We start from the raw sequence: 72,089 nt of genomic DNA, 5'->3' as shown, positions 1-72,089 counted from the left end.
AGGGCACGTAAGAGCACGGGATAGAAGGAGAGTGTTTCAAGTGGAGTGTAGCTCTATTTATAGTTTAAGTTGCTTATGCATTAGATAAAGAATGACGTCAAGGTTATGTGTATGCATGTAGGTTGCCATCTGACACGCACATGAATGGACTGCATGATATGAAAGTAGTATGGAGTCCAAGTAAGTATTACGTTCATACTCTTCTAGAGTTTTCTAAAATATACGAAATGAAAACAAAACGTTTTTCCTTTAAGATGCTTTACGAAACGGCACGAAAGATGTTTTACGAAAGCACGCTAAGTGTTCAAAGGTATACGTATGTAACGGCCCCTTCTTGGCAACCCCTTTTTAAGCACCCAAAGTATTAATTGTACGCATGTGAATGGATGACTATACATGGTAGCTATTGTATGTATTTTCCAAAGAAAATAAATGTTGAGGCTCATGCCTCGAGCTTTAACTGATATTTTAAAGTATGTTGTTTTAAAATGTCTCTAAGAACTGATGCTTTATAGATGCTATGAAAGATGATGTTTAAGCCCATGCTTTCAAATGACGTTTTCCCATGAACGAACTGTTAAATGAAAAGGACTGAATGTTTAATGTATGAAAATACGTAACGGCCACATGAATGAATGGAAAGAGTACTAATGGACTAGGCAGATTGCAATGCCGAGTAAGTAGTACTGGTAGTGCATCCAGTGCTACCCCTGAATGAAAATGGATTCCCAACCCGTGGCCACGGGTGGAGTCCGGGTCCAAAAGAAGATCACTAACCCCAACACATGGAGCGTAACAGTGTGTACCACCCAATAAAAGTGATAAGAAAGAATACATGGATGTATGAATGCATCGCATTCTTTAAGAAATAAAAGCACTGACGGGAGACACGTTTTATGAAAAGAAATCCTATTTTTAAAGAAAAATCCCGTCCAGTGATGTTTTCAAAAGAAAACACGTATGCATGTACGTATAGTATGTATGGAATGATGAATGCATGAATGAAAACTTATGTTATTATATTTTAACTATATGAAGTAATGCTTACGAGTCATCAACTCATTTTAGTTTTTATGCATGCCCCTCCCCCACAGGAACTGAATAAGTAGCATGCGTCAGAACAAACACGGCCTATGGGGAAGAGCACGGAAGTCTAGGCATGAGAGTTTAATTGTATGAGAGACCTTTTTATCGTAAAATTTATGTTTTCCGATATAAACCTCTTTTATTCTCAAAGTACATATTATTTTATAACGTAGAGTCTTGCACCCTGGGTATAGAAGTAAAAAGTTTTAAAACGAACGGTAATTCCCATCTTCCTTTCTAAAATTATTTTATAAATAGTCCCACCATAAAGACGGGCGTTATAGGTGGTAAGCTTATTATTGCCATATTTTGTTACTTATGATTATTATAAATTTTTTAATATGTCATGCCAAGTTATTTGTTGCGAGTTCATAATTATCTGCTATATGCCATGTCATATGTCACGTGATCAATTATTACATGTCATGCTATGTCACATACATAGAGTATGTCACGAAAAATATTTTCAAATCAATGGAGTTTTTTATTTTTATCACTACCTCAAGTTCTGGGATGAGGTTTTATCCTAATGGAACTCCATTATTTACACTTGAGTGTTTAAACTTGTGTGAAATTCCTTGGGTTAACAAAGTAAAAATCAACAGGCTTCGAATGAGATCTAAATAACTGGTTTCCGGTGTGAAGTCAGGGACAAATTTCGGTAGTGCCAACCACAATTTCATTTCAGTATATTGACGTACTCACAGCTGACGTAGATGCCTGTGATGTGATGCAGTATTGGCAGAACCACAGGGCTCAAGGGGACTCTTGTAGCATCCACAATTCATGTTTAATCAACCATGTACATGTCAAATAAGATTCCAAGTTCATATTCAGTTCATGTCAAGTTTCAGTCTATGTCAAATTTTAGCTCATGTCAAGTCATATAATGTTATTTGCCAAGTCATACCACGAATATTCATGTTTATGTCACGACAAATTCATGTCATTTTACTGTCATGCATGCATCTGTATACTATTAGCAATTTGATAGTTCACTTGCTGAGATTTGTAAACAAATCTCACGTGGTAGTCTCAACTACCATTCCTCTCAGAATAGTAGACAATATGTCAGGATATTGAGAACCAACACCTGAAGGATTGGACGAGGCTGACTAGTCCGTAGAAAGACAACAATGATAACCACGGTTATCCTTTTCTTGGACGCAAGTTTAGTCATTATAGCAGAGCTGCATGAGCAACTCAGCAACCTATTAGAATAATTTTATTTTCAGACTATAATTGTGGAGCTATGTCTATAATTGTGGAGCTCTGTCTCCACTACTTATGTCGTTACAGATCTTTTCGACAAGAACAATAACTTTTGGATATATGTTTGCGACTCTCTCAGCCCCCGCTTGAGATTGGACAGTGACTGAAGTGTCGGGACATGCAACACAAGACTACATATCCCTCATACATGACAAATAAGATGCAATGCACCTATGTATACTAGCAGTATGCAATAAAATATCGCAGCAAAAAATGTAAAGTTCGTGTAAAACTAAGCAACTCCTAAAGCAGTTGCATTAGAACATGTTACCGTAAACTAAACATAACCCAGCATTGTCATGACATAACATGCTTTTCAAAAATACCAGATAATATATTCATTGTCTCCCAAAATATAAGTACTAATTCCCAAAACAATGGGCCATTTTCAAAAATAAGTTTTAAACCTTAATCATTTCCCTAGTACAGGTAACATGGTCCCTTTCCAAAATAGCAGGGCTCCCCTTTTTGTTTTCATTTGTCCTTACCTTGATTAAGCAATCTCCTCCGCTCCTCGAAGAGCTGCAAAATCTCAGTGATAAACTGGTCAGTAGCCTCTAGTCTATCTACTAAAGAGGGCTCCGATGAGCTCTCAATGCTCTTCAGTGCCTCCTTTACTGTTGGGGGTACTGACCTCTTGCGCATCCTCATAGGGGATTTCTTTGTGTCCGGTTACAATTTCTACCATTTCAGATGGGGAATGATAGTGAAAACTACTACAATGAGATTTCAAGAAATCTTAGCAAGTAAACATACAACATACAACAGTTAACATAAAAATACAATGGTAAATCATGAAATGTGTGGATGGACATGTATTTGACATAAGACTTGGCATAAAGCTTAACTTATGCAACTTGACCTTCTTCAAAGCATGAGACAGAGATCCTTCGAGTTTTCAGAAAAAACATCTTTGACATTATTTTCATGTTGATCTTTACACATTTATATCATATCATTTCATGTGAGCTCATGGCCTTGTTTCTTTCATATGACATATGGTGGACACATCACAACTCCTCAATGCACCGCGTGTTCCTACTAGGTACCGCATCACCAACGGTTCGTACACCATGGTGAAGACATCTTATTCATATCATGATAACACGACAATACTTCGTCGAATTATTTGCCTTAGCCATGGCACCCACTAGCGTTAGGTACTACCTCACTCCGGCTTCTTTTCCAAAAAGATCTATTGGAGGCACGTCGACGGTTCTTTGTCAACCCAGGAGTTATTACTCTATTTTTAAGCACTCTAGAGTTGACAAAGGAGTTCTAATAGAACATTCATCCGTCCTAACATTTGGGATCGTGATAAAACATGTACTTGACGTTTGAAAATAGCATTTACCCAAATGCATGTGACATGAGACTTAAGACGTATTTTTCCTTACATAAGACATGTGACGTATGAAATGTCGTGTATGCATGAAACAAGCATAGCACATTCGGTTCATGGCATGGTAACATAAGGATTTCATGTGCATAACATGATACATAGGCAAATATTCGAAACATATTATAAATGAAGCATCAAACATTCAATCTGAACATACATATACATGCATGGCTGAAACTTATAGGATTCATTAGCATGTGGTTTTCATCTTTCAAATAAACCAAAACTTGAAACACACTAGACTATGGATCATGACAAAGATTTTCACATAATTCGAAACATCATACACATGTAAACAAGGCAAATCATCACACTAGCCGAAACCCTAAATCACATGTAATCATGGCATAACATCATACAAACCGAAACCCTAATACACATGTAATCATAGAATATTCTCATGCAATCCGCAACAAGATATACGTTCACTTGATCATAAAGTAACAAACATAGACAATATCAAACAAGATGTAACATTCACACAAATATATACATACATTAATCGAAATAGGTTGAAAGTTTACTTACAAAAATCTTTCGAAATGTTCACTAGCAAGCTGTAATAGATTGATACAACGTATTAGAACAAAGGTCTAACCTTACTCCGTGTGTGCGTGTGGGTTAAGGGCTTAGAACACATGGATGAACATGTGGGTGGTGTCATGGCCGATTGCTTTGAGGATACGATTCCTCAATCATTTCGGTCTCCCCTTTGAAAACCCTAGGCTATTTCAAGGATGAAATGGCCCTTCATGTGAGTGTGTGAGTGTGTGCGTGTGTGATCTAGATGATCATTTCATTCGAGATTTTCATCTTGTGGTGTGGACGTGTGTGTGAGAATGAATGATAAAGACATGAATCTCGCTGTGAGGTTCCTTCTTAGCTTAGAGTCGTGGCCTTCCTTGCAAGTGAAAAGTGTACGGTCATCGTTTGGTTGGAAGGAAAGTGTGAGAAAATCTACTATGTGTTGTGTAGAGAGGTAGAGTGTAGAAAAAAAAACACTTGGAATCCGAAATTAGTAAGGAGAAGAAGGCATGGGCGTGTGGCTTGTGGCCTTATTATAGCCTCTCCCTCTTGAAACCGATTGGTCACTCAAAATTCATTGCATGTTAGACATGTGGCATGGCCTTCTTCCCCTTTGGCCAAAATCCTCATCATTGGGTGGCTTTGGGAAGTGCAAAGGCCATCTTGAAAAATGGCTTGTGCCTTGCCCTAGGTCAATCCAAAGTCTCTCTTACCCCTCTCCAAAACATCCAGGTTCATTGAATCTCAAGTACAAAAACGTAATTAGCTTCAAAGCCCCTTCATCTTCCCGAGAAAGTGGGTGGTGCATGCATGCCAAGTGGCATGGGCATGTGAAGCTCTCTAGGTGCCGCCCCCTTCTCTCCTTTCCCCAAGCAAGATCTCTTCCTCTCCCCTTTGCGTGCTCCTTAAGTGTCTCTTCCCTTTTCCCAAGCCTTCTAAAATGTCTAGAGGGTGACATGCGAGTTTGCATGGGTCACACGAATTGCATAGGCTAAACTATAAGACTCATCTATGGAGTTAATGTGATTTTGGGGCATATGGCAGTAGGATGAATTGTCTGGACATGAAGATTAAGAGGATTTAGTCATATAGGTTAAACAATATTTTTGGGTGTCATGTAAATATTTATTTTAAGGAAGCATTATGTGATTTTGATGGTTAAATTAATTATGTGGGCCCAAATGATGGTTACAGACAGAAAATTGGTATTTTGGGCCATAAAGTGAAATTAAGATTTTTATGTATGCATGCTTCGAGAAAATAGTGAAATTTTAAAAAGATGAGTTATTTTAGGTCATGTTATGATTTTTAGTATTATAGCTTTGCATGAAATTACAAGGTTATTAACTTACAATTTTACGTGTTGGATGTGTATGGTTAAAATGTTATGTTAGGTTTTGCAAATTTGAGATTAATACGTGTTATAGGTCGATTTTACGTGCTTAAGGTTGAAAAAAGGTGATCACTATTATTTTATCATGGTTATTGACTTTTGAGCTAGAAGCTGACATAGGTAACGAATTTGACATAGATTCACCAACTGGATATTTGAATAATTATGAGATCAAGTAAAAATTATTTGACGAAGTATTACGGGTCTAAGGTTATGAGTAGTCTTATTAGGTGAAGTTCTAATTTTTTAATCTAATGGTGCACTTGCAATGGAAATTAGCGTAAGTTCATGTTAAATGTAGGTGCCATGAAAGTTATGTGAGTGCATGTAAGGTGTTCTTCTACATGAAGGTGATTTTGCATAAGGCTCGAGGTAAGTGAATATGTTCATAACCTTCTTAATGTTTTATATAAACAAAAATATAATTTTTTCAAACTATGCTATATATATATATATATTGTAATGCCTCAATGGAAACCCAAGTCACATCTAGACTTATACTCTAAAATGACTGGTTAATGATACAATTGGAGTCTAAATGGAACAATTATAAAGAGCAAGAACTTCTTATTTTCAAGCAATGTGGGATCTCATACACTACCTACCATTATTACTTACCAGTTAGTGTGGGGTATCACAATCTCTCCCTTAAATTTCTGACGTCCTTATCAAACCAGTCCATTGTAGGTGGCATAACCCAAGTCGCATTTCTAGTTGGAATAGGCTCTGATATCATTTATAATGCCTCAGCGGAGGTTCAAGCCATATCTGGACATATATTCCAAAATGACTAGTTAATGATACAATAGGAGCCATATTGAAACCATTATAATGAGAAAGAACTTTTCATTTCCAAGTAATATAGGATCTCATACACAATCTACCATTATCATTTATTAGTATATGTTTTAAGGATATATGTGTACAGATCTTCCTTTGACAACCCCTTGTATATGTAACCTTATTATTACATGTGATGCAAGAATGGAATGACTGCATGTTATATATATATATATATAATTGCTGCAGCCACAAAGAGATCCCATTAAAGTAAACTTATAAACTGGTGTGACTTTATATGATACGTCAGATTTACTTTATAATAAAAGTATATTTACAATCTAACGTATCATATCAAGTTACGTCAGTTTATGAACTTATTTTTTTGAGATCTTTTTGTAGTTAAAGCATTTTTCATATATAAATATATATATATATATATATATATATATAAGGAAATAAAAGGTAAGGAAATGAAAGGCTAAAGGAAAAGGAAAAGTAAAGGAAATTAACTGAAATGAATGTTGACCGTTTGAGATAAAATACTTAAAAGGCCATGACAGTGAAAACGATACAATGAGGTTGGGGTGGATTGCAACGCCATAATGCATCATTGGTAATGCATCTAGTGATGACCCAATCTTGAAGGGACTAGATTCTTATATGTTAGTCACGAAAAGAGTCATGACCACAAGTGTCACCAACCCTAACACACATGGTCAACAGTGTATACTGGCCATAAGGTTAAAGAGGAAAGAATGTTAGGGCAAAATTAGGGATAATATGACCAAATGTTAATGCATGACTAAACTATATGGTTGGGGAATGCATCTATAAGTATTACTCTTCATGAATGTGATTAGGAATGTTATTGCATAACTGAAAACCTATGTTCTTATATATTTACATAATGAAATGGTTCTTATTGAGTATTCGATTGATTTTTGTTTTAAATGTGTGACTATCCCAAATGATGCTCAAAGTTAGGTTTAAGGTTGCAAGACAAGACATGGCTCAAGGAGAATAGACAGAGGCCTAGGTCATGTACATATAACTAAATCATGTATAGAGGTTTTATTTTATACTTTTGATAGAAAAAGAGTTAAGAAATTTTTATAAATGCTTTTGCAAACTCTCTTATAATTTTATAAAGTACGTGCTATGTTTATGAAATTAAATCTTTTGTACCCAACGCTTCAAAAGAAAAAAGAAAATTATAGGCAGAGTAAGTAGCATTTCGGTTTCCCTAAATTTCTAAAAGAAATTATATTTGATATTTACAGTCGTGGAGTACGCAAGCGCTGCGCAATCACTTTAAAAAAAGTGAATAAATATGAGATCCACGTGAAAAAAAAAACTAATTTTTTAATAATAGACCTCACTAGGGCTGAGCAAAAATCCGACAATCCGACTCCGAATCCGACTCCGCTCCGGCTCCGCTCCGACTCCGACTTGTCGGATTCGGAGTCGGAGGTTTTTTCCTCTTGAAAGTCGGAGTCGGAGTCGGATTCGGATTCACTGATGATCCGACTCCGACTCCGATCCGATCCGACTCCGATCCTCCGCCTTCGACTCCGCCTCCGCCTCCCCCTCCGCCTCCGACGTGTCCCTCCGACTCCGCCTCCGCCTCCGATTTTATACATATTTTATAAAAAGATGTGTTTTTCTATATATTAATTATTTAAATTTTATACAACTATATCTTATATAGTTAGTTAAACTCAATAATATACAAGTTAAATAATATATTTATACTATAATATATAGACTAAATTGACTAATAATAGTTTAGTATATGACTATAATATACTATAAACACTAAGATGCATAATAACATCAACATATAATATTGTAATACTAATGAATAAACACTAATCTATAAATTTATAATAACATATAATACTAATGGATAATAACTAAAGTATTATTCATATAAATTACTAATAGTATTAATTACTATATATAAATTAGTAAACCACTTTAAGCCTATATATAAATTACTATACAAATCACTATAGTAAATTACTAATATATAATTATGTTAATCACTATAACTAATAGTAATACTAATATAGACTATAGTTATAACTTATAGTATTATAACTATATTAAATCACTATAACTTATACTAATATAGTTATATTACTATAGGGTACTATTAAGTTATTAACTATAGTGATATACTAGTATTAGTCATTAGACATTAGTGTACTAATACTATTAGTGATATAGTTAGTATAATATTTATACTAATACTATTATATAGTTATACTAAATTAAAATCACTATAGCAAATACTAATATATAATTATGCTAATCACTATAACTAATAGTAATACTAATATAGACTATAGTTATAACTTATAGTATTATAACTATATTAAATCACTATAACTTATACTAATATATTATATAGTTATACTAAATCACTATAACTAATATTAATATAGTTATACTAATCACGATAACTATATATAGTATTAATATCATTGTTAGTATAATATATATTATTAATAATAACTAATACTAATATAACTATTAGTATAACTAATATTAATACTAATACTAATATACTAATACTATTAGTGTATAACTAATATTTATATATATTAATATATATATAAGAGATTAGAGATTTAATATATATATACAGCAAGTATACTAGTGTATTACTAATATTTCATATATGGTGCATTTATTTAATATTCATATATAATAATATATATCATATTTTTTTTTTATGAATCTTCATTTATATATTTATATATAATATATATAAAATAGATTAGTATTGTATAGTACAATACGGCGCCGTTTCTACTTGTTAATTAATCCTTTAGTGAGGGTGCCCGAGTTCGGAGTTCCATTTCGGCATTTCCCCCCCTCTTTCATCTTCAGTTCTTATTTCTTCTGTCTTCATCTTCAATCTAGCCCTCCCCTCTCTCCGTCTCGCACAGCGCCGCAGGCCCGCAGCCCTCCCCTGAGTCCCCTCCCTCTCGCAGGCTCGCAGCCCCTCCCTCGCGCAGCTCCTCTCTCAGTCTCTCGCAGCTCCTCTCGCGCAGCCCCTCTCTCGCGTAGCCTCTCTCGCAGTTTCCCTTGAAACCCTAGGTCCCGCGAGTCCGTGACCCGTCGTCGCCTTCGATGGCCTCTTGAGGTGTATTGCAGCTGTGCAAACACGGAACACCGTCCCTCGAATTCGATCATAGATCAATCACTTCCCATTGAAGATTCGATAGGTTACCCAAAGTCCAAACCCATGTCTCTGTTTTTGGTAATGTTGATTTTTTCTATGTTTATTTCTAGATTTGGCATTATAGTTTAATACATAACAAAATGATCTCCATAATTTTACGTGTAAACTAAGTGAGGAATTTTGAAATGAAAAAATCTGACTCCGCTCCGACTCTGCTCCGACTTGTCGGAGCGGATTCGGAGTCGGATTCTGTATGTGCGGAGTCGGAGTCGGAGGTCGGATTCGACCTCCGACAAAGTCGGAGTCGGAGTCGGAGGGTCCAACCTCCAATCCGAAAGGGTCGGTGCTCAGCCCTAGACCTCACTCTTTTTCAAAACGTTTGCACAGCGCTTGCACATTCTACGACTGTATATAGCATTACTGAATTTCTAAAACTGACATTATTCTAAACCATAGGGGCGAGGCGACATTACAACTCCTCCCCTCTTTTTTTATCAATTTAATTTTATATAAGTTTTATTATTATTTTGATTTTAGAGACTTAATTTGATGTGTTTTTTTCGATTCTTAATACTTTTGAAACTTTTAAAATATTATGTTGTATTTTTATTTAAAAATCTATAACATATCAGATTATGTGTGTAATAAGTATGGCACGTATCAGTTTTTGATTTGTAAAAAATATATAATACTTTTCAAGTGGCAAAATGCCCAATTAGCAAATTAGGCACGTACGTATGGACATAAATAGTTAGTTACAATTTTTTAAAATCTAAAATATTAATATTATAAATATATAAAAATAACTATTCACAAACCTATGAAAACTCTTGTACTAAATTTATAATTAACTCAAAAAATTATTCATCCAAAATGTTTCATGTTTACAAAGGCACGCGGGATCATCAACTACCATTTCACATTCAATTCTATTATATACAGTTATTTTTATGTATTTTTTATACATTCTATTGATGTGATAGAACTCAGTATTTATTTTATATTAAAAAAAAATAACGCAACTAAATTACATTAACAGAAGTGCGTAAAGAATAGACGGAAGTGATTGCAGATGAAATTTTTTATTCAACATTATAGATCAGAGTGTATAAAAGAGAGGAGCATGTACCAGGCACGTGATCAATTAATGTAGCATATATTTACATAATTAATGTCCTTTCATTTGTAACGACATTAACGGTAGCCTACTCTGGGAAGAAATATAAAAACAGAGATTGAGAAATTTTAATTCATTTCAAGTAATAAGGTTGATCATTCTTGAAAGTAATGATTCCTCTTTATTTTCAATTTTTTCTTTCTTTTAATTACATTGTTATTTCTCTTGAACGGAAAAGAACTGGAAGGTTCGTAACATTTGTCGTGGTTTATGAGGGTGACATAACAATGCAGAAAAATGACCCCGCCCGGCATTTGATTTGGCGGCATGCATGCATGCATGCATGCATGGGCCAATCTACTGAAACCTCGTGACGGGGGCATGCTTAATTGTCAATTTCACTTGCGTTTGCTTTCCCATCAAGACTCTGCGTAGACAAACAGTACTGAAGTTGTGGTGGACCCGAAGCAAGCCACATTTCTCGCCTCTTATTATGCCTAAATTGCCCACGACAATTACTATAGTTTGACAATTACTACAGTTTGAAGTTTGAAGGAATTGGTTAGCGTATTGGCATTGACTTCTTGAATGCATTTTTAAAATTAAAAGAAATATAAATAAAATAATCTATTTTAAGTATATTTTTAAATTTAAAAATGTATTGTTCATCTTTTAATTGTTTTGCTTTTCGGTTTTCATTTTAATTTTCAATTATTGTGAGAATTTCATTTTGAGAAAAGCTGGTCTGCTACCTCTACTTGACCGTTGTAGTATACCGCTCTGACAAATTTTTTTTTTTTTTTACTTAGTGATTAAGGAAATAATTTTAAATGTATTGATATATTTTTTATTTTTTAAAAATATTTAAATATATTAAAAAAATAATGAAAAAATAAAAACACAAAAACTAACTATCAGTATAAATGAGCGGTGCTACTCAGGCGGTAGAGTAGCACCGCTCAATTAATAGTTGAGAAACACTACTTTACCCTCCCATTTGTACCACTCCATTTGACCGCTTGGCAAAAAATTTTTTTTTTTTTACTTAGTGATTAAGGAAGTGATTTTAAGTATATTGGTATATTTTTTTATTTTTTTAAAATATTTAAATGTATTAAAAAATGTGAAAAGGAAAAAGGAAAAAAAAAATTTACGCTGGACGGTACGCCCAGCGATCAACATGAGACGGCATAGTAGCCGCACCCTTTCATTTTTGTGTTTAGTTTTGATATACGTGAAGGAAGAAATATTATTATTAATTATTATATAGTTAGTATAATTGTAAAATATAAAAAAAAATTAAAATATTATTATTAAAAAAATAATATTATATTATTATTTTGACAAATCTAATGTAGAGTTATTGTTAAAGATGTTCTAGATTTACAGAAAAATATGTATTTTTCATCAAATTTTGAAGATGACTTTGATAAAACTAATGTTAATGCTCTAAGAAGTTAAAGATGAAGATTTTTGTTCTATGAGAATAACCGAGTTCAAATCTAACACAACTAGTTGTAATATTATTTAAAGAACAAACTATTATATTACTATACACCTATGAGAAATAAGTTAGTTTTATTTTATAATAAAATATTACTTTTGATGATGAACAATATATCTTTAAATTTGAAGATGTACTTAAAATCACTATACCTCAAAGTTCAAACTTTTCCATTTTGATGAAACTAAAGTAGATGATTTTATCTACATTTTTTCAAATTCTGAAGATGCATTGGTTTTTGATGAAATCAATGTCAAAGCTCTAAGGTTTCATTTATTTTTTGTATATAAGATAAATTGATATAAAAATTAAAAGTTAAATAAAATATTGTTAAAATATATTTTTTAATATTATTTTTATTTTGATATTTGAAAAAATTGAATTGTTTATTTTATTTTGTATAAGAATTTAAAAAAATTGTAATGATTAAATGAGATGAGAATTGTTATGAAAACAAACGAGAGTGATCTAATCTATAAAAAAACGAAAAAAAAAAAATAAATTTTATAATATTTATTGTTTAAAAATTCTGCTTATCATTTTTTATATCACATATTAACATGTGATTTGTTATTATTGTATAGATTTTTGGATAAGAGCAATAGTATTCTTCGTTCTGGATCTCAGCATTCTATCGTGACACATTTTAATTAAGTTTGTAAGTCAACTACATATAAAGAAGATAACTTAAATTGCGACACATCAACCACCGTGTGAAATGATAAAATTCATCCTAAAAATTATATTTGGGATAATGAAATATTCTCTCTCACTTGCATTTTGGAGTTCGAAAAGGAGTTTTAGGAATTAGATTTATTTTTATTTAGGTAACGTTATATTCAATTGTAGAGCGGCAAGTATCATACAGTCGTTTAAAAAAAATAGAATTTATTATTAAAAAATTATTATTTTTTATATAAATATCGTATTTATTTATTTTTTTTAAAATAATTATACAATACTTACGTAATCGAGTAATTATCATTTATTTTCTTATTTTAGCTGAAATTTAACGACAATAATTATGAAAGAGTTCTGATTTCAAAAAAAAAAAAAAAAAAATTTATGAAAGAGTTCTGTGATTACAAAAGCCTGGCGCGTCTACATACCATTTTACGTGGGACCAATATGATTATAGAAAAATTAAAGTTAAAATATTATTTATTATTATGGGATCCACTTCAATAATGTTTTTGGTGCGTTAAAAAAACTAGTTTATATATATATTTATATGAAAAAATTCTTCTTATCAGTCATTATTTATTATCCTATATCTTGTGAAAAAAAAATTATAAGTATAAAGTGTAAGAATGAACAATAACTGATGTATAGAATTTTTCATATATATATATATATATATATGTATGATTATGTAAATTTGCACCCATCTTCTTCTACACAAAGCACGCCATAGTTTTCTTTCACCAAACTGATTAAACTTCAAATAAAGAACAATTCCATTAATAATAAGGCTATGACCTTTACCCAAAAACGAGAGTCTGGTGTATTTGATAAGAGACAATGTTAGGTGCAGGCCATAAAAAAGATGACGTTAACAAAGGCATGGAGATCAGGAATTAATTGGATTAATTGTTGACTATGGGGATCAGTGACTTGCTTGAAACACTACACTTAAATCATTGTGATGAATCAGCATTTTCTCATAGATCTAAGAGTAGTGTTTGCTAGCTGCTGAGAGGTGGAATTGAAGGGTTTGTACTTTGTCCAGCTTTGATGATTATGGTCTCACCAACAAAGCTTGGGATTGAAGAAATTGTGAAGACTGCAACATTGAGTATTTCATTGAATAATGTTAATTCCATGCATGTTGGTAATAATAAAAGACTTTAAAATTAAAAAGTAAAAGCTCCCTCTAGAAGCCTTCTTGTATATTTGTAATCATTATTATCTCACTTTATTGCACAGAGAAAGAATAAAAAAGCACACAAAACTATCATTATCAATGCTGCAGGTTTAGCTTCTCTAGTAAACTTTCATTTATTTCCTAAAACCTCAGCATTCGTAAAATAAATAATCAACGAGGAAGGTTAGATATCTTAATGAATAATTTTATTCTTTTATTTTGACTGTTCATATATATAATTTTTTTTTTAATTTTTTTTTTTTACTTAATAATTAAGAAAATATCTATTTATGTATTGACGTATTTTTTTATTAAATAATATTATATATAATTATAGAATGTACAAATATCTTACATATATTTTCTCATTTTCAAGCGATTAAAAGTTAAGTGGCACACTAGCCGGAGCCACCCAACCCACCTCGCAGTTTTGTTTTTCGCTCAGAGAACTGTCCTTTTTTTTTTTTTTTTTTTTTTTTTTTTTTTTTTTTTTTTTTTTGGGAAATCATTATCTGGGAAGGTAATGAACTCACTGAAAAGGATTGACACGTGAGGGTCCCAGTACGGCTTTTTGAACGCTAATTCCTCACTTTTCCACAGAGAGAATAACGTTGGGTTTGATGCTTATTGCTTACAGCGAAGCCAGAGTTTTTTTTAGTTTTTTTTCCAAATTCGACAATTTCGTCCCCTTCTCCGGCTCTCTAGCAGATATTACGGCCATCAAATCCTTCATTTTCTTTTCTCTTCGTCTTTCCCATCTCGGCTACAGTATTTTCTAACGTTGGTCTCTCAGTCCTTTTCTAGACATATTGAGTTTAGCTTTCTAGTGTAGAAGAGATTGTGTTTTTCTCCGAACTTGAGAAGTTTATTCGTCACTTGTGACTTCCAGTTTGATGTATTGTTTGCTTTGGGTTTTAATGGCTAACGAATTTTCTCGTTGATTCATGACAGAAGCCCTAAGAGGAGAGAGAAGAAAGGAAAGAAAAGAAAGCTAGGATTTTGGAAGCAAGTTCTGCTGAGGAAATGGGTTGCGTCAACCTCAGTTTTGGCGTGGGGGTCTGTATTGGGCTGATGTTGATTCTAACGGCGAGATCTTGTTTTGGGCTCACTGACCCTCTTGATGGTAAAGTAGTTTACGTTTCCTAATAATGTTTCTGTCAGTGTTCTGTTTGGTTATCGTGAAAGCAGGAGGAGAATGCTTGAAAGTGGTTTCTTTGTTTAGCATTTCTTTTGATTCATTGATGGATTAAACAAAAGGTGCAATGCTGCTAGTATATGTTAAAGACCGTCTGTTCATAACTTGATGTTTTCCTTAGTAATTTTGAGTTAACTTTTTTTAAACAAGTAATAAGAGAAATGAGAATTTAACTGAGTTCTTAACATATCTGTCAAACTACTTTCCTCCCTTCATAGATAAAATTTTAATGTAGTTGGTTCTGAAATTTTCTTTTTTGTTTCTTCTGCTTTCTTGGCCATGATTAAGGGCTAGTTTTGTGAAATAAAGGTTGTATATTAATTATCCTGTTGTGTACGCTTCTTTTCCAGTTATGGCAATCAATAGCTTATATGTGTCTCTTGGGTACCCGCCACTACTTGGATGGCTTCTTGTTGGAGGAGACCCGTGCGGGGATAACTGGGAAGGTGTTCGGTGTGTCTTCTCAAACGTAACAGAACTGTATGCTGATTATCCCACTTTTGAGTTACTATCTGCTAGTTTTTCATTCCTGTTTTTGATCTTCTGAGTTGTTTGGGTTGACAGACGGCTTAGCGGCTTAAATTTGGGAGGAGAGTTGGGCTATAGCTTGGGAGATTTTGGATCTATCTTAGCAATGTATGTGTTGTGCTTATTTATTCTGGGATTTCCTACTTCATATATGCATGCAGTAATCATTCGAGGGAGTTTGATATCATCTATAGTCACTATTATCACTTTTCTGAATTTAATTCCGATGGGCCTCAAGAACTGATTTTATTTTTTATTGTTCTGGCTATTTCACCACATCTTGACAGTCCAGGGAAAACTATTTGGTCAAAAGTTAGCTGTCGTTTCATATGAAGACTGAATGGCTAATTTGGGCTGATATTTGACTCTGTGATTCTTTTTATATGTCCCGTGTACTTGATTATCAATAAATCTTATCAATAAATCCTTATTTACTGATAAAAAAAATTTGACTATGTGATTCTCAAGTGATGAAAGAGTAGAATTAATGGTTTAAACGCATGACCTATAACATGTGAGAGCAAATTGAGAAGGAAGAAGCATCAAGTTGCATTACTACTTGCATGTTTTCAACCGTTTAAATATCCCTATCTGGAATCTTATAAAGATTTGTTGTACATCATGGAGCAGAGACTTGAGCAACAACCATATTGGCGGGACAATTCCATCACTTTTGCCCCTTACCATCAGGAACTTGTATGTTTAAACCTCATTCACTGTCATATCCATGAGAGAGCTTGATTTAGCTAACTACTTTTTTGTTCTGTTATGTTTCTAAATATTCTATTTGAAGTTATTTGAGTCTTTTATTTTTTATCTTACTTGTTTAGTTCTCTTTCGGGAAACAACTTCACCGGAAGCATCCCCGACACTTTTTCCTTGTCAAGTCAATTGATGGACTTGTAAGTTTTGGCTGAAATCTGCTCATATCAAGACTCCATTCATTTCCATGTTAAAGATTTTCCAAGGGAAGTGTTTCCAGTACAAATAATTTTAGAAAAATAAAATTTATTTTCTATTGTTTGGTTAAGACTCTGAAAATGATTTTCCAATGTTTGTTACGTCAGATATTTCTGTGTAAAAATCAACAAAAACCAATGATGCCAATGACCGTGAGCTAAGAATGTGATAGACCTAGAACTGGAGACAATGACTCAAACGTTGGGGGATGGTGGATCAGAGGCTGCAGGTGGTTGTTTGATGCAGTTGGGAGAAGAGGGGGCAAGGAGGAGATGATAATGGTGTGGGAAGAGTGTGGAGAAGGGAGGGAGGTGGTGGCTGCAGTTAAGGGTGTAAGGAGGGTGAAGGGAGAAGAGATCCTGCGATTGTAGTGTGGATGAGTGAGGAGGTGATTGTGGGATGTGATGAAAATAAAATAAACCCATGAAAGGGGAAGGGGGAGGTGATGGTGGAGTGAGGGATGAAGGTGGTGGCAGTAATGTAGATGAGGAAGACTGGGGAAGTAGAAGAGTGGGAGGGAGGTGGTGCATGTGGCAGAGGGAGCTGCATTCCCGAAAAAGACTTACACTTTGCTTAAAGTGTAAGCCATTTTCCGCACTCAGGGTGCAATTTTCAGTTGACGAGAAAATATTTTCCATTGATTTGTATATTTCAGAGCTCCAAACATAAGAAAACACAAAATAATTTCTAGAAATCATTTTGGTTTGAAAGAAATAGCGTCTTATTGTATTATAGTGGAGCTCTTATTTGTTTCTTGGGTGCTGTTTCTTCACCTAAAGTCCATTTCTTTTTTCCATCAGGTCATTAAAAAATAACTTTCTATCTGGAGGAATACCAGATGCCTTTCAACAGCTTACTGGTTTGATGAACTTGTAGGCATATTTTCTTTTATTTCAAATAGCTGTATCTTCATCTTACTTTCTATTTTAATGGTTGTGACCAAATGTTGTTGTGCAGAGATTTGTCGAGAAACAACTTAAGTGGTCCTTTGCCTCCCTCGTTGGAAAATTTGTCATCTCTTACCACATTGTGGGTGATTACTTAAAAACATGTACATTATTTCTTTTAAATCTACAATACATCATAATTCCAATAATTCTATGCACTTATTGCAGGCACTTACAAAACAATCAACTTTCTGGGACACTAGATGTTTTACAGGATCTTCCCCTTCAGGATCTGTACCTTTCTTTCTTAGTCTAATTTTAAAAAAACATAATATTGCTTCTTGGAAATTTACCATTCTAGGATTTGTTCTTGTATCATAAGTTGCCATGAGGAAATATGTGCTGCCTTCTGCAACTCATAATTTTTTCTTGTTTTTTGTATAGGAACATAGAGAACAATGCATTCTCTGGACCTATACCTCCAAAATTGCTGAGTATCCCAATTTTCAGGTAAATCCAGGGGATGTACTTTTTCATTTATCTCTATTAATATATTTTCTACCACATATTTTATTATTATGAATAAAATTTCTTGATTACCGAAAAAAAAAAAAAAAATCTACCACATTATAGAGTATGGATCTGCCTTTTAGCATGGATTTGGTCGTGTCATGTACTCTAAACCTGGGAAATAATGACATCGGGCAAATTACGTTGATGAGCCTATAATATCAGTACATGGGATTATTTAGAGAACAAATGAATCTTTTGTGTTTGAAGAGCAAAGAAAATTCAAAACAACTTGATGCTTCATTTTTTATTTATTTCCCCTCTTTCTCTTTCTTTTTGACATTAAACTAGTTTGGCATGATAATGTTTTACCTACCTAGTGCTTTGTAAAGCACAGAATGCCTAATATTCTATTTAAGATCATATTCTAATTAGTAGCTCAGGAGTATCCCATCTTATGACCAATTTGTTATTGCAAAACTTGGATTATGTGAGCATTTTGACATCTATAATAGGAACCTAATCTTTTACTAGAACTATAGCTACTTGATAACCTCGTTTTTCTGTATTAAATTCCAATGGTATGTCTTAAATTTTTGTGTCCATTGGGCCATCTTCACAGCATATTTATATTGTTAAGGTTTACTTCCTTGCTTCTATTGATAACCAAAGCATCTATTGTGCAGAAAAGATGGAAATCCCTTCAATACCACAGTTATTCCATCAGCTCCAACTGCAGCACCTCCCCGTGCAGCAGCACCATACTCTGCAAAAGCCCCAGGGCTACCAACAAATGGACCTGCTATCCCAGATATCTTGAGCTCTACAGAAGATGGGAAGTTTTTCACAGCCAAGAGGGTCACTTGGATTTCTGTTTTAGGGGCTTTGATACTTGTTGCATGCATGCTGTGTCTTTGTATGTTGAGATGCTTAAAAGGAAGGCAAGGGAAAAAGAATTCTGAGAGGCATGATTTAGGTGCCTATAAGGCCTCTAGAGAAAAGCCTAACTACGAGACTTCGGTTCAGCAGAATGATCAAATGGAGAAAGGTAGTTATTGTCCATTCTCAATTTTCAAACTTGTTAAAATTTCCATCTCTTACAATCTGTTTTCCTTGAAATTTGGTCTTTTGGACATTTTTAACAGTTCCAAGAGAGACAGTTGTGAAGCCACCAGATAGGTATGCGGTAGACAATGAAAGAAAGGTTGTAGTTCCGAAGCTTCAAAGTAGACAAGAGTTGGATGTGAAAAAAGCATCCGCAGTTTCAATACCTAAGAAGGATCACGATATAGACATGTCCAGTATGGATTTGGATTTCTTGCCACCACCACCTCCTCCTCCATTCTTTCTTTCTGAGGAAGTGAATGCAAAACCAACGGTGCCTGTTGAAGTAACTACAAGTAGACATCGGTCCAAGGGTCTGAACACAAGTTCTGTAGAAGTTTTCACTGTGGCGTGGCTACAGCAGCATACAAATAGCTTTTCTCCTGAAAATTTTATTGGTGAAGGCATGCTTGGTAGTGTTTATAGGGCTGAGCTCCCTGGTGGAAAGGTAAGATTCCTTTAGTTTAAAATGAACTAATTTGCTGGGATGACCATGTGGCCGTTAGATTGTGAGGCTTCTCAACTTGGTGTGCGTTCTACTTTAGACAGTTTGATGTGTGTTTATTATTACTTATTTGAAGAGAAAAGTGTCTGTTATTGTTATCTTTTTCCTTTTCTCTCAATTTTCATTTGGAGGTTCCTTTCTGGGTTGGTATGGGGAGGCTTCAATACTTGGGTGCATACTTCGAGCCACTTTTTAATTTTGTTAGTATTCTTCTTCTTTCTCCATCTTCTAAGTAAATTAAGTTTTGATTGCCCTGGCTATTATATTCACCTCTAAGTGTGAAAACAAATGTCTCCAAGGTGCCAATCCTCTGCAAAAAAGAAAACAGACCACCTCTCTTTCCCCATGTTTGCAGTTGCATGGGTAGACAAACGTGATTCGAATATTTCTGGGACCTACTTATCAAATTAATAATATCTCCCCACCCCCTCCCCCCCCCCCCCCCCCCCCCCCCCAAAAAAAAAAAAAAAAAAAAAACCTCATGGGTGGTGTTATAAATTGAGGGCCTAACACATTGCACTTTTCGGTTCCTTATAGCTACTGGCAATCAAGAAACTGGATGCTAAAGTTTCCAGGCAGCAGAGTGATGAGGACTTTTTGGAGCTAGTTTCTAGCATCTCTAAAATTCGGCATGCTAATATTGTGGAGCTTGTGGGTTACTGTGCTGAACATGGGCAGCAACTACTTGTGTATGAGTATTGTCAAAATGGGACACTTCATGATGCACTGCATGTGGACAATGAGATTCACAAGAGACTTTCATGGAAAACACGCATCCAAGTGGCACTTGGGGCTGCAAGAGCCCTAGAGTAAGTTGAACATCTGACTCATAAATGAGATAAAGTACCTAACTTAATTTATCTAAAGTTGCTTATATAGAATGCTCAAGTTACACTTGGAGGTGAAAAACAGGTTTCTTTGTTGTCTCTTTTACTGATGTCCTGGGGAATCTCTAGAAGGGCTGGTTCCTTTCTTGTGGATAAGACACATGCAAGGAGATCTTCTGCCACCCATGCTTGGTAAATTAGAAACTGATTTCCATTTCTTTTGTGGAAGGTATATGCATGAGATTTGTCAGCCATCCATTGTTCACCGAAATTTCAAGTCTGCCAATCTTCTCCTTGATAACAAGCTTGAAGTACGTGTCTCAGATTGTGGTTTGGCTCCTCTATTATCATCTGATTCAGCAAGCAAGGTAATTTTGGTGTATGATATTCAAATCCTGTTGGCTTAAAATCATTCATTATTTTGTGACTGACTAATGTGGATGAATGTCTGTTCAGACTGATTTCAATTTATGCTTCTTATATCTGCCAAAATTAATGGAATGCAATTGAACAAGTTCAGTGATTTTCATGCAATGGGCAAAGATGCGAAAGAAATATGAATTTGCTAGATTGTATTGGATTTATTAGGACTGTAAATTGGTGATTGAACTTGAGAAAAGAAATCAATTGGGGATTCCAATGTTGGTCTTGAGGACAGGAACAAGTTGACGCTCTTGGCCCTTGTATGTGGAGCTGTATAGCCTTTCAATCTATGGCTCCCAATGGCAGATATTTTCAATGCAAAGCTCATCTTGGTTGATCTTTGTTGTTCAACCACACTCCCAATCACAAAAAAGAAAACAAAAGGCACAAAATAAAGAGTCATTGGTTTCATGGGGTTTGTCAAGATTGCCTATGTTAATGCTGTGATGGTGAAAATCTATACTATTACCAATGGGTTATTTTGGTACTCTTGATCTTGATCTTGCTCTTCTCTGTATCAGATACAACCATCTTAGCACACTTTCATCTCAACCTCACTCTCCCTGGTACTACTGTCACGGGCCATGGTGTATCCATGGGCCTCCAGCTCCTATTGAAGGCACCTTTTGAGTTATTGAAGAGATCCCATTATGAAATACACAACAATAATCCTTCTTATTCTGGCCTTATTGGTCCGGTCTGGACTTTTGGTGGACTGAAAAAATCAGTCCTGTCCGAAATTCTCCTCCAAGACTGACCAGACTGGACCAGTTACACCCGTAATTATAATTCATCCTCATTCTGTCATTCATTTACATGCATCAATGTTGTGAGTAAGCTTTAAGAAACTGTAAAACTAACCAGTTAAACTGAGCTGAAAATTGCACAGGAGCTGAGCACAAAACCTATGAAATGTTTATTGGGTTAGGCTTGACAGAAAATTAAGTTTGAAAGATTAATTTATGTTTTAACTATAGATAACAGGAAGCTGACGTTGGTGCATTTACTTTCAGTTGTCTGGGCGACTTCTCATTGCATATGGTTATGGTGCCCCGGAATTTGACTCAGGAAGTTATACTTATCAGAGTGATGTCTATAGCTTTGGCGTTGTAATGTTAGAACTCCTCACGGGGAGGAAGTCATATGACAGGTTAGCAGCCCTGTTAGAGAAAATGCACATATTATGTGCTGATCTTTCATAATTGCATGGTTTGAGAATGGATATGACAGAACTTATCCATTGCCTATGTGAATTATTTCGTATCAGCTAAAACTCTCATTAAAAAATAATGTCTAGGTCATTGCCACGAGGGGAGCAATTTTTGGTTAGGTGGGCAATTCCTCAGCTTCATGATATTGATGCATTAGCAAGGATGGTTGATCCTTCACTAAAGGGGGCATATCCCATAAGATCATTATCACGCTTTGCAGATATCATTTCCTCATGTGTACAGGTGAGGGCATTTTGTTGGTGTTTCCATTATGGGGTGTTTCAGGAAATTTCAAAGTTTTGGATAAGACCATTTGGCACTATTTACCCTTTCCCCTGGCCTTTGAATTTGCTGTAACTGTTTGTCTGAGACAAACAGAGTGTTTTTTGGCATGAAAAGTTCATATCCCTCAGTGCACAAAATTAAAATATTTTCACTGTAAATGTTTTTTTTTATTGGCACCGGGTGTCCGAGAACAGCGTTCCGACTAATCCTGGAGGTGCACAAGCACTCAGCAAGTAGTTTCCCGCAAGTGCACATCGGGACTGTAAATGTTTTTAAAAGCATCTTTAGTTTCAGACATTGTTTTCCTCCCAATTAAGGGTTGAATTTACACGACTTACATACTTATCTAGAGCTACTAGTGCTTATACCTTACAAATTGTCCTTTTGCAGCGAGAGCCGGAATTCAGGCCATCAATGTCTGAAATTGTCCAGGAACTTCTACAAATGATTTAGATGGAATGTTTCATTGGGGAATGTCTTAGTTAAGAGATTAGTGGAATAGGAGTCGGATACAGGGGCACGAGCATGCTGTGGTTGTGAATTTGATCTGATGGTAACCTCATGAGGGAAGCCTCTTAAACATTATTCAATACTCGTTATTCTTGTAAGTGTGAAGTTGCTAAAGTAACTGTTTTATGATTAATTTTGTGAATATTGTTGTTATGATAGTTACACTATCATAGTGTAGAAATGTGATTTTTTATCAGTTTTGTTTTCAATTCTAATGCATCCATGTTCTTGATGTTTGACACTTTTCACGTCAATTTGTTTGTATAGGGATTTTTTTTTTTGCTCTCTTTTACTAAGACAAGTGGTTTTAGGGGTGGAAAACAGTGATAAAAATGTGAGTGATCCGTTTTCTTTTGTTTTTCTTCCTGTATGTACGTAGCTAACTCTATTCATATAAAAAGTGTTGTTTCTGCGTTTCTCTGATGAACGTAATGTCCAAAAAACATGCTTTGTATTTTTTTTTTAATGTTTATATGTAAAATATTGGCTTTAACTATTATTTGAAGATGGTAACAATGGTAATGGTCCTCTTCTTAATGATGATGATGATGATGATGATTATATGAAAATATAGACTTGTAATTATTTTACAACTCTTTGGAGGGTAGTTATTTAAAAATGATTTTTTTTTTTTTTTTTAATGAAAGTGAATTTTAAAGTAGTTTTTTATTTTTTATTTTTTGAGTTGGTGGGGGGAGGGGGTGTTTGGAACTCCAGACCTCCATTTTGGAAGTGGAGGTTATGTCAATCAGGCCACAGTCTTTGACAAAATTTTAAAATAGTTATCTTACATTTTTTGCGATATTCAACTATGCATTTTATTTTGATTTTGGCTATCTAATAGCTATATCTATAGCTGTGTATATTTTGTAAAGAACAAGATAATTCTTTGATTGTCAAATACATTGTTATCTTACATTTTTAACCTTTTTTTCATAGTATCCGCAAATTTAAAGTGTTTCATTTTAACCAAGCTCATGCTTATGCTTTGCATTTTGGGTTGGTTCTAGATAGTGTTTACTCTTAAATGCACCACCTAGTGCTTTCACCAATGTTGATATGATAATACACACACATTTCTTCCCCCTTTGGAAGATCATTTTCTACTCATTTAGATTTAAGCTATAAATTTACTTGGATTTGCGGAAATATTAGTAGTTGTGGGATCAATTTTTTCGTTTGTTTTTTTATTTTGTTCATAAACTTGTCAATGGGATTGGTCTCGTCTTGGCACCACACTCTGGTGTGTTTCAGCCTTTCAGGTCACCATCACTAGGGATCTGCCTAGAGGTACTGTTTGGATACAGAAATGATTTCATATCATTATTATAATTTTTTCAAATTCTCACACAAAATATAATAAATAATTTAATTTTTTTAAATTTTAAAATAATAATATTAAAATTAAAAAATGATATTTTTTTTAACTTTTAATTTTCATCTAAAATCATCTCATCTCACTGTCCAAATGGGACTTGGGCTAGTTTGGAGAGTGAGATGAGGTAAGAATTTTGTGAATAGTAGTAAAATAGTTTGTGAATAGTAGTGAGATAGTTTGAGTTGAATATTTTTTGGATTTTGAGAAATGAGAGAAAAAAAAATTGAATAAAAAATATTGTAAGAATATAATTTTATAATATAATTTTTGTTTGGTGATTTGAAAAAGTTGGAATTTTTTTTTTTATTATTTGAAAGTTTGAAAAAGTTATAATGATTAATTTGAAAATTTTGTATTTGAATTATGTTTGGGAATAAAATAGGATGAGATGAAATAAGATCAGATAAAATATTAGTAGTTGTGGGATCAATTTTTTCGTTTGTTTTTTTATTTTGTTCATAAACTTGTCAATGGGATTGGTCTCGTCTTGCCACCACCCTCTGGTGTGTTTCAGGTCACCATCACAAGGGATCTGCCTCGAGATACTGTTTGGATACAGAAACAGTTTCATCTCATTCTATCTCATTATTATAATTTTCTCAAATTCTCACACAAAATATAATAAATAATTCAACTTTTTTAAATTCTAAAATAATAATATTAAAATTAAAAAAATGATATTTTTTTCAACTTTCAATTTTCATCTAAAACCATCTCATCTCACTGTCCAAATGGGACTTAGGCTAGTTTGGAGAGTGAGATGAGGTGAGAATTTTGTGAATATTAGTGAGATAGTTTGAGTTGAATATTTTTTGGATTTTGAGAAATGAGAGAAAAAAAAGTTGAATAAAAAATATTGTAAGAATATAATTTTATAATATAATTTTTGTTTGGTGATTTGAAAAAGTTGGAATTTTTTTTTTTTTATTATTTGAAAGTTTGAAAAAGTTATAATGATTAATTTAAAAATTTTATATTTGAATTATGTTTGGGAATAAAATAGGATCAGATGAAATAAGATCAGATAAAATTTTTATCTCATCTAAGGTCCCAAACAAACCCTAATCAACTTATTGATGAACTACTTGAGCTATCTGGTTTGCCTTCCTGCAATTGCAAGGCTACCTCTGAGATTCATGTGAGCTAAATTTGCAGGCTCCATTAGGATTGTTAATGTGATTTTATTCACTAAACAATGTGGAAATTGTAAAACACTTGATCGTTGGTTGTGAGATCATTTTCCATGGAGGCTTTAATGGCGCCAATATGTGAGAGTAGATGATAATTTCTGTGTTTTCTCATTCGTTTGGTTTAAAAATCTTTGGCCATCACTTGGGTTGGTTTGAAGTATTTTACAAGTAGAGTACCCCTTTGAGCTTTTATCAAAAGCGCAATTGCTGATGTCCAATGCTCATGCTGCTGTCCTCGCTTTGGTGCAATGTTCTTCTACTCACTGTTACAAGGCCATCATTTGATTTGTGGGTGCCATGCTGCTATATCTGCGATGTCGGATATCTTCCAGACACTCGTATGTTTCTCTTTTTTTCTTAAGCAGTCAAACATTGCTTTTGCTTGATGATATAATAAAATCTGTCTGATGTAAGTTACCTACAAGTTTTGTAACGTGAGGATTAGGAATAAAAAAGAAAAAAAGAAAAAAGAGAGTTGTAAAGTGAGAACAATAACAATACTCTTACTGTTTTTATCCACAGTTCAAATAGAATTCGGATATCTTTTTTTAGAATAATACTATTATGCTGTCTCATTTTGTCTCTCATTTTAACTATTCATGTATTTAACTTTTTTTTTTAATTACTGATTAAGGAATTGATTATTAATGTATTAGTATATTTTTTTATTTTTTTAAAATATTTAAATATGCTAAAAAAATGTAAAAAATAAAAAGTAAAATTTATGCTAGTGGGCACAGCCAGCTGTCAAAGCTGGGCGGCACTAGCACTTACCCATCCTTTTACCCAAATTTAAAAATATCAAGTGAAAAAAATATATATAAAGATCTTCTAACATTTATTATTTATTTAATATTTTTTAAAATATTTATACGAACGACAATAAATATTGTGAGATCATTTCATATGTCTCTCACTTGAGGCCTTAATCATAAAATTTGGACAAGAATTAAATATTTTAATCATCAAATCAATTGCAATAGATGCTTATGTGCCACTTGATTTGGAGTACAAGATAAAATATAAAATTCTCATCTTATCTCATCTCATTATATAATTACACATTTTTTAAATTCTTATACAAAATATAATAAACAATTCAACTTTTCAAATCTCAAAATAATAATAATATTAAAACATAATATTTTAAACTTTCAAACAAAACATAAAATCTTTATCTCACCCTTCAAACATAATATTTTCCCTTTAATCCATAAACATCGCCCCAACTCTACTCTTGATGTTTCCTCTCCTTTTTTTCCAGAATTACTAGGAACATAAAAGTTCAACATTCTTTCTTTAAATTTTACTACTCATCATCCCACACATTGTATTTATTTTATTTTTTTCAATATTTAATTTTAAAAAAAATTGTTTTATTCTTTTTAAACTAATTGAATATTCTACTTATCATCCAGATTTCATACACCATACATTTGGTAAGAAAAAAATAAAAAAAAAATAAAAAATTATGTATAGTTTATAATGTAAGAATAATGAATAGAATTTTTCTCTTTCTTTTCTTTCTGTCCAAAAAAAAATCCCTCTTATCCCTGAAATTATGTTAGTCCTTGAGGAAATCTAGAAGACGTTTTACAAAAAAAGGGAAAAAAAAATTATCTTGTATGAACTCTTCACACAAACAGTAACAAAAAACAAAAACATGTTGATTGTCCAATTAGTCCTTAGCTTTTACCCTTTTTAAAATGATTTTTCTATATTTTCACTTTGTGCACATTATAATTCCTATATATGTTTTAAGAAACTTTCATTTTAATTTTTATTTTCATCCATCTCTCGCTACTCTATTTGAGAGAATTACGGCGTGGTCCAAAGTCCCGTGTTAAGTAATCAAAAACTGACACGTGATATCTCTATTATCATGTCAACCATCCATTCAAATAACAAAGAATTTGTTTAAAAAATACATTCTTAAAAGCCCAAAAAAATTAAAAATAACCAACTTTCCACCCTTCCCCCCCCCCCTCCTGAACCGAAGGTAATCCAAAGCAACGTCTTGGTCGAGACACTACATGTGATATTCTACGTGATAAAATTAAGGGTAGTTAGTATATGTGATCTCAGATTATTTAAAAATGAAAAGTTCTTATTTTTTATAATATTTCAATTAGGCTCCAATTATATCATTAACAAATCATTTTGAAATATAGATTGTGTAGTTTAGATCTTCCATTAGAACGTTACACTATAGTCTGCCGAGTGATGAAATATAGTGTTTACATTTAACTCCTCCAAATAAGATTAGGATGCTAATTTTCTGTCTTTCTAAACATATCGATCAATTTGTATTTTTTTTTAATTTTTAAAAATATACATAAATACACTAGCGATAATTTTAAACAGTACATTTAAAAGAGCAACATAGCATTTTTCATAAGATTACATTCTGTTTTTTTTTTTTTTTTTTTTTTTTTTTTTCCTTTTGTGGGGAAGACATTTTAATTCAGGAACTAATCTACGTACATTTTCTTTTTCAGACAAGAAATCCAATCCAAAGTATACCTATGCAATTCAAGTTTGGGATCCAGATTCCATATCCCATCTGAATTTTTCCGCCACCAATTGCGGTTTGAAATGAATAGCCATGTTCTAGCATTCAATGCCATATATATATTGACGGTCGTTACCCGTTTGGCAGATGGACCATGTGGGAAAGCGATCGATGGCTTTGTCTACAATTTCAGATAAGGATCGAACATCCTTTTCTGGACATTGTCAGTTTATAAATGTAAAACAAACATTCCATGAAAAACGATAAACATCCATTCTCTTGTTTCTTTTCTGTACATGTGTACTGCATTGACATTCCTCTTGCCCCCGCAATAAAACTCATGTCCACACAACCCCACAATAGTCAAAGGCTCTAGCCACTTGACGTGCACTTTGACGCAACACTCTTCTCTTCTAGGTAATTACTAAATATTTTTAAATACCTGATATTCTCGTTCTATTCATGTAGAATGTTATGCCAATTAAAATTATTTATGATAGGGTGAGAGTATCGCATCTTTCATATTCTAAGAGTACCTAATAATTTTTTCGTGTTTCATATACATAATAATCATTTATTTATTATTCTTATTATTGTTATTGTTAGATCCGTGTGATATACGAGAATTATACTCTTTATAATCGGATGAAAAATAGTAATATACGTGTATAATTCTAGAATATGAAAGAGAAATAAGTGTGATTCTAAATGTTTTTAGAATTGGGAAAGTCGCGTTCAAACTAGATCTACCACAAGAATCTTAGATCTATCCTACTTTTCATATTTATTGCCTGAAAAAGATAGTGGGAGAGCACATAAAGCCACTTACCGAGCTGCTGAATGTAACAATAGAGGGAACCCTCGAACCAGAACCTGAAATAATATTAAACAGGAGGCTGAGCAGAAAGGGACGAAGGGCTGGAGTTGAAATGTTGTTTCAATCGAAGGGAATGGCAGGTGAAGATGCGACATGAGAGGATCGTGAGAAGCTCAAGCGGCGCTTCCTTGACCTTGAGGGCAATGTCTTCTGAATGGGGAAGATATGTTATGGGTGTGGACAAAACCCTAGTCTTTAGGGGACTGTTTGAAGGAAATGGGTTGGGTCAGCAATTGGGACCAGACGGTTATCTTTATTTTGATTTATTCATTACTTAGAAGAGTCCGTAACAAGTAGTGTGCCATGATGGCCTAATGGGTCTGTTAATGGGTAGTTATTTATTTTATGGTTTAGTTACTTCTATTATGGGTCAATTATTAACATTGTGGGTAGTTATTTTGTTGAGTATGTGGATCATTGTTTGACCAAGTCCGTCTGTAATTTATTTAAGTATTTTTGCATTTATCATAATGAGGTAATCAATTTCCTACAATAAGTATTACAATTTGGAGGACCAAGCCCCTCGAAGAGCCTACAAAATTCACATCACATTTATCAACCACCATAATAAAAGAAGACATTGGCTTCATCTCCCTTCCTCAACACAGGCCACTCAATCTTCAGATCCCAAATCCCACCCCAAATCTCTTCCTCTAACCTTTGGCCGGTCTCCTCTTTGTCGATGGTTTCAGGTACTTCATCCCCATTATCTGTTACATGCCCAAATTTGTTTAAGTGTTAGTAGGGCTAAGTATTTAGAGAATTTCTCAAGTTGTTAAGGGTATTTTTGGGTTATGTATGTTCTTTTAATTCAGTTGGGTTTAGACCAAGTCAATGGGCTATTATATCTAATGGGCCATGATTTGTTAGTAGGTTGTTATTTGTTAATGCACTAGTTCGTGCATAGTGGGTCAGTTTCTTCCCGTTATTTGCAAGTTTGTAACGCCTATTTAAGGCCAAAGCATTATGAATGAATCGTCATTTTTTAATTACAAATTTCCGAGTGCATTTTTGGAGGGTTTGGTTCCTCGAATTACCAGAGTTTGTTCAAGTGAACTTCCTGGACCATAATAAATTGGTCTTAGAGTTGCGTTCTTGCGACATGGCTGAAGGGACACGACTAGCACATTTATCATATACAGTGAATACTTTACATGGGGAGACCGCTGCACTTAAGGAGGAGTAGTCTAGGCATGGAATGCTAATAGAAGGAGTATTGCAGCAACTCAACAATTTGGCATCAAGCTATGACATCTTGGTATAAATTACAACTAAACTAAGCTCAGGGGAAGAACTTCTAACAATGTAAGGGTGAATGCTAATCCTCTGTTTGATGGACATGTGGGGGTCCAGGCTTGATCTCTTCGGTTGGACTTTCCTCGCTTTGATGGAGAGATCCCAGCGAATGGATCATGAAGGCGCATCAGTTCTTCAATTATTTTGAGACTCCGGAAGATCATAAGCTGGAAATTGTTTCTTTTCACATATAGGGGAATGCGCTGACTTGGTATTATTGGCTGAAAGAATCAAGTCCAGTAACCGTAACCAAATGGGATGACTTCTTAGAGGCTCTTCGCACCAGATTTGGGCCTTCGGCATACGGGAAGCATAGAAGATTACCAAACTACTTTTGAGATCTTGTTTAACAAAATAAGTGGGGTAAGTGAAGAATTTTGTATAAGTACTTTTCTAAGTGGTTTAAAAGATGAATTGAAAATTATTGTTACCATGTTCAAACCAAACACCCTTATAGCATGCCTTTGGTTTGGCTCTGCTACAAGAAGAAGAAGTAACCAGAAAACAGTACCCTTACCGAAACACTCAAGCCTAACATAACCCTTATTCATCCTCACTCAAGCCCTCTCCTCTAAGACTACCTGGACAAAATTTCATACCCAGATTACTAGCCCCAAACCCAGTACTGAGACTCCCAACCCCCCCAAACCTGAGACCTAACCCACCATTCCAAAGAAGAAATCCTTATCCCATAAAGCGTGTAAGTCCCAATCAAATGCAAGAAAGAAGAGACAAAGAATGTTCAATTTTTGTGATGAAAAGTACCATCTAGGACACAAATGCAGCAAGCCAAAGTTATCCTTGTTGGAGGGAATGGAATTTAAGAGGGAAGAAGAAGAGGAGTTGGAAGAAGAAGAGGCCCTTGACCAGCCTAATTCAGTGGTTCTACCGGTAGTACAATAAGCTGAATTATTGGGCATATCCTTGCATGCCATTGCAGGAGCACCTTCTCCCAAAACTATGAGGTTAGTTGGGAAGATATGTACGTGTTCAGTCATTGTTCTCATTGATACTGATGTGAATGTAGTAAGGAGGGCAAAACTAATAGTGGAAGAAGGCCGCAATCTAGGTTGCTAATGGGGACACCCTTCCTTGCCTTGGTTGATGTAAGATAGTTCTTTTAAAAATGCAAAGCTGTAACATTTTAGCCAATTTGTTCTTACTAATCCTAGGAGGGTGTGATGTTGCACTAGGGGTTGATTGGTTAGGAAGTTTGGGAACTATTAAGTGGAATTTTGCTGATTTAAGTATGAGTTTCTTTATGGAAGGGGAAGGTTTATTTCTGCAGGGTTTGAGACTACTCGAGAAGGCCATAGAGGAAGAACACAGTTTGAGCAAAGCGACCCTTGTAGAAGAAAGAGGAATATGGTTGCAACTCATGGAGATATGTGATAAGTCAGGACGAGCACTAACAGAGCCTGCCATACAAGTTGTTTTGAATGATTTCAAAACAGTGTTTGTTGAACCTCGTGGACTCCCACCCCCCAAAAGTCATGACCACCAAATCCAGATCCAAGAAGTAGCAAAACCAGCATGTGTTTGGCCCTATCGATACCCCTATTATCAGAAAGAAGAGATTGGGAAGCTGGTCAGGGAGATGTTAAAGGCAAGAATCATCCAACCAAGTTAAAGTCCATACTCTTCATCACTCCTTTGGTGAGAAAAGTAGATGGAAGTTAGTGCATACGCATTGATTACCGGGCTCTCAACAAAGACACTATCAAAGATAAGTTTCCCATTCCTAACATAGATGAGTTATTGGACGAGCTTAATGGGACTGAGTTATTTTCTAAACTAGATTTACGATTAGGCTATCATCAAATCAAGATGAAGTCTGAAGATGTGCCCAAAACTGCCTTTCGTACACATGAGGGGCATTATGAGCTTTTAGTGATGCCTGTTGGGCTCACTAATGTTCCATCAACCTTTCAAGGGTTGATGAATGGGATATTTAGGCCATATCTCAGAAAGTTTGTGTTAGTTTTTTTTTTTTTTTTACGACATACTTGCGTACAATAAATCTGTTGAAGAACATGCAGGGTACCTAAAAGCTGTCCTGGAAGTTTTGAGTTAACACCAGCTGTATGCCAAAGCCTCAAAATGTGTTTTTGGATGTCGGGAAGTGGAGCATTTGGGCCATGAAAATGAACTTTTTGGCTCTCGTGTTGGCTATTCGAAAATGGAAGCATTATTTATTGGGGCACAAATTTAAAGTAAGGACTGACTAGCAAGCCCTGAAGCATCTTTTAGAGCAAAAGATTGGAACACATTTCCAATAGAAATGGGTTGCAAAGCTGTTAGGCTTTGATTTCAATGTGGAATACCGTATTAGGAAAGGGAACAAGGCAGCAGACACTCTTTCTAGGTTGCCAAATGAGGAGGATAGTTTAGAGATGACTTTGGCTAATTGTGGAGAAGCCAAGGCCATCAGCATGGTTACGGTTAATTGGTGGGAAGGGCTCCATCAAGTATACCACCAAGACCCCCAGTTGCAGCAGTTACTCAACCACTACCATCAAAAGAATCTTCATTTTCTCATGTATAAGTTTAGAGGAGGGTTCTTATTTTACAAAGGGGATTGCACTTAGGAACCCTAAAGGCACAATAGGAGCAAGTCATGCAACAATTTCATAGCAACCCTATGGGAGGGCACACTAGTTCACAGAAGACTCACTCCAGGCTCAAGAGAGAATTCTTTTGGCACGGCATGAGAAAAGACATCAGAAAATACATAAGAGAATGTGAGGTATGCCAAAGAAACAAAACAGAGAACCTTTTGCAGCTGGGGCCTTACAGCCTCTACCAATACCAAGTAAAGTGTGGGTGGATATTAGTATGGACTTTATAGAGGGGTTGCCCCTGTCCAAGGGATACAATGTAATCATGGTGATAGTAGACATGTTCAGCAAGTATAGTCATTTTATACCATTGTCTCATCCATACACGGTAGCAACAGTTGTAAAAGCATTCATGGAGAACATATTCAAATTACATGGCATACCACAGAGTATAGTCAGTGATCTAGATGCAATATTCACAAGCCATTTTTGGAAGGAAATCTTCCATTTAAGTGGAACAAAGCTGCTAATGAGTTTGGCATACCATCCGCAAACAGACGGATAGACAGAAGTGATGAACAAATGATTAGAAGGGTACCTCAGGTGTTTTACCAGTGACAGACCCAAAGATTGGGTCAGAACATTCTTCCACAGGGTTTACCCCCTTTGAGGTAGTCTACGGGCAAGAGCCACCACGACTTCTCCCAAATAAGCCAGGAACCACGACAGTACAAGCTATTAAAGGTGAAATGAGAAGCCAAAAATTCATCCTCACCTTGGTGTGAGAAAACCTGCAAGAAGCTTAAACACGAATGAAGCACTATGTAGACAAAAAAGAGAACTAAAAGGGAATATAGTGTAGGGGATTGGGTCTATTTGTGGTTAAGACCCTATCGGCAGATGTTAGTCACAATGAGGAAAAGCTTGAAGCTTTCTCCAAGATACTTTAGACCCTTCCATATCATTCAAAAAATTGGAAAAGTAGCATACAAGCTCGATCTACTGAAAGAATCCAAGATCTACCCCGTATTTCACATCTCCTGCCTCAAAAAGTAGCTTGGAACCCAGGTAAACCCTAACCCTAGACTACCGACTGTAATGGAAGACGGCATAATGGCCCCCGAACCAAAGAAAATAATAGAGAGGAGGCTCAAGAAAAAGGGAAATCACTCGGGAGTTGATTTCTTGGTTCAGTGGAAGGGAGCTAACAAGGAGGATGCCACCTGGGTAGATGTAGAGGAGCTGCGCAAGACGTACCTCGAACTCGTGGGCGAGTTCTTCTGAAGGGAAAGACTATGTTACACACCCAAATTTGTTTAAGTGTTAGTAGGGCTACGTATGTTAGGGAATTACTTAAGTTGTTAAGGGTATTTTTGGATTTTGTATGTTCTTTTAATTCAATTGGGTTTAGACCAAGTCAATGGGCTGTTATATCTGATGGGCCATGATTTGTTAGTGGGTTGTTATTTGTTAATGCACTAGTCCATGCATAGTGGGTTAGTTTCTTCCAGTTATTTGCAAGTCTGTAACGCCTATTTAAGGCCAAAGCATTATGAATGAATCATCATTTGAATCACAAATTTTCGAGTGCATTTTTGGAGGGTTTGGTTCCTTGAATTACCAGAGTTTGTTTAAGTAAACTTCTTGGACCATAATATTATCATTGTTAATTTCGATTTTGCGATTTTTCACTTCTTGCAAGCGATTTTGCACTCCTGTATTCTGAATATGATGCTACTTTGTGTCCATAGGACTCTATATGTGCATTTACAGGTTGTTATTGCAGCATGATTTTGATGGTTGTTTTTATTTTTGGTTTGAAGATTCGTTATTGTTGGACAATGTGTTGTTTATTAGGTAGTGATTGCGTTGTGTTCATGCGTGGGATCTGCAGGTTTTTTTTAGTTCTTGTTGATCCTTTTCTTTTTTGGATTTTGGTTTTGTTGAGATATTCGATTACACGATATGTTCAATGGGTGTTGTACCTTTTATGGGAAAACCGGGAAGGGGAAATATGATAGGGTAGTCAAAATTCCTGTTTTTCCTCTAAATTTCTTGTTGATGATCTTCCCTATGTTTAGAACCTAATAAATCCTTTTTGGTGCAAATAAAACAAACAAAAGTAATTTGAAGACTTATACTGTTGATGAATAAATTCCAAAAGCCACGCTTTAAATTTTTACTAATATCCATTTTAGAGGATGAGTTTTTTCCTTCAACTGCTTAAAAATCATCAAATTTATTCAGTTTTTCACACCAATAAATGTGTCCTGAGCAACATGCTCTCTTTTTCTCTCTCACAAATACAGGACATTTGTTAGGTTCCATAATCTCATGTACTGATGTATTGATGTTAGATCGAGGAATATTGTACTGATGTTAAATACTTTTTTTAAGTTAGCTTATTTTATACTTTTTTTTACTCATACATCTAGTAATATTCTGCTTACTTTTAGTTTGTAGTGTGCTTACTTTTAGTTTGTAGTGTATACAGAATATGTTTGATTTTGTTGCTTCTATGATGTTCCTTGCCATATTTATTTTGTAGTGATCACTAATGGTATCCACTGATGTATCAATTATGCCATCAAGAATAAGGACGAGATTGAGAGAGTTGCCAAGGCGAACCGTTAAGTTTGATAAGAGAAAACTCCTTGACAAAAGAGGACGGTTTACATGTCATTACTAGAACTTTGTATCCTCTTTTCTTTTGTTACTCTGGAGCACAATATTGATGTTGTTGTTTGGTGATTTTTCTGCTGAGTTTTTGTTTTATTACGAGTTGCAGTTAATTCTCTGGATTGTCATCTATAAGCTTATAATTTGTTGAAGTTTCTGAATTGTTCCCATAAAAGAGAAGAAAACAACAGAAAAAGAAATAATCGAATATATTTTGTGAAAATTTTGTTGTTTGTTTTGTCGCAAAAAAGCCTGTTTGTTATTTCATAATTTCTGGTTGGTGTCTTCAATGGTACGCGTTAGAGCAGCGTGGTGTTTTACAGTTAAGAGATTGCTAAGTAAGTGCTAAGTACTTGCTGCCTGCTAGAATAAAGCATTGAAAAAAGTACTATATTTGAAACCGTACAAATGAAAGCTAATGCATTTGGGTCTAGAATAAAGCACATCTATGATTACCAACATGAACAATGAGCATGCACTACAACATCACTAGAATTGAAGATAGCAAATTTCATAAAGCTGTCAAGAAATCGAAGTCCATGCCTAGGATTAATCCTAAGTTTCTCAAAATGATGACAATTACGTACCCAACTAGATTGTTGGTCACCAAATACCAACCACAACATTTTTAATACACATAAATTATAACAAGCTACAAGTACTGACATAATACCAAAAAGTGGGTATTCACTGTGCTTGTATCAAGTACAATGAAATTAAAATAGAAACAACCCAATAGATACGAAGAAGTGTGCGTTCGCGCCGGATGTCTGCTTGTTGCTTTTGAATATCAAGTTGGTCGGACTCCCAACTCCCTCTTTACAATCTCTTACTCATTTCTTAACAACTCAATTTCTATTTTCACAAATTCTTTTTCTCGTTCCTTACTACTATCTGCCTATTTGAAATAGTTATAGTGTGGTAATCCCAGATTATAAACAAACAAATGACATGTATGTAAAATATCAAACTTTTGTAGAAACCAAATGCACGTAATAAAAATATTTATCTCTGTATTGTACTTTGGACACCCAAAGAATGATCGCCCCAGATTTCTTGGCGTATTCGATGTTTTAAGTGAAGCGGACTTCCCATAAGTGCACATTGAAATCTTCGTCGAAGTACGATTAGCAAGAGAAGATGAAGAAGCTGACGATGACGATGACGATGACATTTTGTCACAAGGAATTAGAAGTTGACTAATATATCCACCCAAGAAATATGCAAACTTCAATACTTGTGGCTAACAGATCAATTATCTCAATCTTATGCATGGTTTCTCTAGGAATGTGACCTCAAACTCTTGCACTTTAAAATGAATCTTCAAAATTCTTAGTAACCAATTAGATTGTTTGATTTACATGTGTTATTATTTTGACAATCACGAACATCCCTCGCAAGAAAGAAAGACAAATATGATCAAACCTTAAGGTCATTGACAACTTGACATGAAGCTTGGTATCATGATAATAAGCAATAGTTGATAAAAATTACATCAAACTTGGCAATTGTTCAATCAAAGTATTTACATACAGTTTTGCCAAAGTAAAGGTCAGTCCATGTCTAAACTCATATCATAACAAAGTCAACTCATAACAGATTATCATGTAATGACATGTACAAGACATATAAAAGACTTTTAGAGGCTCTTCAGTGATCTTTTGTGCCAAAGAACAAACTCATTCACATCTAAGGTCACTATACATGCATGTATATTGTACCTAATAGTTCTATCCTAACACTTCATTTGCAAGGCCTTTATAGTTCCTTATAACCAAATGTCGTTTTCACAAATTCATCATCAACATGGAATAAACACAACCAACCAATAGCCACAAAATGGCACAAACGAACCGATTGCACGGCCTTGTTTTGCACATAAACACATTCATATCTTGACATCCTTCATAAACTCAATTATTGCGACACCTAAACTTAAATGATATAGACGGAAAGACACAATTCTTTCTAATTAGGTAATTTTGCTTTTTTCCAATTATGACCTTTGACATCCACGTTGCCTCTATGCTTCTATTGAATTTTTTGACTTTTCACTTATGCCAGTCATTGGATCACCTCTAACCAAAATTGGGCACACCTAGTTTCAAGGAAAACGTGTCATGCATGGTTCATATTGACAAGCTCATGCCTCATCATTCTCGAGCAAGCCCATTCATCTTCCCTTATTCCCATTCATTCTTCAGCAGTTCTAGGTCATTCGGTACCCAATTTCTTCTTTTTGTCTCTATTTCTTTGCCTTGCCCGCTAGTTCTTCGATCCCCTCCAACCAAATCAGGTTTGGGCGCACCTGGTTCCAAGAAAAAGTTGCCATGTGAGTTCATTTTGATTGGCCTCAGCCCATTCCTCTTCCCTTCTGCCCATTTAAGTCTTGTAAAGCTAGGGGAATGCAGATGCTACTAAACTTAAAAGATACATTCTTTGCACTAAGTATAAAAGATTCCATACATTTATAAAGATTTTGTAGTGCTTTATTATAAAGAAATCTCTAAAATATAAAAACTTATTTGGCATCAGTTATTAAAAGAAAATAACTTGTCATGTGCTACATATCACAAAAAAATAAATCATTGATTTGTAAAGATAATAAAATCAAATCCTTTCTTAGTGTCTCAAGCCTTGTTATCAATGTCATTCTCCTGAACATCATAACCTTCCTCACCTAGGGTGGAAAACATAAAAACCACTAAAATGAATCAAATACTCATTAAGAACCACATCATGCAATAAACATAATATAAACATAAAGTTTCAGTTAAAATTACTTGAGAAGTATTACCTTTAACCATACATAAAACATTTATCTCAAAATATTAATGAGAAACATTCATTCCTTAACCTCAAAACATTAATCATTTTTTTTTATCTTAACCTCGTTCTTTAATGGTCATTACACACTTTTAACTCTCGTGTGTTAGGGGTTAGCGACTCTTACACTCGAAAGTTCTTCCTGTAGCTAGTAGATGAGAACCGAACCTTAGGAGTGGGTCATCACTAGGTGCACTGCCAATGATGCATTTCAACGTTGCCATCTATCCCAACCTCATGGTACCATCATTATTCTCATATGACCCATTCATTTACCTCATCAAACATATGCAATCATACCATTTCATTTTCTTTTTTTCTCCTTAACATTGCTTTACATTTTATTCTTTAAATAAATAGTCATACTATATAGTATTCAGTCACATCATCATTCATGTAGTTCAAAATCATGTAACATTCTTCATCATAAATAGGATTCCTAAAAAAGGAGCTATCAGCAAAGGCTCATACATACATATATATTCCTTTATAAACCTTTACTATATACATTTACAAAATATATTTCATAATTTACCATAAAGCAATGTGTAGAAGAACATTATTATAGTCAATTACCTCAATCTTTGTTGAAATTAAGTTAACTGTGTGTGTCTCCAAACTTTAAATTGAACCTATAATGTTTTGAGCAATAGTGTAAGCATTCTAATTCGTTAAACATTACGTGTGATATGATTCATGTATGGAACCTCTAATGGTTAAGTTCCTCAGTTACTACTCTTCCTTGCCTATTTTCCTTGTCTATTTTGCTTGCCTAGTACCTTTCTCAGCTGATACATCGCTAGTCTAACCTTGCCCAGTTTAATATGTTACTCGCCTAACCTCATTCGCTTAATAAGTTGCTTGCCTAACCTTGCTCAACTCCTTGTACATTTTAACCTAGCTTCCCTTTAATCAATGCAACAGTAAACCTCGGTATCTTTTCATGCTACACTATTCAACCCAAACCTTACTCTCTCATATCCTTGAGACTACAACCCTAATTAGCATTGTTCTAAGGTTTGGGACCACTCACCAATGGGTCGTACGCAACACACTTATGCATGTCGATCATGCAGTCAGTTTACCATAGCATGGAAAAAGTATGCTCTTGCTTGGGATTATTGAGTAAGGCTGTCTTCACAAGATCTTGCTTGGGATCATCAAGTGGAAGAAAGTATGCTCTTGCTCAGGATTACTAAGAAAGATTGCACTTCATAAGACCTTGCTTAGGAAAATCACGCAGAGGCAGGAAATAAGCCCTTGCTTGATATCACTAAGCAATGCAAGTCATGGCAACACACTGCTCATGATTACATAGCGAAATACAATCCAACATTGCTTGAGACCACCTCAGGATTACTGAGGATGAAAGAAACTAAACGCTTGCTCAGGATCATCGAGCAAGGCCCATTTCTACAAGACAATGCTCAAGATTATTGAGCATAAAAAACTAAGCTCTTGTTGGGGATTATCGAGCAAGGTAATCTTTGACCTCCTCGCGATTACCTAGGATGAAAGAATTAAGTCTTTCATTGGGATCATCGAGCAAGACCCATTTCTACAAGACAATGCTTACGATTATCGAGAAGAATAAAATAAGGTTTTGCTTGGGATTAACGAGCATGACAATCTCTACAAAACCTCCTCCCAATTACGGAGGAATGGCTAATTTTTCTCTGCCCGATGATGCTGAACAATGTATTTTCTTCTACCTTACTAATTTCCAGTGAGACCTTTTTTCAATATTGTTCCTATACAAACTTGAGGCTCATTTCGTCATTTGTCATTGTTCCCGATCTGAATATCTTCTACTTTAATCCCCCCTTGTGCTATTTGTAGTTTTCCATCACATCTTCCTTTTTATGCCTTTATTATATTTTCTGTCCTATTAAACCTTTATAAGTAGGTGGGCTTTGGAGGGAGCTCTCTAGGGAGAGAGCTCAGGAGAGGTTTAGAACCTTGCCCTAACTTTGCATGGAACTTCAGTGGATGAACAATTTGCTCGTCTAGTGTTGCTCTTTGTTAGCGGATAGGTTGCCCACTGTTGTAATCTTAGTCGAGTTTTAGAGCATGGGCAGGCTAAATGTTGGCATGCTAATTGCTAGGGGCTAGGGTGTTAGTCTTGGTGCTTGCTATGCTCATTGTTCGAAGCGAACTTCATTGCTTACCTGTGAGGATATCTTGTTGCTCAAGAAGAGCTTTGTTACTTCCCGTGATGGGGCAAGCACATGTTAGTTGCTTGGGAAGAAATGTTGTACTTGGGGGATAAGTGCCTGACATGCTTGTTGCTTGACACAAGTTTTAAAGCTTGTCCTTGACAATCCATGTGCGAGTGGTCTGAGTGCCCACCATGCCTTTTGCTCGCCACTTTAAATCTTAAACTATAAGATAACAGAGTGATAAGGGACTTATTGTTGTGCTCATCTTGCAGTGGGCTCTTTTCTAAAAAGAGGGTTTCATGCGGTTATTATGTAGTGGACTCTATGAATGGACAATTAACTATTTTCATCTCCTACCTATTATGTTACGCCCCCCTAATGTTCTAGAATTGTTGCAATTTTAAATAAGGCTATAAATGAACCAGTCCGTTCGATAACCTGCTCATTACCCACTTAGTTAAATTTGGATCAAACTTGACTCGTAAGGAAAAAAACTCGCTTGTGAAAGCAGATACCCGCTCAATATTTAAATGACACATATTCCCAATTAAACTTGACTCGACTCAACTAAGGTCCACTCATTTATGCCCGACTTGACTCGATTAAAACTCGTTTATACATCGATGAGTATATCTATATATATACAAGTATATATACATATATTAGTTAAGAGTATAGGACTAACAACTTTTATTTTTAAATATATAGTATGTGACCTAATTAGTTATATTTGGTCACTCATGCCTATATATTAAATATACTCCATAGTTATATGTTAGGAGTCATATATTAAATGTTGATATATACTATTATATTATGTATATCGTATTAGTAATTTATGTAAACATATAATATATGGTTATTATAGATAAATATCAACTAGTTATAAATTAGTTATTTATGAATATTTGAAATTTTCTAATTCAACAAATGATCTATTTATTAGTTGTAAAAATTCTATTAAATTTTAGTTTTTTTTCGCAATCTCTCTAATTTTTTAATTATTTAATTTTTGTTAAAATATAAATAAACAATTCGAGTTGAGCCGACTTGACTTGAGTTGGGAGCTCGAGCTCACTAAGCCAAGTCTGGATAAAAATAAGAAGAAATTGAGTTTGTATTTTTTGAGGATCTTTGGATTGGCTCGATTATAGTCATAATTTTAAAGAGTAATGTTACATAAAATCGTAGAGTGCGCAAACACAGCGCAATCATTTTGAGAAAGAGTGTGGTTTACTATTAAAAAATTATTTTTTTCTTGTGAATCTCGTATTTATTCACTTTTTTAAAAAATATTGCGTGACGCTTGCAAACTCCGCTATTACAAATATTATTTCTCAATTTTAAACACTTCATTCGAAAATCTCAAGATTGCGTTATCAACTACATGGATGATACGAAATAAAAGCAATAATAATTTGGATATTAAATTAATGATTTGTAATAATTTTATATACAACTTTAAAAAAATGAAAATGTAATATGCAAAATACAATTTTGCCATATATGTATCTTAAAGGAATACAATTGGTATTTCGGAAGGCATGTTTGGCATGAGTATTATAGTTTGGTACCAAGTATCGGGCATGACTCCTTTATATTATTAACTACAAAAATTCTATGGGCAACCGGGGTGCGTCCTCGGCGTGGCCCCTCGTGCCTTATTTTAGTTAAAAAAAAAAAAAAAATAGAAAAGCACAAAATCGCAAGCGGGAAACCCAAAATGCAAAACGCATAGCATTATTCCTCCGTCTCTCTCCCTCGTCTTCTCCGCTTTGGATTTACAAAAGCTTCGTCCATCTCTCTCCCTCGTCTTCTTGCCCCTCGTTGAGCTTGCAAATTCTTCTTCTTGAGCCTGCTTCATCAGTAACGACGGTCGCTTTGTGCCCGAGCTTCTTCTTCTTCCGAGTTGCAGAATCCCGAGCTCCCGAGTTCCGTCTTCTCCTCTCATCTGGGCCTGAAGTGTCGAGCTTCATCTTCTCCCGAGAGAACAACGGTAACTTCAACCTCAGAAGGTAACTTATTATCCAGCCTGAGATTTGTACCAACATCGGGCTGGATATTACCGTTGTTCTCTCGGGAGAAGATGAAGGTCGACACTTCGGGCCCAGATGAGAGGAGAAGACGGAACTCGGGAGCTCGGGATTCCGCAACTCGGAAGAAGAAGAAGCTCGAGCACAAAGCGACCGTCGTTACCGATGAGCAGGCTCAAGAAGCAGGCTTAAGAAGAAGAATCTGCAGGCTCAACGAGGGGCAAGAAGATGAGGGAGAGAGACGGATGAAGCTTCTATAAATCCAAAACGGAGAAGATGAGGGAGAGAGACGGACGAATAATGCTATGCGTTTTGCGTTTCCCGCTTGCGATTTGGTGCTTTTTTTTTTTTTTAAACTAAAATAAGGTGGCTGACGTGGCCGGGGCCGCGTCGGGGACGCACCCCAGTTGCTCATAGAATTTCTATATTAACTATATGCTGGAAGGGGCGTTTGCCTTGATTGAACTCATCTACTTTTATTTAAAAGCTTATCTAAATAAATGACCAATAAATTTCAAACGATAAATAGAAAGAATAATATTATTATGTCGCTTTATGTTGTTCTTTCATTTTGACTATTCATGTATTTACTTTATTTATTTATTTATTTATTTATTTATTAAGAAAGTAACTATTAGTGTATTAGTGTATTTTTTTTTAAATATTTAAATATGTAAAAAAATAAAAAATAAAAAGTAACATCTATAGTAGTGGGCACGCCTGGTCAAAGCTTGGCGGATCACCAGCACTACCTAAATACAAAATAACCAATACAGAAAAAGCTCTCTAAGAATTCTGAAATCCATTCTCAAAATGGAAAGGGAATAAAAAAGAGAAAATACAAGAAAAATATTAATTATTGTGTAAGCATTTATCAGTTGATGGCTTGGTTTTGAATAGCAAAACATTGCAAAACAACTCCTGATTTATTAAATATATATGTGTAATACTACTCATCATCTCAACTTTTATTATTATTTCATCATCCTATAATGTAATATTAGACGATTGAAAATTATTTATTATATTTCACTTGTGAACCTATTATCTAATGCCACACAATAGAATGATGGGAGAATGCTGAGAGTTGAAATGATGAATAGAATTTTTTAATATATATATTTTAAGGAATATTTAATAAAAAAAAATATATTCATTATCTCAACTCCTATCATCCTCTTATCATCCCATAATGTGTTATAAGATGATGAAAATATGATAAAAATTAAGATGATGAGTAACATTATTCCTCAAATCTAAAATATATATATATTTCTGTTCATGTACGCGACCAAAGTGCTGTAATGTAACGAGTCGTGTAGATTCGCGTTCATTACTCTTGTTTATTGATGTATTACTATTTTGTCTCTTTCATTGATATAAACCATTCCTCGTATGATTTTTTAAAATATAATTTAGACAATGGAAATCTTCGAAAATTCTTAAACAAATTTTGAGATGTCTTTTTTTGTGAAATTTTTATTAAAGTGGATAGAAAAAAAATTCAGAGTAATACTAATTTTATTCTAGAGTTTATAATTATAATTATGAGTAATGTTATATATAATCATAGAATACGTAAATACTGTATAATTTTTTAAAAGAGAATGAGATTTACCGATAAAAAATTAGTTTTTTTAATATAAATTTCGTTTATTTTATTTTATTTTATTTTATTTACTCTTTGCTAACAAAAATAAATATCCAAACGGATTCGGAATTCGGCCCGTAATTTGGGTTTTTCAGAACCAGGAGAAATGGAGGGGCAATTTGGTCTTTTAAAAAAAGAGCAGAGACCTGGCTCAATCATGGTCAGAATTCAAGCAAGTAGCCCTCCTACTCTCTCTCTCTCTCTATCCGACGCGTCTCAGAAAAGCAAACAAATTCAAGAGAAAAAGAGAGAAGAAAAAGCAAAAGAAAAGAGAGTTGGAATTGTTGAATCTTCTATAATCTCTCTGTACTACTATATTTTCTTTCTTCGGGACGGAGTTCATTTCCTCGGCCCCAGAACGATCTTTTTCTTCCGGCGAGGATTTCCCAGAAGTGAAGCAGTTTCCTCCGTCACTGCAAATTAATTTTTCATTTCTCGATATCCTTGTTGTAGCTTCGGACTCGGATTACTCAAGCTTGCTTCCAGGAAAAATGGTCAAGCGTGGTTATAAGCTGCGTATCCTTTCTGAGTTTTATTTTTCCCCACTAGTCTTGCTTTTATTCGCTTGCACGGATTCAATAAATTCAGGATTTGGGCTGTTTGTTTCTAATTTTACGGTTTATGGCTGTTAGTATTTGAGCTTCGTTTGGAAATTCTTAGTTGAAAATTCATTTTTTATAAAAAGTATCAACTGTACTTTTGATATTTTTCTTGGGAATATGGTTTAACAGGCATTCCATTTTTGGTTTCTTCTTTTTACTTTTGTCTAGTTAAAGGATTTCCTTAGGCTTTGTTTGGTTGCTGAGAGAGTTGAAATATGGTTCTCAATTGAACTGAACCTAGTTAAACATACTTCACGCTTTGCTGTTAAATGGGGTTTTGAATTCTCGGCCAAGCTTGAATATTTTTCAGTACTTTTTTTCTTTATTCAATGTCTTCAGCAACTAGGAGCGTTAGACTCTAGAAAAGGTTATAACCAGTATTTTTAATATATAATTTTTTTTAGTTCTATCAATAAAACAAAAAAAAGGCAATATCAATAAAACAAAAAAAAGGCAATAAGTGATGTGGTTTTTATATTGAGCCGTGTGATTTCTTGACTGAATGAAATAATAGAGGAACTTGTGGCTCATTCAGCGAGTGTGAACTGCGTGAATATTGGGAAGAAGGCGTGCCGTCTTTTTATCACTGGCGGGGATGACCACAAAGTTAATCTTTGGGCGATTGGGAAACCCAATTCCGTAATGGTTAGAGTTCAAATCTTATTCTACTGCATTATTCTTGAACTTGCCTAGGGGTGTAAGAATAACCCGGCAAACTGGTCTGGTTCCATGTTTGGGTCGGGTGGTGGTTTGTAGATTCGGTGTTTTTCCTAGTTTGGTTCAGTTCCGGTTTGCAATTTGTGGACCAAACCAAAATGAACCGAATTAATATACTGTATAGTTTTTAGAGCTTTTTTTATATACTATATTGATTATACATATTGAATTATAGCTTGAAATTTTAATCTTATTATTTATACTTGATATAAGCTTACTCATGCATGAATATTAATATTAAGGAGAGGTTTGGATAGTGAGTTGAGAAGAGATGGGTTGAGATGAAAGTTGAAAGTTGAATAAAGATTTTTTAATATTATTATTGTTTTGGGATTTGAAAAAGTTGAATTGTTTATTATATTTTGTGTGAAAAGTTGAGAAAGTTGTAACGATTAGATGAGATGAGTTGGAGAGACTTTTGTATCCAAACCGGGCCAAGTTTTTAACATATTAAGTGTATAACATATATGTGTATTGTATAGTGGTTAGTAAATTAGTTCATACCACGTAGTATTTATCAAAACTATCACCTACCAATTAGTTGTTGCGCTTGCATATCTTAATATGCAGTAACTAGTACGTATTACATAGCACTTATTAATTAGATGATTCATTCATGTACATTAGTAAATTATTTAAGTATAAATTAACTTCCATTTTTATATGCTCCTTAACTCATTAACAATTTAATATCTTGGAGAGTATCGTGACATCAACGTTATTACACATACTGAGATTAAGGAATCTAATTTATATAATGTAAAAAAGTTTGGGAAAGAAATGAGCGAAATATCGAACCAAACCAAAAAACCAGTTAATTCGGTTTCCTTGATGAACCGGTTGGTCAGGTATAAAACCAAATGGTTCAGTTTGGATCACCAGTAAACCTACTTGCCTAGTTAAATTAGGAATAGCGTATGACTGTCTCCTTTGATGCACACTGGTTCAAAGTAATGAAAAATCATACAAATTAGAATGTGATAATAATATCTAATCAAAAGATTGGATATACACGAGATCTTTGCTTGTACAATGGGAAAGTATTTGTATAAAAGAGAAATATATGTCAGTATAATTGATACACACAAAACCCACACCAATTCTTCATCCAGATTTGCTTGTACACATGTTTCCAACATATAGTCTTGTACAGTGCGATCAACAAAATAAATGCAGACTAAAGCTTGTGTAATTATATTTGGGACACAAGCACTCTTAGCATAACTCATGAGATGAAGTTCTATCCCTTAAATGGTCAATTAGAAACTACATGATAGTACGTTTATTCCTTTATTTGGATGCATTATAACTTTCTTTGTGTGTTGTCTGTGTTTGTGTTTTTTCGTCCCTCATTCCATATTGCACATTATAAGGACATATTTTTTTTCAAGTTAAGTCATCTAAATAATTGGCAAGCGGGGGTGATCAAGGCACATGCCTTGCACGTGCCCGCCTCCCTAATTTTGAAACAACGTGCATGGATTAATATGTTGAAATCACTCCCTTTTAACTGAGTTTTGAACTACCCTTCTTTTATAATTGTTTTGAACCTAGTTTGATGAGGGCCATACATTTGCTGGAACATTTCAATGAGTGTTGTTTTACATGTGCAGAGCCTGTGTGGCCATACAAGTCCAGTTAAATCAGTTGCTTTTGATTCGTCAGAAGTTTTGGTGCTTGCCGGAGCTTCTAATGGTGTGATAAAGCTCTGGGATTTGGAGGAAGTAAAGAGTAAGTCACTTCCTGGATTAGTTTCTTATTGCTTGATTAATCGAATTCTTTGATTGAAAGAACCATTACGTTGTTCTCTATATTGCAAATAACAGATTATTAGTCAGGACTTTTTTCTTGGACACCCGGTTCCAATAAAAAGTAACAGATTATATCAGCTTAGGGCTGTAAGTAATTCGGTCCGGACCAACAAAACCGACCGGACCAGACCGAATTATGGACCGGTTAGTCTCGGTCCTAAAATATGTGGACCAATGACATTCAGTCCAGTCCCATGGTCTACAAATTTTGGATTGGACCGGACCGAATTGGACCGAACCCTATATATATATATTTTTAAAAATATTTTTAATAATTTAATATATTATTTTTATATAGTAATTATATAAGTTAATGATGTAATTTTCATCTAATTTATATCATTGACCATAGAAAATATAAAATAATATATGTTATCAATTAATAATAAATCATAAATCATGTGCTAATTTATATCATTATATGTAAATAGTTAATATATCATACATTTATGCATATTCTACTATTTATACTTAATTAAAATAATTAGGTAATTGTTTTTAAATACCTAAGTTGCAAGTAAGCGTAAATAATTTATGTACAATGAAATTATTTAATATTTATTAACATTGGCTCGAGCGGGGTGCCGAGCGCGGCTCGAGCAAACACTGGGGTTTGTGTCTCGCTCGAGCCCACTGTCATGCGAGACTCGAGCGAACTCACCGTTAGAGCTTCTCGCTCGAGTGCTAGGTCGAACGACAGTCGAGTGAACTCACTGTTTCTTGATTTTTCAGTTCCAAAATCAGTCTCCATCCCAACAATTAATAATTATGCATACTAAAGAGTAAAGTCTAAGTTAGTAAGTAGTAACTATCCACATCATAAATATAATTATAATAAAATATTTTTTTAATGAGTTAGTTATATAATCTACATTAATAATTCACTTAATTTTAATCTAGTAATTTAAATAATTTTTTTTGTTAATTTATTTGAAAAAAAAATGAAAAAATAAAATAAAATAATTAGGCCAGACTGAATGGACCGATAGCTACCGGTCTGGTCCGATCCCTGTGGATGTTCGGTTCGGTCCGGTCCGGTCCGGGTTTTGGTCCATCATCGGACCGGACCGATTTACACCCCTATATAAGAAGCTGTTGTTTCTTTAATAATAATTGTTTTGGCAGAAAAAAAGGGAAGTTGACAAATGAAGTTGATACAAACTTTATATAGATGATAGATAGTATTACCTACTCAGTGGGGCTTTACCTGATAATCTTGGGGTGCTATTTGTGGTTCCAATTTACTAGTTTGGGTTAGAATCTACAGAATTTGCCACTTTGGATTGCTGCATGAATTGTAAGATTAATTTGTGATTGAACTTCTGATCTTTTTGTTATTGTTATTGAAGTGTAGTGGTTCGAACTCTTACTGGACATAGTTCCAACTGCACTGCTGTTGAATTTCATCCGTTCGGAGAGTTCTTTGCATCTGGTTCCATGGATGCCAATCTAAAGATCTGGGATATTAGAAGGAAAGGATGCATCCACACATACAAGGGTCATACTCAAGGCATTAGTACAATCAAATTCACTCCTGATGGTCGATGGGTAGTTTCTGGTGGATTTGATAATATTGTAAAGGTACTAATTGATCACACCGCTAGTGTCAGCTTGCAGCAAGTTTTTGTATAAATGTCTATAATCAGCAACTTCCTCTTACTGCTGAACAGGTGTGGGATCTAACGGCTGGAAAGCTCTTGCATGATTTTAAGTTCCATGAAGGACATATTCGATCGATAGATTTTCACCCACTTGAGTTTCTCTTAGCCACAGGTGAGCATCTGACCCAAAACTTGGTTTCAGACTTATGACTGTCTGTTAGGAAAAAAAAAATGGCTCTGCATGATCGAGAAATTCTCAAAATGGTCCACAAGTCTCTAAGGGGGTGAAAATTGTATCCTGCACTTTTTGTATTAGCCATTAGGTTTCTTTCTTTTTTGGGGGGTTTTTTTGGGGGGGGGGGGGGGGGGGGTGGGGATGGGTGGGCTATACAACAGGCACCTATGGTGGTTGATTAATTAGTTGTTTTTTTTATAGGTAAGTTGGTTAATTCTTGTTGCCTATCTTCTATTTAGTTCACTAAAAAAATTATGTCATAAACTGTAGCATACAAAACAAAACGTGCATAAACTGTGGCAAATTTGAACCTTTTAGTTGCCTATTTAACTCTGTTTGATAAATGTATGTCAGGTTACCAACATTGAAGTTATGTGTAACATATATCTGATTCATTTCCTCTAGAAATCAGTAAATTCTCACTAACTTTTTGTGTAGTCGTTAGTAAGGTGTTGTAACATACAAATCGTTTTCCAGGTTCAGCAGACAGAACTGTTAAATTTTGGGATCTGGAAACCTTTGAACTGATTGGATCTGCCAGACCTGAGGTATATAGTGTGGTGTTCTCTGATCTACTGATCAAAAAAAGATAGTGTGGTGTTCTCTGATCTGAAAGCTGCTTTATAAATTTAAGTATTGTAGAAGTTCAGTCTTCGTCTGGAAACTCAAAGACATGTACCAGGCTTCCATTTTTTTTTCCGTTCCTTATGTCAACTTTTCTCCTCCTTTGGTTTGGTTAGAGAGAACTTCATATTCCCTTAATAATAATAGATGAGGATTTAATCCTACTTTTCTAAGGAGATAAGTTACTCCTTTCCAGGCTACAGGAGTACGTGCAATTGCTTTTCATCCTGATGGAGAACTCTATTTTCCGGGGTGGAAGATAGTTTAAAGGTTTGGATTGTTCACACCCTGGAATTTTGTGAGATTGTGCCAGGATGGTACATAAACATCATATATCCATGCTTATGAATTGTAGGTTTACTCATGGGAACCTGTAATATGTCATGATGCTGTTGATATGGGATGGTCAACACTTGGTGATCTATGCATTCATGATGGAAAACTTCTGGCTTGCTCATACTATCGAAATTCTGTTGGAGTTTGGGCAGCAGATATATCGGTATCCACCATTATCTTTTCTAGTAACTTGTTCTTATTATTTCTTGTTCTGTGGATCTTGAGGTCAATTTAAAAAATATATTCTCTGTGACAGCGTATTGAGCCATATGCAGCTAATTCTATACCTGAGCAAAATGACTCTATGGAACAGAAAATTAACCTTAATTTCCCAGGAAGTCATTCTTCTGAGGACGTAGGAAGTGGTATCCGATCAGCTTCAGGTTTGCGGTGCATGTCTCCTGATTATGAAACGAAAGGGATAAAGAACATATATGTGGATTGTAAGTTGTTATTTCTGCTTTCTGATTCTTTTTTTAGAATATAAATAACAGTTTTTATAGTTTTGAAACAGCTGTTGATTCTCTAAATCATCAAATTTTTTTAATATATTTTTTGTTAATTTGTATTTTTGCACCTTTTGTAAACATGGTCTGGATCCAAGCATGTGGGACCTTTGGACTTGTCCAACATCTTACAGATATGGACTTTAGTTTTCATCACAAGCTGCTTGGCTGGCTTATTAATTTTGGTTTGGTTTCTACTTACCCCCAATTAAAATATTTATAAAGAAAAATAAAACAATAAAAAAGAAGAAAACTCATCAAATTAAATTTCTATCTTATTATGACCTCACATGAAATCATTCTTTTCAGTGTTTGGTATCACTTTTATGGCAGATATTGGAGATTGGCTTGGCTTGCCTCCTCTCAAAATTGACCTCCCTTCATATTTTTTAGTTGGAGGAAATTTACTATGATTTTTCTCTTACAATTCCACAGATTTCTAGATGCTTAGCACTATATAATGGCTGAGCGTACTTGTGGAGATGGATTAAGATTGCATGTGGCCTGGTCTAGCCAAGCATAATTAGCACAGTATAGTGTGAAAGCAAGAGTAAAGGTGGCGATTTTGAAAGAATTTAGCTTCCAGTGCCCACAAAAAGGCTTTAGCATATGTATTTTGAAGTAATGGAAATTATACTTGGTAGTAAAAAACCATAAATCTTATATTGTCGCACTTCCATTTTTTGAAGTAATGGTATATATACTTACGTAACAAAACCCATTATCCTTCTTATAGTCGCACCTCATGTCATAATGTTCCCTAAATGAATAGGTAGGTTGACCAAGGTTCAAATCCAGAAAGTAGCGACAAATTTGCCGCCTTTTGCAGCTTGTTACGTACCCTAGACCTGGATACCAACATAGTCCAGCCCATGTTAAGAGTGGGTTGGGGTTGCCTTGTAGCAAATGCGCATAAAGGCATATTCTAGCTTGTACTCAATTTGCTGAAAGTCTTGCTGGTTTTCTGATCCCAAACTAAGTCTGGGGTTGTGTAATTCAGAGATGTTCAGGTTTCTGATTATGAAGATAGATACAATTTGGTTCTGCCCAAATTAATCCAATGTGGAGGCATAGCACATGGATTGTGGTATGTGGCAGACAGGCTTTCATTGGTGTCTAATTTGACACAAGCACTAACTCATAAACTCATATTATGATCATATAGATATTGTGGTTTTATTTTCCCTATATTTTCATCCTACTTTCTCTAATGTGCTGTTTTCTCTTATTTGTAAAGCTGCTGGTGGGAAGCTTGTTACCTCACCAAGAGTTGAGTCCTTCAATTCTCCAAAAGCGGTAACCCCAAAGGAAATTAGTTGTTCGCCAACTAAGGAGGAAAGTCCTGTCGCAGGCTTGAATGCAAGATCTAATGAAAAAGTACTTGATAAGACATGCATTGTGCCTAGCATTGTAGCTAGGGACAGCACCAACAGAAGAGATGGTGTCAATTCTGGAAAAGAATTGATAACCTTTTCAAGGACAAAGCGTGGTATGTTGCTCAAACCAGCTCATGCTCGGAGGCCATCAAATAGCAAAGTTGAAGTTGAGAGGCTGCCTGAAACTGTTGAATCTGGAAATTTGAGCAATGTGTCGAGCAATTTAGATAGTGCAATAAATTCAAAATTCCAATCCAAACTTGCATCAGAAGATGGATGTAGAAAATCATGTGAGGAAGAACATTCTCATATCAAAGGTGTTGCTGAGAACCTTGAAAGAATTTTATCACCACAGAAGCCCTGTAGTCAGGAAAGCTGTAAGTTCGTATACTATAGTGCTATGTGTTTACGATGGGTTGTGACTAGTTTTTTTCATTGCTTGTAGGGTTTCATCTCCTTTTTTCAGCTATTTCTTTCTACCCTCTAATTGTCCAATGAGTGTGTCTTGGTTGGCTGTTGATCTCCATTTACACTTTAAAGCAAAGCCTTAAAACCCTACAATCTTAGGTCACCCAAAGTCTTGTACCATTCTGCTTTGTCAGACTGCATTAAGTTAAGCATAGTTGAAGTCTTACAACACCTTCAGTACAACCATCTCACTTATCTTATTTCTGATAAAAAAAAAAAAATGGTCATTTATGCATATCCTGAAACCGGCTTGTGACAGTTGCAACAATTACCTTCTGGTAGATGCATTGGTTTCTACTTAATTTGTTCTTCTGTAGTTTTTTCATCACAAACCTAATTCCTAACACTTGGGCCTTCTTTGATTTCTAAACTTTCCAAAACATTTCAAAAAAAAATTTGCAATGTGAATCCAAACATCTTTCAATCTCAAAAGCATTTTGTATTTCTGTTGTAATCTGGTCAAATGAAACATTTTCTGTTTGAACTTTTTAACTTTTCATCCAATCATTTACTTGGATTCCAGTGAAAGTCAAAAACAAAAAAAGCAAATCAATTAATATCCTGAACAAATTATTCAAACAGCCTTTCAACACTACCCAGACACTTTCACAAATCCCAATACAAAACATACTCCAAAGAATATTTATTCAAACTTTCTTATCTACCTTCTCAAAACCCAATAAAATCTCAAAATTTTTCAAAAATCATTCTCAAAGTTTCATTAACTGAACAGACTCTATTTTTTGGGGTTAAATATTAAATTGGTTCCTGTGTTTTACCTTAAAGTCAAGTTACTTCCTGTGCTTTTCAATTGTACCTTTTACTCCTTGTGATTTTACAATTGATCAAATTGATCATCTCGTCAGAATTCCATTAATAAAAGGTTAATAAACATTTCACAAACAAAAATAAACAATGATAAATCTTTTTTTAAATTTTATAAAAAAAGGGACTGCAACCCCTTGGTCCTGGTGGCAGTGGCTGTACAATTCTAGTTGAAATGCTTGCAACTATGAAGTACCTTTCCTTTTACCTCATAATGGGGTAGCTGAGTCATGGTTATTTAAGCCTCTATCAGAAGTGGCCACTAGTAATGATCTGTTTTGATCTGTAAAATAGATTTATAGTCTGTATCTTGGAATAAATAGCTTTGTTATTATGTTTCAGGCGACAAATCCCTCAGTTGCAACAAAGGGCTAAGCCCTGTTAAAATTGTCAATGCAGGTTCACCATTCTCCCAACTCTGTATTTTTTTAGAATATACAGGTGGGATAGATCTTGATTCTTTAAAAAATTACATTTGGCAGTTGCAGTTGTACAAGGAAGGACTCGCTCTCTGGTTGAGAGGTTTGAAAGAAGAGAGAGTGTCAATAGCAATGAAGAGCAAGCATCTACGGTGTCTTGTGTGATACCTGAAATGGATAAGACTCCCACCATGCTGGTAAAAAAATTTCAGATGTAGAAGAACAACTTTTCTAGACTGCAGGCAATATCTATAGTGGCATCTCTACTGCTTTTGCAGATTCTGATTTCAATATTTTACATCTTAATTAATATGGTGATCGAGAAGTCGAACTTTTGTTCCTATGAGTAAAACTTTTGAGTTAGTAATTTCAGAAGTGTGTAGTAACAAGTCATTGGACATTGTCAAAGCTAGGACTTTGCTGTTAAACTATAACCATGATTGTTTGCATTGTTGCTCAATAATAATGATTCATTGGGAAACTTCCCAGTTACAAATCAAAGTGGGTGTGATCATCATATGATTGCCATTTCTTTAAACCTTCTACATAGCATTGAGAAATAAATTTATTAGTTCTTTTAGTAGAATAACTAATATATTTAACCCCAAGGGGTTGCGTAGTGGTCCTGGGGCAAGCTTATAAATCGGACGTGCTAGGTTCAAAACTCTGCATTCATACTCTTGGGGCCGTCGGACTGGGGGAATTCCTCCTTGAATTACCCAAGGTGCACCTGCAAGAAAATCCTTGCTGAGGGCTTGTGCACTCCCAGGATCAGTGTCCTATGTCCCTAACACCCGGTGACAATAAAAATAAATAAATTTATTAGTTTTATAGAAATCTGTTCTTGTTTGCCCAATTTTTTTGCTCTGGAAACATAATGTTGTATTTACTGTTTGCCCAAATAAACTCAATAGTGATACACATTGTAACTCCTGGTTAGTTAAAGTTCAAATATTGTTTCACGTTTGTTTTTTTAACTAACAGAAAGGAGTACCTCAAACTTCTGGAAGGGACTGGACTTCCACAAATGATAGGGATGTTACCGATGATCTCATGCAAACTCATGAAGTATTCCTAAGTACCCTTCGCTCACGCTTAACAAAATTACAGGTAACCGTGGTTGATCAAAGGGAATAATTAAATTTTTCCATGACAGTTTTGTTAGTCATTACCAAGTTTACGTTGCCACCTGACATTGACAAGTTCATCTTATGAAGATAACCTCTGGAAGCCAAATATATTGACTTGCCATGGATGTATTGCAATTTTGAATGGTACATCAGTGAATCTAATTTACAATATGTAAAATGCATATTACTTATTTATTGAAAAACTTCTTACTGGTTCAAAGATTGGGAAAAGATAAAAAGGAAAAAGATACTTTACCAAATGTTGTTCAAGGAACATATTACATGTAGATCCCTTTCTAAAGTTGTTTTACACTGGAAGTCATGTACATCATTCATAATGGGAGCTCACAGGTGGTGCGACATTTTTGGGAGCGGAATGATATCAAAGGTGCCATTGGTGCGCTAAGGAAGCTGCCGGATCATTCTGTGGGTATCTATTAGAAGACTTCTGCTGCTTATAATTATTAAAATTTTTTCCTAACGGTTCAAACTAGTAATGAGTGCTTTTTTGTAAACATATTTTGTTGACTAAATATTCATTTGATGCTGGTGCAGGTGCAAGCAGATGTGGCCAGTGTTCTTATGGAGAAAATGGAGATTCTTACCTTAGATCTGTTTTCTTGCTTGCTTCCTGTGCTTTTGGGTTTGCTTGATAGCAAGGTAGAAAGGTAATTTTTTAATGCATGAGATGATTGGAAAATTCATAATGCTTGGGCTGGAGGATGTTTATGCTGCGATTTTTTTGATGACACGGAATCTCACCATGGCAGGGTCCTTTGGACCCGCCATAGGGAGTAAAGCCCAGATACACAGTCCCACTCACCAGAACTGCGTATCAGGCAATCCAGGGGAATAGCATTGGTAAAAGCATGCTTAAAGCACACTTTTGTAATTAAAAAAAAAAAAATTATAAAAATCAGTTCAATACCTAGAAAATTATGTAAACAAAATATTCATAAGTATGTAGATGATATTGAAGATCATTTATCATATCATGGCTCCACTTCTTGTTGTGTGTGATATATATGGTGCCATTTAATTGATCATGTTAGCATAGAAGTCGATACCTACAATTCTTGATCTTTTTTGGTCATGGCCTTTTTGGTATATTTTGATTTAAGCATGTACTTCTGCAATGCCCCATAGCTGGAGGTCCAGGGATTTAGTTCCTGTTACCTAAATCATCTCCCAACAAAACAATATATATACTCCAAGGATCATAATGAAAACATTTCTACAACTCGCCAAAGCTCTTTTATAAAAAAAAAAATATACATCCACAAAACTAACATCAACAAAGTTCCAAAATACCAAACTCCACAAGGTCTAATAAATCGACAAGGTTCCAACGAAATAAATCAACAATTCCATAAAGTCTCAATAAAATATCATCCCAATAAACCAAATCTACAGAATAAGAATCCAATCTACTGAATAAAATCCTCCAATGATCATAGTACCCTTGGGTACTAAATCCACTATCCTTAGCTAATCCTTCCCATGCTTCCTATTCTCGATTCCTGGTTGAACCATCAAAATCATTTGAAAATAGTGAATGTAATTGGGTGAGTTATTAATAACTTAGTAAGTAGTAAACATGTACTAGTATGTAAACATGAACTAGTACAGTATGCATAACAAAATATACAAAATCCTTTGGCATAAATATAACTGAACAACATCATAACAGAACGTATTCCATGTTTAAACCCCGTGATAGGGTTGTGCAAACCTTGGCGGCAACCGAGTAGAAACAGAATGTGAAATTTTTCCCTTGTTATTCTCGGAGTCCTGAGTGTGCATACAGGAAAGACCACGCAGAAAATCACTTTGTTTTCAAAGTGGGTGCACTAGAAATAGAGATGTTGGTACCAACATTATAACAGAAGCCACAGTTTTACACCCGTGATAAGGTCGGGACAAAAGCAGAAACAAAAAGTCATGCCAGAGATTTTTAGATATAGCATCATATCATAGCAGAGTACTGAATAGAAACAAATAATTTTCATATAATCATGTACAGAATTTCATATTTTCATAATCACTCTTTTTATACAACTAGGAACAAAATGCTAAAAATTGCTTATGTCTACACTTGTCATGACAAAATATTTTTTTCTCTTATACAGATATCATGAGTAATGCAGATAAAATGACCGAGATTGTTTTCAAGTTTTTCATAACAAAACAAAATGCATGTTTTCATAAAATCAATCTCAGTCCATTCTTTTTATGCAAAGTCTAGCATATGAGCACTGCTTACTCAGACTCTAGCAGTGTATTGTCTAGGTCTTGAGCTCGAACTCTAGTAATATCAACACCTAAACCATAAAATATTCACCGACATATTAACAACCTACACAAACACAAAACCAATCCAACTAACAGCAATTACCCAATTCTAATGATAGATTAACGCCAGCCCATAATTAGTAATTAATTCATCACACACCCGTCAAGCAAAACAACCACATTTTTAAGCCAACCAGCTCACTCCTGACATGTCAAATAACCCAACAGCCGTAATTAGTTCGTCACACTCCCTGTCAAGCAGAATAACCACATTTTCCAGCAAATCAAAAAGCCCAAACAGCTACACATAACAGCCCAAACAGCCACATACGTCAACTCAAACAGCCATACATGTCAACCCAAGCAGCCACTTATCAACCCAAACAACCACATATCAACCCAAACAGCCAACAACTCAAACCACACAGCCGCACACATCAAGTCTCCTCTGCCCACAACACCACAAACTCTAGACTTCCGACATGTCAAACAACAACCCAACAAGAAACAACACCACTTATAGATTCTATCATTCAAACATAATTCCTTAAAATTCCAGCAACCACTAATCATTCATATCACACATGTAACAATGCAAAAATGTGCCTAATACTTTGAATATTGTACCTAATCTCGTGCGGTGGCCCTTGGAATTAGAGCGAAATGACACTGTCTAGGGTGTTGGAGACGTCCTATGATACCGAGCAACAACGTCAAAACAATTTCTTACAGTGGTTAACACAATGCAGTGGGGACTAAAATCTAGCAACCCTTTAGATGCATTACCTTGGCGGTACTTCGAACAAAGGCTATGCAATGCCACTAACTCCATTGGTCACAATGGCGGCACTAACAGAGAGGACAAATCTTGGGTTTAGAGAGAATGAGAACGAATGAAAGAGAATATATGAGAGAGAGAGACTTAATGGTGTGGTTGTACGATGGTGTTCGGCGGCTAGACTCGCTACGACACAAATCAAGTGACTGAAAAACCCACTGAAACAGAGCAATAGAAGAGAGATAGAGAGGGAGAGTGAGAGATGCAGATCAATGGAGAAGAGACAAAGATGGAGGGACCACCGTAGCTTACTGGCGTGGTGAGGACAACTGGCGACGACTCTTGACAACAGTGATGCACGACGGGAGAATGGAGGTAATGATCTGCAAGAGGGAAAATTTATGAGGAAATGGCGCATGGGGAGATAGAAAACACAGAGACCGTGAGATGGGTGGAGGAAAAGCTTACCACGTTGAGCTCAGACGGTGGGACTCGTTGGCAACTAGGGCCTTAGGAGCAGAGGCGGCGGCGAGCAGTCCGAAACCTAACTGAACGTAGGAATGAGTGGAAGATGATTGCACAATGGCTGTTGAAATGAGAGACGATCGTAGTGGAAGGAGGAAGTGAGAGTGGCGGAAGAAAAAGAAAAAGTGAAGGGGAGGAAAAGAGAAACCGTCGGGGAGAGGGGTAGAAAAAGAGGGAGAGAGGATGACATACAAATAAAACGACATTGTCCTTCCTCAGGGGTTGGGCTTCTTCATGGGCCTGGGTGTTACGACTTCAATTTGATTATGGCTATCAAATATCATACATGTGTATATTTAGTAAAGGAAAAGAGAATTATAAAAAATGTTTTATGTAAATTTTATGTAATTACTTGATTACTTGATTTATTTATTTTTTTTGCCTAATACTCTAATAAATTGAGTTAGTAGGCCAAAGATATTTTTCGTCTTTCTTTGTAAACCTGTTTTTAATGTATTTTTTGGTTTTTTTGTTATTATATATCATCTTTAAAATATTTGCTATAATTCAATCAAACATGCGTGTGCGCTTTGCATTTAGGTATTAGACGGTGCTTGTGCTTGTGTTCCTAGTGCTCTCACCAATACAGATCCCAAGCCCATCCTTGATCACTAGAGCTATAAATATTTGATTTTACATCTGAATTCTCATATGGTTTATAATAAGTATAATTAAGCTCTCATGATTGGCAAGCCTAGATTCTATAGTATACTCGTCTAGAGTCTAGATAGTAGCGCCTTGACCTTTTTTGGTTTTTTTTGTTGTGGGGGGGGGGGGGGGTGGTGAGGGGAATTCAATCTCAGGAAAAAGAAGAGTTGATGAAGATACCCAACCATTTTCACAATCATCTTTTAAAACCATGGTATTTTAGTAAAATGATGATACTTTTATAAGGTGTTTTACAAAAATGCCCCTCATTTAAAGCATGATTGTGAAAAGGGTTGTGTAAAGAGTTGTAGGTTTATCATTTTCCTTTTAGGAATGTGAATATCACTGAAAAGGGTGTCAAATGATTTTTGGTGCTGTTTAAATTTACCATATTTGCTACAATGAGGAGGTAGTACTTTACCTGAATCTCATTGTGGTTACAGATAAAATAGACATATTCTTATGCTGCCACTGTTACAGGCATGCAAATGTGTCATTGGAGATGCTATTGAAGCTTGTAGCAGTGTTCGGCTCGGTGATATACTCAACCGTTTCAGCACCTCCCAGTGTTGGTGTTGATCTTCAGGCAGAGCAAAGGTTTCATTTTTTCACAATAATATGCAAATTTTGATTTTACTTTCTTGGGTGGGTATGGTTGAGTGAGATTTATTTGGTGCAATGAACTTCATCTGAAATTTATGCACAGGCTATCCTGCTGCAACCAGTGTTTTATCCAGCTGCAAAAGATCCAGAAAATTCTCCCGGTGCTTGTAAGGTAAGCATGTGATCTTGAGTTTCACACTAGAAAGTATTCAATTGGAATAGTGTATGCAAAGTTTCCATATAGGCTTGGAACGTTGATGTGTGTGTGTGTGTGTAAGTAATGCACTTTTATTAAAAGCACAGAGGGGCGCAACTATAGTACTCAGGAAGGATACAAAAGGATAACAAAAAGGACACAAGTGTTTGAAATCTAGAAAACTAGGGAGTTTGAGCCGTTATGAGTAGCTATTCAAACATAAAGGGTACTGAATACAGTGACTTTTAACATTATTGTCTTCTCATGGTCTTGAAATATCACATTCTACATAGGGTTTAGAATGTTCTCTTTTGAATGTCTTATGCAATAGTATCCCCCAAAACGAAGGAAAGGGAGTGGAAAAATAGGTTGCATTGTTGACAAGAAAAGTTCAGGTCAGTGGAATCTTTATGCACAAAACCCCGATTCGGGTAGTCATTTATTTGGTACTTCCCAAGGCGCAGGAACAGCCATTCTAACCCTTCTCGTGGATTTTATCCACAAACACAAAGTTTATGGCTAACCGATATTGTTCATCATCAGTTATCTGGGTTAAACTTGGAGATGGAAGTCTTCTTTCATTTCTCGACAGTGAAGTAAGACTAAGCTCATGAGCTTATTTTCCTAGGTCGGAACAAGTTGATAGGATTCCCTTTTTTCGCCCCCATGTCGCCACACCCGCCCGCGGGGGTGGGGTAGGGGTTGCATGGGGACGTAAAAAAGGAAGATTGTAGGTATTTGAATTGGAGGGGTTTGAGAAACCTGGCCATTTGAATCATCCTGATCCCTGAATGGCTGAAACCCAAGTACTGTGCTTTATCTTGGAGGAAGAAAAGTTTAGCAATTTCAAGTAAATTAATATTTGGAGACCAAGAGCTAAATCCTTGGCCTTCATCAATATGACATTCATGAAGACCTCTCCCTAGGTTGCGGGTGTGTGCGCACTTGTGCGGCCAAACCACAAATCCTTGGCTCTTTTGCATGCATGTCTACTTTTTTTTTTTTTTTGCCAGATTCATTGTAGCATGCTGAACCTTCAATGGTCCTTTGTGAGTCTTGCGACATCATTGCTTAATTTTGATAAGTAGAATGCTCTTTCTTGTGTGCAGTCCGATTGACTTTCAATGCAAATTTAGTAATTGATGCATCAATAATCTTTCTCTTGGTTTTTAATGCAGGAAGGGCGGATTGCTGGCAAAATCTGCTCGGGAATTGAATCTAGTTCTTCAAGAATCATGACCAATGCTGCCAAGCCAACAAATTTCTGCAGGCGAGAAAGGGCAGCGGGGACCACTTATTGAACAGTACATTTCATACATTGAGTTATAAGGCTATCATATCGAGCAATTTTCTTCTAATCTCTGGGCCTTTGTCATTGTCCCCGGCTTTTGTCAGTAAAGAGCGCTATATTTGGAAGCAACATCTTTCAATGCTAGTGTAAGAGCAAGAAGACTGCAGCAATTATTCCAAACTTGGTCTTCTGGCAACATAATCCCCAAATTTTGATTCTTTTGTGTGGAAATATCAATTCTCTCTTTGGTTCAATTGTAAGTAATGATTTGCCTGTTTATAATTCATATGTATACTGCATTTGTAATGAATTCAATGAAAGTATATATAAAAATATGTTTTCTTCACTGCTGCAGTTATTAACACTAATTCAGTTCTTTATGACAATGAAGAATCTTGTATTGGTTTGGGACAAGGAGGTGAAGACCAGCTTTTTTGGGTGGATGTTCAGTGCTTTGTATTTCTATAATGTCTTTGTCACTTATTATGATAACAATCCTTATCTTCGGACGAGTATTTGGTGGAGAAGGGCTCCTTCAAGAGTTCCGTATTTTGAATAGATGAGTTCCTTTGGAAGGATTCTTACTATTTTTTTTTTTTTTTTTTATTGGAGGAGGGAGGTTTCGAACTCCATACCTCTATTTTAGAAGTTGAGGGTTATGTCAATCAGATCACATGCTTTTGGCAAAAAGGATTCTTACCATTGTATTTATGGAAGATGTAGATTGTGATGATTGATTGGTATTTGCATTTGCGAGGGCTAATGTGTTGTGGAGTGACTTCATATGGTTTGGTGGGACAACTTTCATGATTTCGTTGTATTTAAATTTTTAATTCCAGTTTTTTTAACGATTTTTTATTACTTAGAAAAATATTCAAATCAAATAAGGAAGTAATTACTATATTATTTTGAAAAATGATTTACACAACATTTTTCTCTTTGTATTTTTGGGAGGGAGGGGCCACTGCTGTAGAAATTTATCTTCGTATTTCATTGAGTCGCCTCATCATTTCATTTTATTTTATGAGAAATATTTTAGCCACAAATGAATTACATAAAAGTAAATTTACAAGCTAATGTGGCTTGATATAGTACGTCAGATTGTAAAGTTACTTTTAATGTAAAGTAGATCTAACGGATCACGTAAACCCATGTCAGTTTGTGAGTTTATTTTTGTATAATATTTTTGTGTATGTAATAGTACTCTTATTTTATTAGGGTGAGGCTACTATGCCGCCCCATTTTGACCGCTGGGCATCCTGCCCAGCGTAAAATCTTTTTTTTTTTTTTTCTTTTCACATTTTTTAACATATTTAAATATATTTAAAAAATAAAAAAAATACACCAATACACTTAAAATCACTTCCTTAATCACTAAGTAAAAAAAAAAAAAAAAATTTGACCAGCGGTCAAATGAAGGTGTTAAGTTGGGGAGGCAAAGTAGACTTCCTCATTTTATTAACCTATCCCCAACCTTTCACACACTAAAAAAACTTCTATTATTATAGTACTACAGTAAACCCGGTTGATATATTAACATTTAAGGTCTCGTTTGGTTACGCAGTTTATATGAGATTAGATGAGATATTTTGTTGAAAGTTGAATAAAATATTGTTATAATATGAGATGAGATAGTTCGATTTTGTTAAAAGTTGTAATAATTATATGAGATGAGATAAGATAGTTTGATAGCTGGCTTGGATTCAGAGATAAGATGAGATGATTTTAAATGAAAGATGAAAGTTGAAAAAAATATTGTTAGAATATTATTTTTTAATACTATTATTGTTTTGAAATTTGAAAAAGTTGAATTGTTTATTATATTTTGTATGTAAATTTAGAAAAGTTATAATAATGAGATGAAATACTTTCTGAATCCAAACTTGTGTAACCAAATCAGCCCTAAAATAAAGAGTCTTGAAGATGAGAGGTTTGCTACTATTTATGACTACTAATTTAATGAGAGAAAAAATAAAATCTTATAATGATTATTGATTTCCTATTACTTGTCTATTTGACTTTACCATCACTTAATTCTTATATCATTTTATTATTACTTTTACAATAAAGAAAAAAAAATTGTTTAACTTTTTTGTTTTTTTTGAAAGGAAACTTGTATTATTCATCAAAGCATATTAGATCAATGACAACATATTAGATCCTCTGTGTCCACAATTCCATCTGGGATAAGTAAAGCATTTTAAGCTAAAGCATGAGCTGCTTTGTTAGTGGCTCGTCCCACATAATAGATTGACCACTTTGCATAGTTTCGAATATGCTTCTTGATATCACTAACAATCATTCCTGCTGTAGACTAGGATTCCTCTTCCTTTGTTATGTCTTTAACAATCTGTAGTGAATTACCCTGCAGCATGATGTGACTGAGGCCCAGATTTAAACCAAAATTGGTAGCTTCGAGGGCGCCAATAGCTTTTGCCAATAGAGGATCAAGAAATAAGAATCGATTCATTCTCATAGTTGCAGCTACTGATCTATTCTCATCTCGGACTATGATTCCAATTCTAATTAATCTTGAAAGTGTTCATAGGAGAAGGGGTCCTGTTCTGAGTTAGTAATGCTTGACTGACTAACTTTCATGAACTATAAGGGCTTTGTCTCTTGCAAATCTTCTAGTAACTACTTCACCATTGCATTAGGATGCTTGAACTCTTTTTGAAAGATAAAAGTATTTCTTCTCTGCCAAATTCTTATGGAAACCACAACTAATTCCTCCATCACTTCTGTTTCTGAATTAGTCCACATCTTCTATCAGTTCCATAAAAGTCTTCTTAGATAGAGAGTCTTTTTGGAACATTGGCCCCAGATTTCTTGTGCTGCAGGACAGCTCCTTAAAGCATGAGCTATTGATTCCTCCCCAATAGGACAGTTAGGATTTTCCACAACCTCATTCTTAGACAGGTTCATATTGGTAGGGAGTCCTTCTCGACAAGCTCTCCAGAAGAAAATTTTGTCTGTTGGGAAAATATTCAGCTTCCAAATGTCAGACCACACCTATCTACTATAAACACTACTTGATGGCTGACCCTTTGGTTGTTCTTCCATTTCTTTATAAAAATGATAAGCACTTCTTATTGTGAATTTACCATCTGCAGATCCTTTCCAAATCAACTTACCAGGGCTAAGCTTAGAGGAATTTTTTTTTATAATATTAGCTTTCCCTCTCAAAAAGATTTCATCAATTGGAGGCTATCTCCATTGCTTAGTATCAAGATCAATAAGTTCTTGCACTTTTGCATTTCCTTCTAACACCTTTACTGCACTATGGATTTTGAATGAGGGTGGTTGTGGAAACCACTTGTCTTTCTAGATATGTACATCTTTTCGATTCCCTATTCTCCAGATTGTACCTTGTTCCAGTAAAGGTCTAGCATCAATGATACTTCTCCATATGAAAGAGGGCATTCTGCCAATTTTAACTTGAAAGAATGTATCATTTGGGAAATATTTCATCTTTAGAACTTAAGATGCTAGTGATTGAGGGTACTGTAATAAGCACCAACCTTGCTTTGCAAGAATAGCCAGATTGAGGCCCTCTAGATCTCTAAATCCTAGGCATCCAGCTGATTTTGTTTTTCTCATTGTGCTCCATGAAATCCAATGAATTTTTCTCTCTTGATCTTGCTGACCCCACCAATAATTTTGCATAATTCTATTAATGTTTTTGCGAAGGCTGCAAGGAAGTTTGAAGACTCTCATGCTATATGTAGGAAGAGCTTGCACTATTCACTTAAGAAGGATTTCTCTGCTTGCTTGAGAGAGGGTCTTGACTTTGTTGCTGCTATTTTGAATCTAACTCTATCCAGGATACTTTCAAAGGAATTGGCTAGAGATCTTCCAACCAGAGTTGGAAAACCAAGATATTTCTCATAAGACACAATTGATTTGACTCTTGATATGTTCAAAATGATTTCTTGAACTTCTCTTGGTGTATTTCTACTGAACTGGACGGAAGTTTTCTCCTTGTTTAACCTTTGTCCAAATGTGTTTTCATACAAGCTTAGCCTATGAATCAATCTGCTCCATTCAAGAGAATTTGCTTTACAGAAAAGCAAACTATCATCTACAAAGAAAATGTGATTAACATGTAACTTGCCTCGAACAATTGGAATACCTATGATTGCTCCTATCCTTTCTTCATGGTTAAGCATAAAACTCAGCACTTCATCACATAAGATGAATAAATAAGGTGATGAGGGGCCACCTTGCCTAATTCCTCTTGATGGTTTAAAGACTTGTTGAGGGATACCATTGGTCAAAATTGAGTATGAAACAGACTCAATGCAATTCATTACTAGATCAACCCAACTTTGAGCAAAATCCAACTTGATCATTACTGTTTTGAGAAACTTCCATTCGATTATATGCCTTACTCATGTCTAGTTGTGCATTGCCTCAAAAGTAACAATAACATTGTCAGATATTAATTTGCTAGGCACAAATGCATATGAGTATTGGAGATAATCTCTAGAAGAATTTTTTTCAGTCTATTGGCAAGCATTTTTCAGAGATTTTATAAAGGACATTACATAGACCTATAGGCTTAAAATCAGTGACTTTGGAAGGAGATTTTATCTTGGGAATTAAAGCAATATGGGTTTCATTAATCTCAGCAACCAAACCAGTTGAGTTCAGCACATGCAGAGCATCTTCACTAATCTCTTTGCCAATAGAGCTCCAGTGATTCTGATAGAAGGCAGGTGGAAATGCATCTAGTCCAAGGGAGCTAAGAGAGTTCATATGGAATATAGTCTCCTCGACTTCCCGAGTGGTGAATTTCTTTATGAGGTTGTTATTCATGTCAATTATCACTCCAACATTCAAAGTCCTCAAGCAGTTAGCAATGCCTTCTAGTTGAGATGTGGAAACGAGTTCTTGGAAATAGTTCTGGAACTGTTTAGAGATAATCTCTCGAGATACAACCTCATTCCCTCTTTCATCATTAATATTTTTTATACTATTGATCTTCCTTAATTAGTTAGCAAAATGATGAAAGAACTTTATTTCTATCTCTTTCCCTTAACTACTTCTGCTTTGCCCTTTGTTTCTAGTTTATATCCTCCTCTTCAAGAACCTTGTTAACCTCCTTTTGTAAAACCTTGATGTTGCTCACCTGATCACCTTTGTTAGATTTCTGGAAATCTGAAATGTGATGAAGTTTGGAATTAATAAGCTTTTTATAGTTATCAAAGCTCTCTTTATTCCACTCCTTTAGCTTTGTTTTGCATCTGAGAAGGCTTTCAGTAGTCATCTTTAACTTATCAACTGCTAGTATTGGCTTTTTTTTTCCAAACTTCCTCTATCAGCATGTGACACTCCTCTCTTTGGGCCCATTTGGCTTCATATCGAAAGGGTCTTTCTCCTCCTAGAGTCACATTCATATCATCTTTCCACAGAAAAGCAATTCATCCACTTAAACCTTTACTGTCCACCACAAAACTATGTTCATGGCCTAAAAAATTTCTCACTTTTTCAACTTTGATTCTACTACACTTGGTTTCAATAAGGAAAATGAACTTTGGGTGCTTGTTCTTCACCATGAGGTGAAGTTCTCGAACTACCGAGGGCTAACTGTCTAAAGGTTCCCAAGCCCTCGTCAATTCCAACTTATGCAAGTTTCCACCAACTCTTCCTGGTACATGTTTCCACCAGTTGAAGCCATTGTTTTTGGTCTTTTAATACAACTACCATCAATACATTCCCCCACTGAGTTACAACCATCTCTTTTGTTAGAGCTAGTGACAGTAGACAGTTCATTAGTCACAGGATCAACAGATAATTTATTAAAGAACTTATCTCTAGCTCTCATTTTCCATATAGCTTGTTTTTTTGGAATTAGCAAGTTCTATGATTTGATGAGAGAGGAATTGGTCCAAGGAACTTGCTTGATTTGCAATAGAAAAACCTGGTTTAGAGATGACAACTGTAAGTGAATTTTCCTTATGTGCTTGATCCTCCATCTTCTTGATTGCCTCTTCATGCATAATGCCACAATCCCCCATATTGTGTTGACTATCCTTCTTCATATTATTTTTTTTCCATTAAGTACTGGATCCATTGTAAGGGGGGGGAGAGGAAGTCAAAACTGTTTTCTCTAGATCCTTATTTGGCAGCTTTTTAATATTGGCAACTTTCCTTAACTACTCCCGCAATTCCTCTTTATAGGGATTTCATCCATCTTTTCCAATGACTGTTCATAAATTCTAGTTTAACAAAATTCATTTCCTTAGTGTGCACCTCCCCTGAGCTCCTTTATTGCCGACTGTGTTGTGGTTGCAGAGCAGTGTCTCCGTCGTACCTCCTGGTAGCATTTTTATTTGACTTAGCAGGGTTTGCACGTAACCAAGGACCATACTGATTCTTCCCCTCTGGAGTGTTTCTATCATGACTAATCCCTAAACAATGCTTCTGTACATGTTTGATGACACCACATTGAAAACAGAGCGAATGAAGTATTTTATACTTGAATGGAGTCCATAACTGGTTTTGATCAATGGTTAAAAATCTTCCTCTTGTTAATGGCTTGGTGACGTCAATTTCCACTTTGATACATAGGAATTTTCTCCAACCAAATGCTTTTTCATCTGTCTCAACTTCCATCACCTTCCCTATACTAGAACTTATTTGAAATCCCTCCCCTTCTGTCATACTTGCAAGAGGCATATTATGGACTTCAATCGAAGATGTTTCCATAGAGAACGGAATATCCTTCAGTGGAGTGTTATCATCAAAGTCTTAAAGACAAACCAACATTCTGTCAAAAGACCAAGGCCTTCCCTTCATAAATTTGCACATGTCATGTTCATATTGAAACTCCAACATGACACGATTTTCCCCAACATCTTTAAACTGTATCCATCCTTTTGATCTCCATATTTTGGACATACTTGTACTAAAAGCCTATATGTTAATCATCTTGTCTGAGATTATCAATGCCAGAAGACAAGACTTTCCTTTTGTTAATGATCCGTCCATTGTTGTTGGATCCAACACTAATTCTTGTTTCTCTTGTTCAGTAAGGCTAAATCCTTTCCACATTCTTTCTAGTTCTTCCTCCATCTTTTCCTTTTTAGACAAAATTTAAGAGATAGCCATTTGCCAAGGCAAAGACAGCACCTCACCCCTCATAGAAGGAGAGAACCTTAGAGCTCTTTGCACTCCCTAGTTATTGACTTTTTATTATTTATTCTTTTGGTTTCTCACTTTTTAACTTTTATATTTTAATTTTACTGCCTATTGCGCGGATGGACTAATTATATTAACTAATAAAACAAATTTACAATATCAATGGGGCCTAATTAAACAATCATTATAATGGAAAAAATTATTGTTGTTCCTCTTATATATATATATATATATATATATATATTAGGACAGGAGCAACGTGCAAAACACGTTAGCCTAGTTGGATGAAATGATTATTTTTAAAAAATAATATATTTTTTATTAAAAAAAATTGATTTCAATCAATAATGTAATGCATAGGAAAAAAAATGTAAATTCTAGCAAATATTTTTGGATAATGATAGTTAAGCACATGCTTGCATAAATTAGAAGATAAAACCATTAGTTCAAAGCCAAATAAGTCAAAGACAAATAAGTTAAAATAGGCCATAGGTTGATACAAGTTTGGGGGAATTAAAATTATAGTTTTTTCCTAACAGGAGCATCTATGATGTAGATGTTTTCCTGCATATATATATTTATATATATATATATATATTTTTTTTTTTTGTTAACATAAAGCTATGAGTCACTCCAAATTATCAGATTCAGTATTCACAGAAGGTTTAAACTTCAGGAGCTCCACTTTTGATGGTTCAACTATGTAGATATTTTTGCTCTCTAAGAGAATGGATGGAACTTGGAAGCTCTACTGCAAAACAACATATGCATTAACAAGAAAAAGTTTTCAGAGAAACAGGGTCTTGCAAAATCAACACTAAAAAAGGAAATAAATCTCAGTGAATGAAAAACAAGAATACATGAAAATTAAAAACAACTAAAAAATGTAAAATATATGTAACACCCTCTTTTTGTAAGTTAGGAGTGTCACGTGTTTTTCATAAAATAAACTCGAGAAGAGATCTCATATTTAATAAATGAACTTAGGATTTATTTTGTAGAAATATGACTAATAAAATGTCTTCCAAAAATATTAAATGAATAATCTGAATAAAATTTATGTCATAAAAGTAATTTTATTCTAGAAGGTCTGAAACTAAATCAACTCCTCTTTCTACACCTGGTCTGCCTGCTCGTGTTCATCATCCTCACCTGGGTGGTTAAAAACATGAAATAAAACTAAAATGAGTCGAATACTCAACAAGAAATCTATCACAATACAAACATAATAAACATAAGGTTTTCATAAAAGTTTTCATGCTGAGAGTTTAAATTCATGACTGTTCATACTGATGCTTATACTATGCATGACTGATTTATCTGAATTAACTAACTCATCTGACTGATCTGATTTAACTGACTGATTTGACTGGCCAACACACGTAACCTTGTGTGCGAGGTTGTGCACTGGCCCCACGTCCCGCGGCCGCGAGGGGAGCCGCTGACAATATTCTAGCATACTATGTGGATCACGCCTGAGTCTGTGGCTTGCATATCCACCCTGAAACTCAACTACATTGGTACCATACATCTGAATGATCATTTGATTAACTGATCTGATCTTATCTTGTACTTGAACTTAAGATAGCTTACGTGTCTTATACATATGAGATGTATGACATAATACATACATAATTATAATTTCTTTATTTGAGCATGATGCGGAATGACATGATCGTATGCTATGTTGGATGACATGTTTGCATATGACATGAGTGGTGCATAAATAATGGTTGTCAATGAACTGGCTTGAATAATACTTATAAGCTGAACTCTGATGATCCTAATTTGTGATCAAATTACTTACCTCGTTGTGTTTCTTCTTGAATATCACTTCGTAACTCGTCACCTATATGCAGTAGTAACAATCACTAAATCTGTCTAGGAACAAAATGTACTAATATCCTACTTAATTAAATACACAATCTAAAAGATAGTCAAATAAATCTTTTGTTTAATACCATAATCAATAAATCTTGGTATTTAAATTACTTAAATACTAATAACATATTATAATTTAGTAGAAATACGTGGGCTATTTTAAAAATAAGTCATAAAAATCACAATTCTTAAAATAGGTTTCATTTCTTAACATAATTGTTCAATCTTAAGAAATCTAATAAATATTAATATTGTTTAAATATTCTTAACATAATAATTTTATTAATATTCTACTAAATAGATAAAGGAATATTAACAAAATATTAGGCTCAATAGTATACTTTAAAATATATTTCAAATTCTTTAAACATTTTCTTATATTAATGAGTATTTGATTAATATATTTATTTAAGTAAAAACATCACCTTTAAAATATTAATATTAAGCCCAATAAAATTACTAAAAAGTTGTTGAAAGAATATAGGATCAAGCCTAATTTAAAATAAAGTCTATTTAAAGATCATTAGAATCTGTAAGAGTTGCAATCTGGTCTATAATAATATTACTATATGAGTCTATCTAAATAAGCCTAGCACCCGCACATAAGGGCTTAGGGCCCAAGGGCCCATCTAGAGTTCCTCTGGAAATCAAAACACATAGTAGTCAAGACCAAAACAAAGAACTAGGAAGAGAGAGGCGTGCGATACTCACAGAGAGGAGTTGATGCGCGGCAGTTATGGCAACAAGCGGGGTTCACGGTGGCGCAACTGAGTGGTCCTCTCAGCATGGTGGTTCAACGCAGTGAGAGAGAGAGAGAGTATTAGAGAGAGAAACTGTTAAACCAAAAACATTAGGGAGAGAAACTGGTGGTCAACGGCGGTGGGCTTTGGGCTCAACTGGGCTAAGCTGGTCTGCAGTTTCTGTGGCCGAGGAGAGGGTGGTCTGCCAAGGTGGCTGCTGGTTGCTGGGAAGGAGGCTGCGGTGGCTACTGGACAGAGTATAAAAGGCGCAAGTGAGTTATTCGTATCTTCGTGTGTTTAAAACAGAGGGTTTTCGTGGATTTTATAGATAGGGAAAGGGAGGGCTTATGATAGGATTTTTGGTTTCCTATTAGGATTTGGATTTATCAATTAGAGGATAAGGATGAGTATGAGGTTAGGATTATAAAATCAAGAGATGAGGTTTACGGGTGGAGATAGGAAGAAATAAGATTTAAATTCAAACCAAAACTCTAGTGGAACGTAAAATTTGATAAAATCTAGTAATAATTATTAAAATTAATAATAATTCAAAACTCTAGTAAAATTAATAATAAAACAAAACTTTAATAAATTCAAACAAAATTATAATAGTAATTATTAAAATTAATAAATGTAAAATCTGATATAATAATAATAATAATAATAATAATAATAATAATAATAATAATAATAATAATAATAGAATATTTATAGTTATATGAAAAATACATAAAACTTATCCTATGGCCTAATCTTAGGATCAGGTTGTTACAATATATTTATTAGAGAGATTAGATATGATGAACGAAAACAACCATATGATCACAATTTATAGAGCAGGTTAACGAAATGGGATCTTATTTTTCTTAAGATTCAGAATTGAGACATAAAGCAACTCATGTCTAAAGAATCTCTCCTCTATACACTAAAAACAATACTAAAATAATTTGTAGGCATCTAATAAAAAAATAATTGCTTTAGAAACCTAGAACAAGAACTTCATTCCTCTAGAATAAAATCACTTGGCTAACCACTAATTTAGCAAATAATTTCTTTGCAAGCCACCCTTCATGTTCATTGTCTCCATGCTGGAATATAATAC

General features: G+C 34.8%; 2 protein-coding genes across 3 annotated transcripts; both read left to right on the top strand.

Annotated features, from left to right (window-relative positions):
• The first annotated feature begins 14,714 nt into the window (after nt 1–14,714).
• LOC121267404 (protein STRUBBELIG-RECEPTOR FAMILY 3-like) lies at nt 14,715–23,214 on the top strand. 2 transcript variants are annotated; one of them, XM_041171269.1, is made up of 17 exons: nt 14,715–14,916; nt 15,088–15,259; nt 15,682–15,811; nt 15,896–15,967; nt 16,490–16,555; nt 16,720–16,761; nt 17,620–17,691; nt 17,777–17,848; nt 17,935–18,000; nt 18,151–18,216; nt 18,903–19,264; nt 19,362–19,768; nt 20,363–20,634; nt 20,882–21,020; nt 22,089–22,225; nt 22,373–22,529; nt 22,962–23,214. In XM_041171269.1, the coding sequence occupies exons 2-17, from the start codon at nt 15,160–15,162 to the stop codon at nt 23,022–23,024; spliced, it is 2,223 nt and encodes a 740-aa protein (XP_041027203.1). In that variant the 5' UTR covers nt 14,715–14,916; nt 15,088–15,159; the 3' UTR covers nt 23,025–23,214. The 2 variants fall into 2 exon arrangements, with proteins under 2 accessions (XP_041027203.1, XP_041027202.1); XM_041171268.1 differs by having other exon boundaries at nt 16,690–16,761.
• Nucleotides 23,215–44,396: 21,182 nt separating this feature from the next.
• Nucleotides 44,397–61,569, top strand: LOC121267402 (katanin p80 WD40 repeat-containing subunit B1 homolog KTN80.2-like). The gene is given in 19 exon segments (XM_041171267.1): nt 44,397–44,756; nt 45,357–45,487; nt 47,173–47,290; nt 48,725–48,951; nt 49,041–49,143; nt 49,684–49,754; nt 50,027–50,063; nt 50,066–50,100; nt 50,186–50,329; nt 50,423–50,609; nt 51,910–52,425; nt 53,684–53,740; nt 53,824–53,957; nt 54,745–54,870; nt 55,242–55,316; nt 55,446–55,558; nt 59,614–59,730; nt 59,840–59,908; nt 61,111–61,569. Coding segments are annotated over 19 exon segments (2,346 nt in total). The 5' UTR covers nt 44,397–44,731; the 3' UTR covers nt 61,172–61,569.
• Nucleotides 61,570–72,089: the final 10,520 nt, after the last annotated feature.

This window comes from Juglans microcarpa x Juglans regia, chromosome 5S, assembly GCF_004785595.1.
Source record: "Juglans microcarpa x Juglans regia isolate MS1-56 chromosome 5S, Jm3101_v1.0, whole genome shotgun sequence".
Classification (NCBI taxonomy): Eukaryota; Viridiplantae; Streptophyta; class Magnoliopsida; order Fagales; family Juglandaceae; genus Juglans; species Juglans microcarpa x Juglans regia.
This window is presented reverse-complemented; position numbering and strand designations above follow the sequence as displayed.

Coding starts and splice junctions, on each gene's coding strand:
- LOC121267404 (XM_041171268.1), top strand. CDS start 15,160: ATGGGTTGCGTCAACCTCAGTTTTGGCGTGGGGGTCTGTATTGGGCTG. Junction 18,217..18,902: donor CTGAGTATCCCAATTTTCAG/GTAAATCCAGGG, acceptor TCTATTGTGCAG/AAAAGATGGAAATCCCTTCA. Junction 19,769..20,362: donor CTGAGCTCCCTGGTGGAAAG/GTAAGATTCCTT, acceptor GGTTCCTTATAG/CTACTGGCAATCAAGAAACT.